This window comes from Diadema antillarum, unplaced genomic scaffold, assembly GCF_040938485.1.
Source record: "Diadema antillarum isolate AM-2024a unplaced genomic scaffold, OU_Dant_1.0 scf00000180, whole genome shotgun sequence".
Classification (NCBI taxonomy): Eukaryota; Metazoa; Echinodermata; class Echinoidea; order Diadematoida; family Diadematidae; genus Diadema; species Diadema antillarum.
The window spans coordinates 541,373-613,461 of record NW_027271069.1 but is presented as its reverse complement, the minus strand read 5'-3'; the positions used below and the strand labels follow the sequence as shown (position 1 = coordinate 613,461).

At 37.2% G+C, this 72,089-nt stretch overlaps 2 protein-coding genes across 2 annotated transcripts in view; both read right to left on the bottom strand.

Annotated features, from left to right (window-relative positions):
- Positions 1–9,617, bottom strand: part of LOC139723000 (melatonin receptor type 1B-B-like) — a 12,003-nt gene extending 2,386 nt beyond the window's left edge. Inside the window, exons 1-2 of the mRNA XM_071634278.1 lie at positions 9,216–9,617; positions 3,693–4,121 (exon numbers count right to left, since the gene is read on the bottom strand). Coding sequence (XP_071490379.1) covers positions 3,693–4,121; positions 9,216–9,617 — 831 coding nt within the window. The remainder of the gene's footprint in view (positions 1–3,692; positions 4,122–9,215) is intronic.
- Positions 9,618–25,457: 15,840 nt separating this feature from the next.
- Positions 25,458–42,254, bottom strand: LOC139722999 (G-protein coupled receptor moody-like). The gene is made up of 5 exons (XM_071634277.1): positions 41,841–42,254; positions 30,749–30,899; positions 29,649–29,933; positions 29,030–29,076; positions 25,458–25,742 (listed from the first exon to the last, which is right to left on the bottom strand). The coding sequence occupies exons 1-5, from the start codon at positions 42,252–42,254 to the stop codon at positions 25,458–25,460; spliced, it is 1,182 nt and encodes a 393-aa protein (XP_071490378.1).
- Between the last annotated feature and the right edge of the window lie 29,835 nt (positions 42,255–72,089).

Here is a 72,089-nt window from a genome sequence, read left to right as displayed (position 1 = left end):
AAAATTTTGGTCACGACTTGCCACGACAAAATCGTGGCCAAAAGTCGTGCAAGTGTCAGCCTGGCTATACCCCCTTAAGTACTAGTATACTCGCATGTCGCTTGATTTTAATTCGGTCAGATAGTATTTTACATTCAGGAACTGACTTAATCTTATTCTAGCATATAACTGCTCTGTAGACAGACAAAATTCACCATTAAAAAAGACACACACACACACACACACACACACATATATATATATATATATATATATATATATATATATATATATATATATACACACACACATAGACACATACATACATATGGGGTACATTACTGGAAATTATATTATCCCCCCCTTTGAACGTCACTGGGCCATCATTCTCGAACTGTACGCTTTACGCTTATCTTTCAGAAATTTTTCAGTTGGATGCTATTTAATTTTAAATTTTACGCTGTTCATTCACCCAGGGCTATACCGTAATTTCAGCTCGTTCAGTCACCAAAAACCCAAAACAAAACAAAACAAAACAAACACAAAATTAGAATCATTTCATCAGCCAGGAATGATGATTTATCTACAGCCAAGCAAAGTTTTAATGAGATTTTTTTTTTCTAGAGAATAATTGTCACAGAGAAATGTGTCCTTCGGCACCCATTAGCTGATTATCATTTCCAAATGAAAATACTTCCGTACGTTGCCTCGTTTTATATATAATGACAGGTTGAAGAAGTGCACGTGCACTTTAATAGCATATCCATTCTTTTAATAGAAATATTTCCATGTTAATACTTTTTCTACTTTCTTCTTGTCTATTTTAGAAAAAAAAAACTTAAATTGATATCACGGACACGAATTATTGACTCTTAAAGGGGAAATTCAGTCCAATTTTAAATTAGTGTTATAAAAAGAGTAAAATCTTACGAGTTCAACAGTAAGAATTTAACTGAAATCGGATGAAAAATAAGGAAGTTATGACATTTTGAAGTTTTGCTTATTTCTACAAAACAGTTCTTGTACAGTCGATATGAATATGCAAATGAGTGAGCTACCCATGTCATAACCTAATAATTTTCCATTGATCGTTTACAAAAAATTACGAAAATTCAATGTTTTGTGTCATTGAAATCTTAAACATGATGTTATTCCTGATAAATAACTTCAGAATAGTGATCAGTTGGATATACCAGGATTTGATCCTCGGACATTGTTGCATTTGAATGAAAAACTGGACATTTCTAGATTTTATGTACAAACTATTTAAGTTGTGAGGGGATGACATGCTCACTTTGCCATTTGCATATTCATATTGACTGTTCAAGAACTGTTCCCCCCCCAAAAAAAAAAAAAAAATATCAAAACTTCAAAAAGTCATAACTTCCTTATTTTTCATCCGATTTCGATCAAAATTATACATACCGTTGGACTTGTAATATTTTTACTCTTTCTTATTAGAGTAACTTATATTTGGACTGGATATCCCATTTAAAACCCAAACTCTATCATACATTAAACCACTGAGCCCTCTTTAGTAATGAAATTCAATCGCAAAGCATCGGGAAAGCAGGGCTCAAGAGCATGTCTCGTGTTCAAAACTTGACGTCTACCGCACGTCGTGTTAAAAAAAAACGCTTTCTCAATTACCTCGCAGTCATTTTGGTTTCAAGTTGAGGAATATTTGATACCACTATTGATCAAGCTTTACTGCCAAATGATAAACATGCGCTCTAAAAACAAATGCTGCCTAATCATTGTAGAACATCACTAGACAGTGAGTATGACATTGACTGCAGTGCAAAACATGAGGGGAAAATGTTGGGAGAATGAGGGGAAAGTGTTGAGTACCAGTGGGAATGCAGAACGTAATTACAACTGTACTTGGTGGTGATAGAAACTTTAGGTGTCTTTGCTTCCAATGTTTCGGAGGAACCTATTGTGGTAATTGCACCTTGCACTCGACGTAGGAAGGTCCCAATTGGAAAAAGATAAAGAAAAGAATAGAATAGAAAAGATAGAAAAAAGACGAAAAAGAAGAAGAAAAGAAAAGAAAAGAAAAGACAGTTGATTAGTTTTCGGTCCATTAACATGATTAAGGGTCAGAGCGGGCTCAATAAGTAGCTTCGCTCCCTCTCCCTTACAACCAGAATTCGATGCCATGAGAATTCATTTGAGCCAATAACTTATTTAATGACGCGCTGACGTGCCGTCCCCGAATTTGTTTCTCAAATTGGATATGACATTTAGATTGTTCAATTCATTTATTTTCTTTTAGTTTTTGATAGAATACGAGGCAAAAATATGAAAGCGGTGGAATCATGAGAAGCAGAAATGATAGGCTAAGTGAAAATGATCTCTAGAGTGGGTTGAGTTACAAGAGTGAGAAATGGATACTTCCTGTCAAATGAATGAGAGAATGAATTGAAATAAAAAAACAAGTAGGGATACACGTGAACCAGCTCACCCTTCACCTCCAGCACCGACACCCCCCCCCCACTTGAGTAAGCTGATTTCAGTGTTGACTTTTGTTGTCCTGAAAAAGTCACTGTGAAATTAAATACAGCACTTCCTTCTCGAGAAAAAAATCCATTAATGGAATTTTTTTCTCGTATCACATCAATAAGCAAAGATATCCCTCACAAAATGAAGGCGCGTCCGGTGCGCATGACTGATTCAACACCTATCGTGGCTGCGTTGAATGTTTCATAATCACCAAGTTATCATGGATCTTCAGTGTTTCATTCTCTTCCGTGTCATATATCCTGTAGTTTAATCTTCATGCTGATGCGTGAGTGAAACTGTCACAGACACCGTGGTTATGCCGTCATTGCGAATGAAGGCATGGCTGATATTCTCTTTACCCGAGTACTGTGACTCAGATGATGATGATTATTTTTTTTTAAAGTGAATTTATGATGACAGATCCGTCTATATCTCCATCTCTTTAATTGAATATTTTGCTTTATTCCGGTATTCAGGATCCTTTCAATACCCCCCTAAAAGGGTTGAACTTGTAATTTTTGCAGTAGCATGGACGCATTCTCACAAATCACAATGGCATTGGTGTATATTAATATTGGTCGCTATATGGTGCGAAAGGAGGGGGATTTAATGGGTCTGATTGCATCCAGTGCAGAACACAATGGGAGGAAAACCAACCAATTGGCTTGGAAACGTGGGGACAGTGCACTCCATGAATTGGTGGATTTAGGGGTGTTAATGTAGTCTTTACATTTCATCGGCTGGCGTAATCTCGTTCATGGGGACCCAATTGAATCCCGAAATAATTCACTCGCTACCCACTTTCTCGTTCATTACAGCTCCAAATAGCACGCGCATTTTGCAATATTTGTGGTTTCCATGACAACACCTGGAAAACAACGCACCAACGGCCACGATCGTAATTGCGTTACTGTGGCAGTTTCCAGCGTGCCTTCGGACAGTTACAAATTTCGTGTTAAACCTGTACAAGGGAAACTATCACTACTGAATAAAATCACAACGTCTGCACGGTAATGAAACAAAACTAAATACAATTTCCTCAGCAAACCGAACATCCGAAAGCTCTTCCACAAAGAGCATAACAATTATTATTCTGAGTACACAATAAAGCTTCGGTTAACTTTATTTCTTAAGTTTAACGTTTATTTTCTTCATATCGGAAAATTGTCGATTGAAAATGGAATTGAACACGACTGATTTACACTTACCGAAGTTGCATTAGCTGTGTTCGATGAAGTGCCTGCTTCGTTCAGATCCCCTCCCGTCCCCTGTTCTTTTCCAGCTGGTGGAGCGTCTTTTGCCGCCGAGGTCGAGCCCGTGGTGGCTCCGCCCTTGGCTTGCGGCTTCGATGCCCCCCACGACTTCTGTTGCTTGGCGTGGTTCCTGATGCACACGAAAATGCGGAGGTACACCATGAGCACGATGCCCAGGGGTAGGCATGTGAGAAATGTGGCTGCCAGGTAGGAGTGTGTCAGGTTCTCGGTGCCGTCATCGTTGTCTTCTAGATCACTGCACATATGAGGACCGTCATCGTAGCCCAGTCTCGTCGCGCCGACTGCGAAAGGGACGATGATGACGCTGAACGGTATCATCCAGGTCAGGATGAGTATGAGTATGGTGTTGACGCGGCTGAACACCTTGACGGCCAATATTACATGGAGGGTATGAAGAAGGAATGTTATTGAATATACTCACATCACACTTCCTCCCACACACACGCACGCACACATACACACACACAATCAAACCAATGTTTGCTTTCCACATTTCTCCTTTAAAAAAAGAAGAAACATACACACAAAGGTAAAGTTTTTAGTTTTACAATGTAGAAGCAAGTAACGTCTTTGTTATGATAGTCTTGTCCTGTATTTCATTTCTCTGACTTACATAATATGTTATGATTAATATCATGATTATGCAATTCATAATTAATGCTCTTCGTTACAAGTAGCAATGACCCTAATGAAAAGAACTTGGTTATTCCAAAGTTGCCTTCTACCTCCTGTGCCTGTTTGGTTGTATTTCATAGTAATTGGAATTTGAAAACTGAAACAGAAATGGAACCAAAAGGAAAGGAGATGACAGCGTTTAGAAGAGTCTGAAAAGAGGTAGCGAATTGTCTGGCAGAAGTGATATCTTGACGGTAGAAGGCACAAAATCCTTCCCGTCATTCTATTTCCACAGAACAAAAGCAAAAACGTGTTTCATCCTCTCTCCTTTCCAAACGTGTAAACTGACTCTGCCTAAAGGCCGTGTCACACCATAACGCGGGCTTGTGGCGAGGAGGTAGTTTCCAGCACGTAGAAGATTTTCAGCGGGCGAACAAGAATGTTTGCAGTTTTCATTCATGCCTTGTCATACCGTACGGGGGAACTTCTGCGGCTTGACTTGCGGGGAAACAAATTTACTCCAAGTAGCTCTCCGCAGTTGGTCCGCACCTGACAGTATCTAGCGCGTAGATGCCGGGAGGTGCTCATGCAAGTCCGATTTAACCGCAGCCAAGTTTTGAGCATGACCAAAACTTTTTCCGGGTGAGTCGCGGCAATGCCCGTAGAGGTCCACGCAGAACGCCAGTAGGAGACCCTTAGCGGCAGTACTTCCCAGGCAATTCCCACGCAGGTACTTCGCAGTCCTGTATGCAGCCAAGATAATGAAATTCTGTGAGATTTCAGCCATTCCATTGGAGGAATTCCTTCACTATGTTGTCAGCCCCCACGCGACTGATACAAAGGTCACACAGTATACTCGCAAGTTTAACGCGTCCAGCAAGTAAGACACATGCGCTGACTCGCACAAATCCTTTTCCGCCCTCAGGAATGTTCGGTATGCTAGAAAATCCCTACACGTAACAAGCCCGAGTAGCTTGCCCGGAAAGGTGTGACGGGGCCTAAACACGGTTGCGGTTGCGGGCCTTTAAGGCCGTGTCACACCAGCCTTGCGTGCGACTTGCAAAGAACAATTTTGACTACCCGGAGGTCCCCGTAGATGATCCGCACATGACAGTACCTAACATGTATCTCAAAAGTAGTCGCCCGGAGGTACGCACGCATATTTTTTTTTTTACCCGCAACCGTGTTTAGGCCCAGTCACACCTTTCCGGGCAAGCTACTCGGGCTTGTTACGTGTAGGGATTTTCTAGCATACCAGACATTCTTGAGGGCGGAAAAGGATTTGTGCGAGTCAGCGCATGTGTCTTACTTGCTGGACGCGTTAAACTTGCGAGTATACTGTGTGACCTTTGTACCAGTCGCGTGGGGGCTGACAACTCAGTGAAGGAATTCCTCTAATGGAATGGCTGAAATCTCACAGAATTTCATTATCTTGGCTGCATACGGGACTGCGAAGTACCTGCGTGGGAATTGCCTGGGAAGTACTGCCGCTAAGGGTCTCCTACTGGCGTTCTGCGTGGACCTCTACGGGCATTCCCGCGACTCACCCGGAAAAAGTTTTGTTCATGCTCAAAACTTGGCTGCGGTTAAATCGGACTTGCGTGAGCACCTCCGGGCAACTACGCGCTAGATACTGTCAGGTGCGGACCAACTGCGGAGAGCTCCGGGGAGTAAATTTGTTTCCCCGCAAGTCAAGCCGCAGAAGTTCCCGCGTACGGTATGACAATGTATGAATGAAAATAGCAAACATTCTTGTTCGCCCGCTGAAAATCTTCTACGTGCTGGAAACTACCTCCTCGCCACAAGCCCGCGTAGCTAGCCCGGAATGGTGTGACACGGCCTTGAAGGGCAGCAAGCAATTAGGCATTTCTTAAGGTCTACTCTTGCTATTTGCTTAATGCCGCTTGCTTTTTTGTGCTGTCTGTAATGCCCCAGTCACACAGTGCTTTACGATGGATTACGTCCGCCGCGGATAGATACGAATGAGTGGACGCAGGGGGACGCAGCGTGGACGCAGGCATCCGCAGGGACGTATGTAGACGTAACTGTCCGTAACTCATCCGTAAAGAAACGCAAAATGACGTCGCCGAACCTGCGAAATTTTGAAATGTTCAAAATTTCGCAGAGGGACGCCACGGACGCAAACTTACGCAAGTAACCGTAACCAAACGTAACTATCCGTAACTGAACGTAACTACCCGTGGCTTGGACGCAGACCATCCGCAAAAAAATTACCTTCCGTCCGTTTGCGTTCGCTTACGTCCACCGTAAGTATCCGAAATTAACCGCAAGTTAACGTATCACAACAGTTTTGCGCGCTTACGGATATTTACGGACAGCTACGGATGTTGCGGACAATTACGTCCTTCCACGTTTTCCGTTTTCCACTCGCATGGGAACACAGAGACTCGTGGGAAGGCACACTACTCCTGTTGCCAAGCTGCAGCGCCTTTACCTGAAGGAATGCTACTACACAGTCGGAGCGGTGGAAAGGCAGAACTGCATGGTCAAATTGTGAAATTTCTCCCACAATTAATGGTCATTTTAAGTGGCACCCATTAATATCATGTATACTCATGACATCGGTTGACTCTTGGTGCTGAACTTTTTTTTTTCTTGTACTCTTCGAATGTATATTTTTGAAAAAAAGCAATATTTTGGGTAGGGGATGGGGATAGCATTTTATTCACTTTTCTGGCCGGGGAAGGTGTGGGACAGGGGCAACTATATAAAATGAGAACGAATTTAGTATTCTCTATAGTCTTACCCATGCACTTTAGGCTCCATCGAAGGTGTATTACATTTCTTTCTTTGATGATAATAATAATGATGATAATAATAATAATAATAATAATAATAATAATAATAACAATAATAATAAAGGTCATTTATATTGCGCAGCTACTATAACAATATACTCTACTGCGCATTACAAAATGACATGCATACAAGAAATTCAAACAGAAAATACATTACGTCAAGAGATGACTTAATATTGTACTTGGGTGTGGGAGGGGTGTTTGAAAGTTTTGATGTCTTTTTTTCTGTAAATTTAATAAGCATTGCTTTATCGTAAATATCTCCTTAACATAACCCAGTATAAGTCATGAATATCGCTGAGCAACGACAGCGTAATCACAGTTTGTCTATTCCATGACTGCAAGTAATATTTTCTTACTCTAATGTTTAACTTTTCGATCTATATTGTATTTTATTTGTGGTATAGTGATGTTATATGTGACCCTGCACCACAAAACACACAAAACGTCGAAACACATGAAATTTTAGTTGAGAGCATATTCTGAAAGAGCAGACTTTAAGCTTTAAAATGATGTATTACTCAAATCAAATGGACTCTCCTAACCTATCTAAATAGTGGAAAGAATGCACACACTCAGGAAAAGTGTAAACTGAGAAAAGAGCCTCTGAAGTACAGTGTTTATTCAAGTGCTTTATCTTTATCAAGCTGTGCTGGTTGTGCGATGAATGGGACAAAAAACAGGATGGAAACCACCGGAGTAACAACAATTAAGGGATTATCAGATTAAACTGAAATTAATAATAATGATGATGATGATGATAATAATAATAATAATAATAATAATAATAATAATGATAATGATAAGGCCTTATTTACCCAGGGTAGCCAAGTCAAGATCGGCTCGGTTGACCCATTTAACCTATTTTCAGTCCTCACACAAAATCAGTGTGTGCGACTTTTTATTCGTTTTGTGATGCACGGTCACATAATTATATTCTTTACATTTATGACGTTTATTCATGAGTTGCACAAACAAAATTCAAACTTTAAGTTCAGAATTTCATATATCTTTTATTATTGTAAAGCAAATTTAAGGATTACGATTTTTTTCACAACTTGTACGTAATTCAATTTCAGTTTTCCCCAGTGCACAATGTAAGACAGTCCAAAATGTGATAACCTTGCTGTCATAATACACTGACTTAGCAGGAATCGTAAGAGAAAACCTAATTGTCCATAATTATTAATAACAATCTGTAACTATCCGTTACTATCCGAAAATATCCGCAACTCTCCGCAAGTGTTCAGAACTATTATGTGCCAATTCGTAGGAATATCCGCAAGTGGACACAAGTATTCGCATCTGGTCGTATCTGTCCGTATCGCCCGAATTTTTTGCCCGCATGTTTTGTACAAATTTCTGGTGACGGCAAAGGATCCGCGGGGGTCCGCGGAAAAAATGACTTTTTTGGACGTAACGCCGGACGCAGAGCATTATGTGACTGGGGCTTACAATCTATATCGGCACTTAACGTTCTAAATAATATTGAAGCATAGCTAAGAGCAACTGAAGAAATCAACGACTAATATGCTTAAATAGAAATATAATACTTTCACCGTTCAGGACCATGGACAAGATGGACCACCCGAAATGCCATCGATGCAGAGTACAAGCAAGTAATGACCACTTCTAGATAATCGAACGCGAATCATATTTCTGCACGTAATTTATTACATATTTTTTGTTTGTTCAGAACAGCAGGTGCAATATTATATTCAATTACTATTACCAATTACCTTTACCTTATAAAGAAAGGACATGTCGTTAAATCGGCATCAGCTAATTAAAGTGATAAGTCTTCTGGTCCGATTCATGTGGAGTAATCACGAAACAATACTGTAATAGCCACTTAACAACCAGTTATGTAAAAACAAAACAAACACTAGTTTGAAAACAACCGTTGGTGTAAAGACGATCACTAAAAGTGCGAACGACAGGTGTGAATTCAACCATCTGTGAATACAACCGGATTGCTTTCACATCTGTGATTGTTTCCTCATTTGAAGGCTCCACAACTCACCTTCCTATACGTGGCTGAGGAGGTAGTGATGAGGATCATTCTGTTGAATCCGATGGTGGCTAGATGCCACACGCTACCCCCGCTGCAGGTGAAACGCATGACGGCAACAAGCACGCAGGACTCTGGTGAGAACGGCCAACCGTCCCTAACGAGCAGGCCAACGATGATCCAGGGTATGGTGAGGCACATGAGCACGTCGCCCACGGCAAGGCTTGCGATGTACACGTTGGTGGTCGTCCGCAGTTTGGGAAATATTATCACCGCCAGGACGACAATGGAGTTGCCGATGAAACCGGAAACGGACACGAAGCCGAGAAAACTGCTGAAAATGGTTCTGGGAACGATGTTGTCGTCGTCATCCTCGACTTCGTCTGCGGCTTGCGTGGTGTTGATCAGTGACATCTGCGTTTGTTCCATTTCTGTGACAGACGGATATAAACTGCACAGAGAAGTATGGGATACCCTGTTCAGTTGACATTTGTGATAATCCGATCGTATAATGCCTGTTTCTAGAAGACTCAAACTCTATATTGATAACAGATTTCACACGTATATCATATCATGTAACAATATCATTGCTGCTGTCATGATGTCAACAGTCAAATTCTGGGCAAGTTTCGTAATGAGGACACTGGTTTAAATATTAGAGTAATAGTAGAACCAGTACACCTTAATGAATATATATCAACACAACTATACAACTAATTATACAGCTATTTCTACTGAGCTACTAAGATAACGTATAAACATGAAATCATAACTATAAATACCATGAGAATAACAGACGAAATAATGGATAATAATGATGGATGAAATGATAACTGGAAGGAACAGTAAAAAGAAGCGACAGAGAAAACGAAACAAAAAGACAAATATCATCATGTTCGGACCAAAATAAGAATTGATAAAATAAGATCAAAACATTTTAGATTGGAAAGGTTTTCTACACGTATGTTGAAGGAAAAAAAAAGAAGAAGAAGAAGAAGAATTTACTACAAGATCATGGTTCTTACCTACTTTCAGTTTCTGTACGATACGACGCAGCTATGCCACATAAGATGTGAATTAAAACCAGAGCTGAAACCGAAAGCAAGCAGCTGTGTATTCTGGTATTAACACTTTAGTCTTTAAAACTTTACACCAAAGGCTATTATCTTCCCTTCAATCTTATCTTAGTTTGCTTTCTATATTTGTTTTCTTTTTCCGTATCGTATTGGTTCAAAATATGAGCAGGAACATCTAAAACAATATATACACAAGCTGATATATTTCTTACGCCATATTGGGATCTTCATAGGAAATTATTATTATCATTGGGTTCTGATAATCTATTTGAAACAAAGAGAAACAAGAGAGTAAAACTAGCGGTTAGTAATAAAAAAAAGAAAATTATATATATATATATATAATATATATATATATATATATATATATATATATATATATATAATGCGAAATATGTGTTATGATATACTAACCAACACCATCAAAATCTGTGCTTTGGGTTAGATTCAGTTGTTAAATAACATCTATAAGATATTTCGTATATTAAGTAGAGTGAAAAATATCGATTTGTCACAAGAACCTTCTGTATACAACCAAAGCGGCATTAAAGTTTGTCAATATTTTGAGATATAAAGTTGGTGGCAATATGAGAAATATTACAATAGCATCTACATACAATAATTTGATAATCGATTAACATATGCACCGTTAAGGGAATGGTATAGTATTCGTGGAGATGAGGATAAGGCTTTTCACTTTTTTGCGAGATAGCAAGAAACCACTATGAAATAGTGCAGAGCATGTCATTCTTAAGAGGAATTCAAAATTTTAATGATGAAAATCAGCTTCGGAAGGGTTGAGATATACAACAAGAACAAGAACAAGAACAAGAACAAGAACAAGAACAAGAACAAGAAGAAGAACAACAACAACATAAAAACCCTCCCAGTCATTTAAAAATCAATTTTCATTGAACAAACTTTTCTTTTTCATATCTTATTAGAGGTTTCTCGTTATCTCACCAAAAATGTTAGAAACGTTAAGTCATGTCCTAACCAAAACTATTCGACCCCTTTAAAGAAACAGCCGGAGTGCTGACGTTTTTTTTTCTCTTTTCGTAGGTATAGTCATGATTAGCTTCTTATCTGTCCAGCTGTCTGTTTAATGCAAACTATTTCTTACTCACATTTACTTTTGCTCCTGTTGCTTCTCTTTTGACAACAAGAAAAGAAAAAAAACTCCTGTGTTTTTTATTTGTACAATTAAAAATTGATGTAAAAAATGTAGCTATCCAGGGTTTTGCAATTTCTTTTTGTTAATCTCACAAGGTATGAAACTAGAATTATATTTGTCTTAAAATTTGCTTGCATATAAATCATATCATTCTTCTTCTACATCGTAGGAAGTAAGTATTTCATTCAAATCTACATCGGTAAATCTTGATGTGAAATGAAATCTGCTTGTTTAATATACATATACATGAAATCGTGTTTGGCCACGAGGGCATTTAGTTCCTGTTTAAGAGACACCCCAGATGCTTGCTAGCTCAGCTATTTTTGCTGGCCTGGTACGCAGTTTAGAATAACCTAAGAGCACTATTCTTCTGCACTTTACCGCTAATAAATCTTCACATTTATTTCCTCGCTGCTGCTTCTTGTACGTATTTCTACTTAAGTTAAGTGTTCTCAATTTTGTAATCTCGGTCTAGTAAGGCACCAATTTGCTTGTAAAGTCGGTTAATGAGGTCCTAACATTTTGAAATTAGGGCTTGAAAACTGGTACTTTTGTAGCCATTACTTCTTCGTCCATTAGCACCTCCTTAACCTCGTTCTTTCTGGAGCGGGTTGTACTGGAGGGTGCACGAACTATGAAACCTGCGTGAATGGAGTTATGTCACAAAAGACTAATTGAGTAAAGGATTTACCTGTCATCCACGCAATGAAGCAGTAGATTTTAAAAGCTATAGATATCAGTAGAACTTAAATTTCTCATCAAAAGTTATCAGATTGAGGTAACCGGAGAAGAGTGACACAAAGCTTCACACCATGTACATCACCTATAACATACAGCATTCAAGATGCCTTGTTACGGACAATGATGTATCTTATCATCGTGACATTATGAGCGAAGACTAGTTCTAGGTGCTAGAAAGACAAACATTCTTTCTTTTTAATTCAGTTTTATGATCACCAGTAGAACTCCTTTTGCTGTGGACAATACACAAAATCACACTGGAAAAATGAAAGCATGATCTGTAACCTTGTTTCCAACTTCTAATCTTTTCCTCACAAGCTATACTAGCATTGTATTTCATATCATAATGTATGTTGCATGTCTTTGTGTCAGCAGATTGATAAATTTAAAGAAATATATATAATTATATATATATATATATATATATATATATATATATATATATATATATATATATATCTTGTGTGTAATGTTACTTCTTAACTCTTGTCATCACTCTTGTATCAATTCAATATAACTTGCAAATTGAGCTAGTGTATCCGAGATCGCATATACAACAAGATGAGTTCTTTCTGGTATCGTGCCAACAACAACGGTACCTTAAACATGTGTTAAAACAATTTTCATCTTTGTTATATGAACACATTGCAAATGACTATATGTCTTCTTTTTTTTTTTTTTTTGGGGGGGGGGATTTCCAATAACTTGTGAACAGTAAGGTCACTGTGCTGAACATGAGTAAATATATTATTCATTCTAGACATTCCTACCCATCCGCTTGACAAGATAGCGAGATTTGATATTTCGCCATAATGAAATGAACAATTCAGTTCTGTTTGCATGAATCATTCTGCTTTCTTCATTCGTGGCTGTAAATGTCTAAAGACAGTACAGTGTGTAGTGATATGAACAGTTTTGTAACATAAGACGCAAACATGACAGAGAAAAAGGCTTGGACATGTTGTGTAATCTCAACATCTGGCTTACAATTTTGCTACATAAATATTAATCAACTTCGAACTCATACGCATATAAATCTACGGTCACAAAGGTTCGTACGAACGACGCGTTCGTACGAATGTCACTATTCGTACGAATTCTGGAGTTCGTAGAAATTCGTGGATTTGGGAACAGATTCTTACGGCCTTCTTACGAATTTCGTACGAACTCTGTTTAATTCGCAAGAACAACTTACGACCTTTTAGAGCAACGAAATGATTTTCAGTTATACAATGGCCGTAGAATTCGTACGTTTTTCGTAAGAATGCCTTTAGTTATTCTTTCGTCAGACTTACGACTATCTTACGATTTCTTTATGTCGTAAGGTGGTCGTACGTGCAACTCATGGCACTCCCAAGCCATTCGCAAGAAGATTCTACGATTTTTTTTTGGTATTCTTGTCGGGTTGTTAAAAAGACTCTGCCGTGTCCTGTCAAAAATCCTGTAACAGTTGAAAGTTTTATACTTCAAGATGGCAGTAGTGCCAAGGAGACTACAACTTCAGCTGCATCTGCAAGTAGAGAAAGAGGAGGTTGTTGCTCCAACTCTCCCCTCTCGCTCCTTCCTCCTCATATCCCTCCTTTCTGTTCTTCCCCTTCCCCCTTTTCCCTTTGATTGCCTTCCCTTTTGGTCCCATACGCTGGTTTCGTACGGCCTTCTTAAGAAGATCTTACGAAATTGTCTAAAGATCGTTCGTACGGCGTTCGTAGCAGTTCGTAGAGGCATTTGTGACCGAGCCTTACATCCACTATCACGTTGCGTTCGTTGCATTGTCCTTAAAGCTCAGGTCACAAAGGTTAAGTTGTTCTTGCGAATTAAAAAGCGTTCCTACGAAATTCGTAAGAAGGCCGTAAGAATCTGTGTCCGATCTACGAATCTCTACGAATTCCAGAATTCGCAAGAACAGTAACATTCGCATCGTTCGTACAAAGTTTTGTGAGCGTAGCTTTATTCTTTCGTTAGACTAACGGCCATCTTTAACGAAAGACGTAAGAGCCCTCTATGAACAACTTAAGACGTTCTTACAATCATCGTAAGAATTTAAGGCTTCTAGAATTGTCTCTCGATCCTACAAAATCTTGCGTAGTTCTTACAATGTTCGTACGACGTTCCTACTCGCGCCTTACGAAGAGAGGGTTTCGTACGAAGTTAAAAAAATCTTGGAAAAGACCATCGACCAGGCTACGAACTTACGAACGGTCTACGAATGGTCTTACGAAAATCTTACGAAATTGTCTAAAAATCGTTCGTACGGCGTTCGTAGCAGTTCGTAGAGGCATTTGTGACCGAGCGTTACATCCACTATCACGTTACTTTCGTTGTATTGTCCTTAAAGCTACGGTCACAAAGCTTCGTAAGAACGATGCGTTCGTACGAATGTAACTGTTCGTACGAATTCTGGAGTTCGTAGAGATTCGTAGAGATGGGGCACAGATTCTTACGGCCTTCTAACAAATTTCGTTCAAACGCTGTTTAATTCGCAAGAACAACTAAAGACCTCTTAGAGAAACAAAATGATTTTCAGTTATACAATGGCCGTAGAATTCGTACGTTTTTCGTAAGAATGACTTGAGTTAAGGCTCGGTCAAAAATGCCTTTACGAACTACTACGAACGCCGTACGAAAGATTTTCAAACGATTTCGTGAGATCTTCTTAAGAAGGCCGTATGAAACCAGCGTTCGTAGACCGTTCGTAGACTGTTCGTAAGTTCGTAGCCTGGTCGATGGTCTTGTCCGAGATTTTTTTAACTTCTTACGAAACCCTCTCTTCGTAAGACGGCCGAATGAACGTCGTACGAACATTGTAAGAACTACGCAAGATCTTTTTAGGATCGAGAGACAATTCTAGAAGCCTTAAATTCTTTCAACTGTTACATAATTTTCGACAGGACATGGCAGCGTCTTTTTAATAACCTCACAAAATTTTCTTACGAATGACTTAAGAGTGCCGTGAGTTGCAGGTACGACCAATTTACGACAAAAAGAAATTGTAAGTCTGACGAAAGAATAACTCAAGGCATGCTTACGAAAAACTTACGAATGCTACGGCCATTGTATAACTGAAAGTTCTTTCGTTTCTCTTAAAGGTCTTAAGTTGTTCTTGCGAATTAAAAAGCGTTCCTATGAAATTCGTAAGAAGGACGTAAGGATCTGTGTCCGATCTACGAATCGCTATGAATTCCAGAATTCGCAAGAACAGTAATATTCGCATCGTTCGTACAAAGCTTTGTGACCGTAGCTTTATTCTTTCGTAGACTTAAGGCCATCTTACGAAAGACGTAAGAGCCCTCTACGAACTTCTTAAGACGTTCTTACAATCATCGTAAGAATTTAAGGCTTCTAGGATTGTCTCTCGAATCTACAAAATCTTGCGTAGTTCTTACAATGTTCGTACGACGTTCTTACTCCCGCCTTACGAAGAGAGGGTTTCGTACGAAGTTAAAAAAAAATTTTGGACAAGACCATCGACCAGGCTACGAACTTACGAATGGTCTACGAATGGTCTACGAACGATGGTTTCGTACGGCCTTCTTAAAAAGATCTTACGAAATTGTCCGAAATTGTCCAATTGTCCAATGCCTCTACGAACTGCTACGGCGTTCGTAGCAGTTCGTAGAGGCATTTGTGACCGAGCCTTGCACCCACTATCACTTTACGTTCAATTCAATTCAATTCAATTCAATTCAATTCAATTTTATTGTCCGTTTCTGGAAATTTGTTTTGTTTGCATGCATATCCGGTTACATACATAATATACAAAGCACACGTATGCGTTGTAACATAGATACATAGGCATGATAGACATACAAAAGATATACATCAATACAATATCACTATCATTGTCATAAATATATAACATCAAGAAATATTAATCTGTATAAGTCAACATTGTATTGGATGTGGTGTGCATAATTGTTATATACGGGTGTATAGATAATATGTGTCAATTGATAATTGGTATGTTTGAATGCATATCCGGTTACATCAATACATTATACATATTATACAAAGCACACACATACAATGTAGCATAGATACATAGGCATACAAAAGATATACAGCGATACAATATCATTATCATTGTCATAGATATATCACATCAAAGAAGTATTAATCTGTACGAGTCAACATTGTATTGGATGTGGTGTGCATATGATATATGCAGGTGTATAAATATGTGTCAATTGATAATAACTACATGAATGTAAGAAATATAAACAATACAAATGAATGCATGTTGTTCGTTGTACTGTCCTTAGTACAAACTTACCATTACGTTGTATCGAACTAGTTATATTGTCTGAATTATCACGTGTAATGTACTGAAAGCATAGTTCATTCCCGTTGAACAGAATGCCCATCCCATTATTCTCCGGTGCCCAACCCTTCCCCACCCGACGATCATGGACCTCGAAAACCCAAACCCCGACACAGTGAGCTGCCCTCGTACGGTCCGTTATAGCGCCACTGCTTACCCGTCTCATACAGTAGAAGAAGAAGAAGAAGAAGAAGAAGAAGAAGAAGAAGAAGAAGAAGAAGAAGAAGGTGAAGAAGAAGAAAAACAAAGAGGAGGAGGAGAAGGAGAAGAAGAAGAAGAAGGAGGAGGAGGAGGAGGAGGAGGAGAAGAAGAAGGAGGGGGAGGAGAAGAATGAATCGATCAATAGAACTTACAATTTGTCATCTCTTTGCCTCCTTGGCTTTTAAAGGAATTCAGAATAATTCTGTTTGTGGAGCTGGTACGCGTGTACACTACTGCGACATCTTGAAAATATACAAGGTTAGTTTCAAACACGTTTGCTGTATAGTTATGTGCCTGGTCGTTCGTGTGAAGAAAAAAAAAAACACACCCTCAAATATGTGCAACACAAAAGCGTAGCTTCATATATGCTGTCCTTGACTTGATAGCATCCTCTCCCTCATGTGGCGATTTGTTATAAGTCACCGACAGCATTTCACTAATGTGTAACGAGCTTAAGCATTTATGTATATATTATGTATGACTTAATTATGATGTCATCTCTTCCTCTCTCTGCCATACCCTCAACTCTCCTTCTCTTACTCCTTCTTTGTTCTATCTCTTTCACCATCAGTCAATAAATGTCATGGAGTAAAAAGCATTACGTGCTCTTTTTATTTTGGTATCCGTAACCTAAAAAGTCTCTATTACAAAGGAATCACTTTTACGAGTGTGGCGACCTTGAGTATACATAGGAGCTGGATGATACACGGCATCGTGTAAGCCTACTAGATAATGGTAGCGAGAGTACCCAGGTATTTATTTGTTTATTCATTTCGCATCTTTAAAAAGGGTAGCCTAAGTAAGCATTGGCTGAATGGTTTTCATCGGGGCCCTTCAATACACAGCACATTAAGATATTGCAGAAATACAGTTACTAACGATACATTTAAAAACATTTGAATACAATAAAAGACTAAACAGATAACACTAATATGATAGATTTAATGACACGCAAATACTACAATTCCTAAATACCCCCCCCCCAAAAAAAAAAACAAAAACAAAAAACGAGATCAACTGGGGGAAAACGATGAACAATAACATCTATTGCACAAATTAAACAACTGATAAAACTGTGTGGGTATATTTTCGCTGATATAAACACACACACACACACACAGACATATATTCTTAGTGCACCTTCTTTTCTGAGTTTGAGGCGTCATTGGGGTCGCCAGCAAGTGAAGAAATCTTGTTCAAATTAAGTGAAGTTAATGAAGCGTTTTTAGTTTGTCATTGCTACGCATTAATCAGAACACGGTTAAACCATAAAAAAAGTATTTTAAATGATACAACTGCCAAGGAAAAATGGTTACTCTTAAAAATTGATTATCTATGTAAATCAAAAAAAAAATAAAACAAGTAAAGCAACAGCGTGTAGATTAATACTGTCGGTTAAAAAACACAAACACAAACAGTGGTGAAAATCACTGCTTGCCTATAATGTGTCACTGATATTTTTGAAGGGCCCTATAGGACTGCAGGAAAGTATAGTAACAGTTTCAAAAATCCAAGAGAAATCCGGCAGCTTTTGAAAAGTAACGCTAGACTATTGTATATACAATGTAGTTGAATAAATAGATTGAACAAAATTGAATTGATTACCTTCGATGTGATCATCATCTCTTAATTAAAGTTTGAGAATCAAATTGCCGTTCAACTCTAATAGTGCAGAAATGAAACCGAATGAATAGCTATCATACAGGTCGCAAATGATGCACGTCATGATAAACCCACTAAAAGCCCAATAAAGGGGAAAATTTTTACCCCGAGTTGAATGATTATAGATTCATGCTGATAAAAACCGATAGTAACGCCTTGTCTACTTATCGCTAATGATGATGTCAAACAACACGCACTCTCTCGCGGAAGAGTGCAGTCTATTTTTGCTGTTTGTCCTTCCAATTTTAAAGGGATCGTATAGTTTTGGTTGAGACCTAATTTCAGGTTTCTAACTTTTTTTCGTGAGATAATGAGAAACCTCTTATGAAATATATGAAACAGTATGTAATTCCATGTAGAATTCAACGTTTATTTGATGAAAATTGGTTTTGAAATGGCTGAGATATCCAAAACAGAGCGATTCTAATAAGTGTAGGACCCACACTTTATAACGATCGCTTTGTTTTACTTTGTTTTTGGATGTTTCAGTCATTCCAAACCCGATTATCATCGAAAAAACGTTGAATTCCTCTTAAAATGGTATGCTCTGTACTACATCATAAGTGTTTTCTTGGTATCTCGCAAAAAGTTAAAAGCCCAATTCTCATCTCCACCAATACTATACCATTCCTTTAAGCCACATGATACGTCTAGTTTATTTGTCATTTCGAGGCCACCATCCCAGTCAAGCGTGAGTTTCTATCATGGGTATCTGTTTTTGAAAGATGCGATGAATGATGAATATTTGTCATGATGTTGTGAAAAGTACTAAATCCGATGAAGATCACAACGTAATTTTAGCGCTATATCATGTACATTTAATGTGATAGTCTGTTTATACCATGTCATTGTGTAAAGATTTTCTTCAGCAATGCAGAGATAAAGAAACGAGCAGAGGGCCAAACAACGCGTAGTGGTGCTCAAAGTGGTATCTTCCTAATAAAAGTAATATTCACAAGAACAAGAAGAATGAAAGGTATTTGTAAGCGTATATATATATATATATATTATATAAAACAGAAACCAAGTACATGCTGTCATTACTAACAGTTTATTTCGGCACACAAATTTTCGAGCCATTCGCCCTTCCTCAAATGTTCGAGAATCAAGAACACATGAGAAAGGGCGAATCGCTCGAAAATTTGTGTGCAAAAAAAAAAAAAAAAAAAACTGTTGGTAATGGCAGTATAAACTTGGTTTCTGTTTTATTGTTGATATTAGTTCACCAACACGTGGACTACAATTACTCAATATATGAAGAGTTTGTGTGCAAAAACCGATAAGTCCATTTTTGACGATTTTGAAATATGGTCTCTGTCATGAAGTGCAAAATAATACCTTTTAAATGATATATTGTTCACTTCATATAAAGGTACATTTTTAAAGTTATGGTCAAAAGAAGCAAAAATTTTCTTATCATTCTCTTTATTTTTCTTGACATTTAATGGTAAATATCTCCATTTGACAAATATGGACTTATCGGTTTTTGCAAACAAACTCTTCATATACATATGTTTGTTCATCAAAATTCTCAGTTGAAATCATCCTAAAACTCTTCTTCCATGAAAAGTCACATGAGAAAGGAGAAAGAGGAGGTGTTTGTTATCATCCTGATTAAATGAAAGCTAACTCCGAATTTCCTGCTGTGCATGGGCTTTTCTGTCTCCGTCAAAAGTCACATTAATTCTGCATATAGATAGTGCATTGGCCTTAAGAGGAGATTGAAGACTAACGTATCAAGAAACAAGCTCGGGTTGGCAACATGCTCCCTAGAGTGGTAATCAAGTGAATGCGTTAATGAGGCATCAAAAACGAACATTGTCGTTTCGCTTCGTACTAGGTACGTCCTTCCGCGATTAAACATAGAGACATGCTAGCGTTGCTCTCGAGAACATAAGTGTACTACACAAAGAGGAACAAACGTAGCATTATGTCATGTTTATAAATCGATACATACAGAAATAATCATAACAACAACAACAATAATTATATATATATATAAATGCCAATTGTCTTGATTTAAATTCAAATAATAAAAATCAAGGCAATTGGCATTTAATGCATTCCTCTATTGTGACATTATTATTGCTATTTCTAGCACTGCCAAACGCGGAGCAATTACAATATATATATATATATATATATATATATATATATATATATATATATATATCTATGTGTGTGTGTGTGTGTGTGTGTGATACTCTTTTCACTCCTACCATTGTCTCTAATTTGCATCAGTATAATTACTACTCAGATCTACACCCTTTCAACATTAAGAAGGTATCCACAGTCTTTAGAAATCAAGAGATTTTCCTATTCTTTTTTAAGGTTTCCCTTCATCCATAATCTGGAAATGTAATGTCTTAATCGAGATGGATTTTTCATTGAAATTCGAGTTTACCGTTGTCGTTAATGTTGTAAGCCCAAGGTAACGCATGTATATAGTCAACATGTGCCAGGTTATACGAAAATATCCAAAATCAGACAAAAATCTAGATAGATGTAACAATCCATGACAAAGGAATCATGAAATCGTAGATAAAAAGCTACAAGTCATGATGAATATATACATGCGTCACTGTCACAAAGTATAATATCTATATGAGGAAGGGATGAAAATCACTTCTGTAACACTGACATCTTCACAAGCTGGTATATTATTGTCTAGGTAGGTAATTCAGACCTTCTCTCAGAATGATAAAACTGGTAATTTCTTAACCCATTAGTAACTGAACCTCTAGAAACCGTCCTTCGTATTACTCTATAAAACGTCCGAAACCGCCCGTCTGTTTTTTCTTAATAGTTTTATCCTTTGCAACCTTTATTGATCTTTTACAGAATATATAATTAACCCTTTAAAAGAGGTCAAATATCAACAAAAGTATGTCAGAATTAGTTCTGTGACACACAATAGTCTTGGTAAAGTCTTAACAGGATTCAAATAAACATAATATAGAACGTGCAGTGAGCTATTTTACATCACTTAGAAAGTTGTCGAAATGAGAGTAATATTGCGGCATCTTCTAGGGAACCGTAGGCCATTATGTACGGAACCTTCAGTTGCTAAAGGGTTAATAATAGAGGAGGAAACAATACAGATTTTCACTAAATCTACTTGCACACAGAAAAAATTCCAACCTTTATTTCTGGTACAAAAATAGTGCGTGTTCTTAAGGGACATAGTGTTAGTTCTTTATTTTTTTCTCTCGAAAAGATCTGAAGTGTGTTAGCTAGCGTTAGATTTAGACACGATGTTGGGAGATATTCTTCTTCAACCAAGCTAAATTGTGTGACGTTTGCAAGGGAGATATACGACCTTTAAAGAGAAACTGAGTCAAGCACTATCTTGAGTCTTTGCAAACTCAAATCACTGATTAATAGGAAGTAATTGCTGCTTCAATCTTTCTTAAATCTTAACACGAGCAGAGTAAAGCTAAAAGTGGGTGATACAATGGTTTTTTTTTCCTGACTCTCCGCTCAAGTGAACAATAATGTTGAACACTTAAATCAAGAAAGCGTATAAGGAATGGTAGAAGAAATAATATTACAGGAAAATAATGTCCCCGGCACCCTTTGCGCGGAGGCATAAAAATATTTGATTGTATAATGTATCTACGCATGTTGTGTTGATCATTATAAACACGAAATGAATGAACCCTAGAAATGAAAATGAACTCGATTAGATAAGAGTAAATCAACTTGACTCCACATACAACTTAAAAAAAGCAAATCACTTACCACAGTTGTCACTGGGAAAATTGTAGCGTTGCTAGACAGCGTTGCTAGACACAGACGCCAATATCACACATGGAAACAAGAGACTGGTTGCGTGTTTTATCGCGCCGCAGTTTTTATCAGACGTCCTTTTATAAAACCACACGAATCACGGAAATTTCACACATTTTTTTTTCTTTCAAATGGAAGCGGCGAGAGGCTGAGAGTAAGAGCGAATTTGAAAGGAGTGCTGGATAAACGAGAAGGAGAGAGTATTGAAAAAAGAGGAGAAAAGGGCGAGACAGAGGTAGACAGAGAGGTGATAAAAATCCTCTCATTTCCCCTTGTGTAATCTCTGCAACTCAATCTATCGCGCATGCGCATACAGTCTTAACCCCCCCCCCAAAAAAAAAGCTTTCGTCGTGAATACTTCGGAAGCCCATCTATATATATTTCTTTGAACACAAATTATTCGGCATTGCAGAGAAATTGATAATAAGATTGCTGACGCCTAAGCGATTATTCACGTTATAGGAATCAATTATGATGTGATTTCATTCAGATAAATTTTGGATATGATATCATTTATAAAATAAGTTTTAATACGTTGGATCGCGTACTCACATAAGGAAAAAATAATAGTATTGTTGATATGCAACACTTTCGCAACAACGGTTGCAAACGGATTTGCAATCAAGCCTTTGTTTATTTCACAAGCACGCAGTACCATACATGTCGTATGCCAGAACTTCAAAGTGTGTTCATACAAAATAAAACATATTCTCATTCTGCTTTAGATGAAGTTATATCATTGGTTTGAGGAAATAATGATAACCTATGTAAACGTATCTAAAGCAAAACAGACAACTGTTCAGGGTGTATTGTTCTATTTTATTCAGTTCGGTTCAGTTCAGCTCTCTTTAATTTCTATAACATTCATTCTTTTTTAATACAAGGTAACAAATGTAACAAAGTGTTGACATGACAATGAATCATTCTTGTGCATCAATCATGCAGTACAATAGAATTGAACATATAATATGAATGTCAATATTTCTTACAACTGACCACTATTTGAGCACATTATGAGAGTGATAAGCAAGAGTAAACCATACTTGTGTTGTAATAGAATCCCTCCACGTGTTCTCCTTTCCCGTCGATATAGCATCCATTTTGTATTTGCCCTATGGTACGTCTCACATGCAAATTCAATATGACAGCATGAGACAGAAATACACAAATTGTGATTCAAATGACAATCCAATATCTTTGCTTACTAGTCATGGCGTAATGAGTTTTATCATTCAAGAATTCTTATCTGTTTATTCAGCCACATCAAGTATTATGATAAGTAGGCCCCACTTCACTTCCTCTGAAAGGCGTCTATATGTTTGGTTATATTTCGTGTGCGTATGCGTGTGCGTGTGTGTGTTTGTGTGTGTGTGTGTGCGAGAGAGAATGTGTGCACCTCTATAAAATGGTAAGCAGTCTGCTTTTAATCTACCTGACAAGAGAAATTACATGAATTCATATTTATCCACTTCTCACATGAATGCATGACTGGCCTTTTTTTTTGTGAAAATGACAGATTTTTTTTTTTCCATCCCTGAAACATGTCACCTACATAGAATAGAATCTGTCTGAAAGACTAACTCAACAATGAAATGTAATTAGGTTAAAAGCTGGCGAAGTAGATTTCTTGAGCTTGCAACAACGAAGCTTTCGCCCAAACGATGATCATTATTCTCATGTTTAATTAAATTATTTTATTTCAAACAATGATACATCATCTGCAGTCACTGAAGCATGCAAGCATGTTTAATCCATTATTTTCAGATGATTTATTCAAAGGGACTTTATTTCTCATGCGTGATGCTTTTTCCTCACGTTCTGTGTTTTTCTTTCTTTCTTTTATCCTTACTTATGATAAGTTTGCAAAAACTGCCAAAGTAACTATAGTACTGATAACTATTACGGACTGTTGAACATGGTATTGGTATTTGTTCAACTATTCTGTATATCAGAATAGACACCCTTAGTACGTATGTCCCTGCATATAGATTCTGGAAAGGAATCATTAAATGAAAAGACAAAGATGAACCCTGTTTGACATTGTAGTGGCCCCTCTATAGAGAGGCAAAAAGATACATTGATATTCCATAGATGCATGGATTAGCAGTTACTTATGTTGTCTTCTCTGGCATCGAAATTACAACAAGTTGAAAAAGTATTATCTTTCTTCTCTGTTAAACTTGTACCATAGAAAAATACATTAAGGTGACCATTTAGACCTCTTCGACCCACAGAAAAACGAAGAGCATTATGTTTCATGAACGATATAGTAATGAATCTGTGGTCTGCGTAAGCACATACAGCTAGAAAGGAATCACAAAATACAATCATTCATCTAGTCATGTCCCTTCCCACGCTTCCGGTGTTTCGGTAATAAATATAGGTCAAAAATAACATAATGAATAACCGTGCTATCACAGGGGTAAATGACTTAAATTCAATACATTAATTAGAATTTAAGTCAGTAATCAATATAAACATTTCACAGTTGAATAAACAAATCTTCAGTTTTAAGTGGTTTGCTTTCTTAAAAGAGGGAAGCCTTGTGAGCTACAAATTACAAACACAAAATATATTTCAAAATTACTTCCTGAATTACGAGAGTTCTATCCGAGGTATCATGGTAGTTTTATGATGCAATTTACTGTGTGGTCATACTAAATGGCAAAAGCTTAAATTCAAGGGCGGAACGAGGGAGCCTCCTTGAAAAAAAAAAGATAAAACCTTGTTTTTGTGAGAAACAGGAAACGAAGTCCTAATATACATACACTATTTACTGTATAAAGACATTTCTCCATATTAAGAATCGGTCAATATTTTACATGATGAGATGCGTATCACTTTACAAATTAAAGCTAGCTTCTTGACTACATTTTACTGCAAATACCTTGTTAATCAGTCAATCTAAAACAAACGTGACACCATATTCATGCCGAAAACAGATCTTGAGAAAAAAAAAATCGCCACACAAATAAGAGAGACACATTTTTCTTATTTCATTCCAATTCTTAACCAACAATTCTTAACCAGCAAAATGTTGTCTGGTGTGGTGCACTGTAATTTTAAACGTAACATGGTGAATTCATATAACACTTTGCGATAGTAATTTCAAAAACATATCTCTATAATACACACAAATAAACTTTGTCAAAGTGTACCGACATTTTTGACATGTGGGTAATAATACATTAGCTGCGTCTGCTAGATCGTTCCCCATTCAGCCTTTAGAGAAGTAAAAACAGAAGTAGCGATAGAAAAAAAAAATAATCCACCTTTGAACGTTGATTATGTTTTTATCTGTTTGTCACTGTAGAGGGACCTACGGAATTAGACATGACTAATGGCGCCCTCAGTCGTCCGGTTAAAATATTCTTCATCGCCGCTCTGAACTGTGGGTGCTTCGTGCCGTAGATGACGGGATTCAAGCAGCTGTTGAAGAGGAGAAAACCCTGGCCCATGGGCACGCCCTCGGGTCCGTACTGTCCCAGGACGCAGATGCCGTAGGGGATGATGCAACAGAGAAAACCAAGGACCACGATGAAGGCGTTTTTCGTGATGCGATACTCGAGTGAATGCCTCTTGATTTTGACATTGATCTGGGGATCTCCCTGCATGGGTACATTCAGGTCGAGAATAATTATAATGATAGTAATAATCATTTCTGAGATATATGTCTATGTATTCTACTTCGCTGAAGAGCTCCTCAGTGACAATATGTGCTACACTATTCTACATAATTGAAATAAATGTATATTGAATATATAATAATTTGATCAAATGAATACATCGATAAAAAGAAATTAATTATCGTTATTTTGTTATAATTAATTCATCATCGTAAAACAATCTTTAAAATGTATGAGTGTCGGGAAACAATGCCGGAGGCCGCGTGAATAACTTGAAACCTCTCGGGGACACGTGCTGATTCTTACTCTCCTGTTCACCAGCAGTTAAAATAGTTATAATGCTTTACAGATATATGAACCTGGCTGCTACAAAACATAGTGCGTCTGGGGGAGGGGATCGATGACGTTTAAAAGATAGGTGAGGTAAGATGAAAGATAAAGATGAAAGCTTGTGTAGAAACGTAATCTTGTGAGAGTAATTATATGCCTGCCGGTTGTTACCCATGGAAAGAGTTTTAGATGATAGATCAGAATCAAAAGAGTAATTTCAAGTCGCAAACACTTCAGTCATCTGTGCGTTAGACACGGGGTCATCCCACGAGACCGACACCCAGGAGGCATACAGCGCACGAGTTCGACATAGATAAAAGGCCACGAGTCATACAGCTCATGAGTTCGACACTAGACAAAAAAGGCCCATGAGTTCGATACTCGGTAAAAACAGCCCACGAATTCGACAGTGTTGGTCTTGTGAGCCTTGTTTGCTTAGTGTCGATCTCGTGGGGAGTATGACTCATGGGCTGTATGACTCGTGGGCTGTATGACTTGTGAGCTGTATGACTCGTGGGCTGTATGACTCGTGGGTATCGGTCTCGTGACATGCACCAGTTACATGTTGTTCTTGCAGCATTTCGAGTGTGATCCCCACTAGAGGCAAGAAATTTCCGTTGTGTTTAATCAATGCAGGAGTAGGTATTTTATTTTGTTTGTTTTCACATATTTGGGTGCTATTTTGCATGCAAGCAAGACAGTGAATGTTCTCATTGGCGGAGAGAGAGTGAAGGGATCAGAACTCATCAGAACGCCTGTCAAAGCAGTTTATATTCTAACGCATCGTTTTTCATTAGACCTGTACATTCCACGGAATAACACATCAAAACACTCGATATTCATACATCGGCGAATATCGCTATAGAGAAATATTAAATCAGTACAACAGGATGAAACTGGAATGAAAGCCAATCTTTCAGCAACCTATGCCCGATTGAATGAATGATCGACCTCCAAAATCTACTCGCGATTTCCTTGATTTAATGGGCCAATATATTGTATTCCTCCCATTCCGCCGACACTAAACATCAAATCTTATTCTGTTCAGTTTTGACGAGGCGTAATGTGTAATTTAATTTGATGAGATGTAATGTGCTTTAGGGTCGGTGCCTTCCTCATATGCACATGCATCAAGCATGCAATCGAATTATTCCGCGGTTAGCAATAAGCACATGAAAATAATGGGCATGATGCGGGTGGTTTAAGTAGATTATGCTGCGAACGATTTTATGAAGGCCTCGGGAAACTAAGACCAAACTCATAAAAATCATGTCCTGATGATAAATAAAATACGGATCTGCGTAGATATATATGTATACAGGGGCAATAACAACCAGTGAAAATGTTTACGAGCGACATATTTCTCCCAGTCGCATGCGTTGGATTTATTGAGCTCGAATGCAATTTGTCGATACCACGTGGATTTTACGTAACCGAATGAGAGCGTTATTCAATTGATTACCTATAGTGACCTTCAAAACAAGCATGTCTGTTTGCCCATGCATTTCATACACGCGCTGCGAAATTTCAAGCTTAGTTGACACCAGGCAATGTTAGGTAAACAGTGTGATTTTTTCTTAATTTACACGCAGGACCTTTTTTTTTTGGGGGGGGGGGGGGTGGGTATCTTATTGATTTTCTTCTGCAGAACGTGATTATTAGGTAAATGTAAATATGTTGTGAGAAACATTTTCTACAGTCATTGAATTTGGAATTCGCTAGCTTGGTACTACGTTCCTGAAGTTGAATTGAGTACACAGCGATTTTCAAGGCAAACAAGACCCATAAATCGGACTGTAGGCAAAAAAGGGGCCATGAGTCTGACACTTGGTAAAAAAGGCCCCAAGACTTCGCCATTTCAAAACGAGGACTATTTTTGTTTTGTTTTGTTTTTGTTTGGTTTTTTTGCTTCGTGTCGGACTCATGGGCCTTATGTGCCTATAGCGTCGAGGTCATGGGCTGCTGTAAAACCAAAAATTTGCATTTTAATTTCACGGATTTCGCGAGAGCAAAGATTCGCGAAATCAAAATGCACGCGAAAGTTTCTGTCTGCACTATATGTATTAAATGCCATTGGCAATTCACGAGAATTTCATGCCGCGAAAATATCTTGCTTTACAGCGCATTACTAGTGGGCTGTATGACTCGTGGGTGTCGAACTCGTGACGTTCACGCAGTATACCTCTCCGGACGAGATCTGGAACTCTCTCTCTCTATTTTGCACATAGCCTACTATATCGAGTTCCCGAAGACCATGGGTTTAAAGGAAACCAAAACGAAAATATGAATGTGGAATGAGTAAAACTAGCAATATTGGTAGAACACATTGGTGCAAGTTTGGTGGAACTTGACTTACCTCTTTCAGAAAATTGGGGGAATGATATTACGCTTAATATACAATGTCAGTAACAAATTGACCGAATGTGTGCTTGTCATGAAAAATGGAGTTTTGTGGAATTCGGACTGAAACTTATAAAAATTTATATCTTATGAATCAATTGTCCAAATTTCCTCCAACTCCGCTGATGTCTTCTACTAATATTGCTTTCACTTAAATTAATTTTCTTCTGGGGCTTGATTTCCTTAATCAATAGTGGTCCAGAGAGAAAGAAAGAGAGGGAGAGAGAGAGAGAGAGAGAGAGAGAGAAAGACGGAGAGTTGATGCTTATGCCTTCGATTGTCACTTTATTGTTGTGTTCTGCATTTAATGTGCGGAATAAAATGCAAAATTTACCCCAGTTTTGAGAGCAGTGTCCTTGACGTTTAATAGCATGCCATGTCTAATTACCGGGGAAATATGAACACATGGTAACACGACTAATATATTGCTATATCCCATAACACATTGATTAATCTGACTTTTTTCTATATTATGTAAGATTAGTCCCACTTAACTGGAAATGAGTGACAAATTTACATTGGCTTGCGGTCGTTGAATGGATTTTATTGTTTGTTTCTGCTGCCATTTAATTGTCAGCCGATTTTCACGAATGAACAACTGCTACGAATTTTATTACTTGCGCGCGCGCGACAGTGTGTGTGTGTGTATGTGTGTTTGTCTTCTGGAAAGCAAACAAAAACATACGCTATTATCAAGACATGTCTTAAAATAAATAGATATTTACAATCTCTGCTCATTTATGCTCACTTTGATTTTGATATTAAAGTATTTGGTATCGAAACAGATATAATGAGAACAATTTCTTACTAGCACTTTCTCACAAGTCATGTGTCACACCCATTTAGAATATCTAATCACATCACTGCGTCAAGAATTGGGGAGATAATCACAATCCCCTAGAAGTAAAGCAGTATCGCGACTACGAAAATTGCACACACAGTGCCTAAAAGAAACAACAACAAACACACAAAACAAGCAAACAAATAAATAAACAAATGAAAAAAAAAATCCTCACAGGAAACCGACCAACAGACAAAAGCAAAACAAAACAAAAATCTTCAGATTCAAAATGAAAGCTTAAAGTTTAAAATTTAAATCAGTAGGCTTGGATGACAAACAAACGTCACGCCAGCTCTTGCTCACCTCCCGATTTTCACCAGATGTAGTCGGTGGAGCCGTGTTATCGTCGTCATTATGGCCAGGAGTAGCTTGGGCCACGTCAGCCCCAGCTGGGCGGGAACTCACGGTCGGCACAGTAGACGCGGCTCGCTTCATGCTCTTCCACTCGCGCTGCTTCCTAGAATGATGTCGAACGAACATGAAGATGCGGACGTAGAAGAGAAGGACGATGGCGAGGGGGATGCAGGTGAGAAAAGTCGACGCCATGTACGTGTGAATCAAGTTTTCGGAACCTTCATGAAGGATAAACACGATTACAAAAACGAGCCAGATTATTGAATAAGGAAGGGGAAAGACGCAAACTAATACCACTGTGGCAGAATTAATATTTTGATTGGAACGCTATCGCACCTACAATTATCCAGCGTTTCATGGGGAATTAAATCATTATGTAAAATACTGTGAACTGTAATCCATATCCCTACGCTACTCCTGTAGGTATCTCGTATTATGTTGAAATGTTTCTCTGTCTTTTGACAATTTGGTTAGATTATCGTGATTGTAGGATACAATGTATTTAATTTACACAAAAAGGCATACTATTCCATTGAACGTATCTGTCTTTCTTCATTTTTTTTGATGTGACATATATATTATTTTAATCGTCAACAATATCTTATTTTTATAAAAAGTGTTGATAACATGCGATTCTTTTTTTGTTGCGCTTGCTGATTAGGCGTAACTGCATGTGAAATGTTCTGATAATGTTGGGAGAATTACATGAATAATCTATCGACGAGACAAAAAAAAAAAAAACACAACAAATATCTAAAACAGCCGGCGACGATAGTGATGATGAGAAAATACCCTAGCATGGATGCAGTCACGTGGGACTGGCGTCATTACCCCAATCGATTTTATATTCCCTCTGTCATATTATGTAAGGGCTTGCATAACAATTTTTGTCTTGTGATGTAACTTTGGAAAAACTTATTTCTAAGCTCTCATAAAAAAAACCCAACCCCCCCAAAAAAAAAACAAAAAAAAAAACACACACACACACACAAAACGAACGAGTAAGCAACCAACTTTGACTCTAGTAACCTACCGTCTTCATTCTCCTCGTGGTCTGAACACATGTGAGTGTCAAAGTCGTAGCCGAGACGAGTGAGTCCGGCAGCGAACGGGACGATGATGACGTTGAGTGGAATCAGCCATGTCAGGGCGAGGAATATTACCACGTTACACCGCGTAAAGACCTTCACGCAAGACCGAACAAGCACATGAAATGAAATCAAACAGAAGAGATAACATTGCTTTCACGATAGTCCAAAGGATATTTGGTTACGATCGTTATGTTCATGATGTGGCTACTTTTTATGGCGTTTATCTTCTCTGTTATCAATAATAGATTTCATTGATTGCATCGTTGATCTCTTAAACTGCACATTTTTCAATAACGAGGGAAGGTATGTCCACAAACTTGGGTCCACTGTTCTAAGAACATATTGAACCTGCTTCAAGTTTTAAATATAATGTTTGAGTATGTATAAACAAGGGTCGAAACAGAGAAAATCAACCTCATGAAAAAAAAAACAAAAAACAAACAAATAAACAAACAAACAAACAAACAAACAAACTAACCTGGTATACAAGAGCTGTTACAAAGACTACTTATAATCATTTTTACTGTTCTGATCTCGAATCGACATAAAATTGCGAATAACTATATGAATATGAAACACACACACACACACACACACACACACACACACTGTGTTCGCCTTGGCTGGACCTTGGCTGGACTTAAGTCGCGTACTCACAAATTATTTATAAATTTTGTAACTACCTGACTACTCCACCGTGGTAATGGTCAGATGATTATGTCTATATCATCACCAAATTTCATTCACATACTATATGTGACTGACCCAAACCCATTGTTTCGATATAAGTGAAATTTGTAAATTTCATAACTTCTTTTTATTTCTCTTATATTAATGATTTTGATAAGACTTTTACTGTTCCCATCATGATGCATGAAAACTGATTAACATTACATTTAACAGCTTATCACACTCGGAGAAAAACAAAGTCTCTCATGCATAATAGCTAAACAGTTATATAATCATAACCAGTACATGTGGGATGCTCTTTAAATTTCAATGTAAAATAAAACGTGTCATCACTATCGTATCAGGGCTATAACCCCCCCCCCCCCGGCTAAATACTGGTTAGTGATAAGGTTAGAGCAAAGATTAGGGTTAGGGTTTAATAGGTTTAGGGCATAGAGTCTGGGTTAGGGTTAGGATTAGGTTCAGGATTAGGATTAGGGTAAGGGTTAGGGTCAGGGGAAGGGTCCGAGGTAATTGCCCAAGGGGTATTTGCCTTAGACCCCATCATAATACAACATTTACAACCGCAAAGCAGCAATTACAGCTACGGCATGATCTTCAAATTGAAGCACATAATATCCTTAACGAAACTACATATTATATAAATGTCGAATGGTACCCCTGTGCTAAAGAATACATGAGATGTCAGGAAAAATAAAACTGTCCAAAAATATTGCCCTGTGTTTTTTCGTCGTTAATGCCTCCCTCTGACGTCTGAAAGAAAATTAACTCGTATGAAGCTTATATGAAGCTTTTACACTCACAGATCCACATTACCTGTTTCTGGAAGAGGAAAAAGAGGAGAAGAAAGAGGAGAAAGGCGATAAGGAGGAGGAGGAGGAGGAGGAGGAGGAGGAGGCGGAGACGGAGGCGGAGGCGGATGATTAGGTGGAGTATTTTCAGCGGAAAATTTCTGTGATTTTGCTTGTGGTTTACAAACTGGCTACCCATACTAATGTCAGAGTTTAAAAGGAAACTGGAAAAAAAAGTCAGCACAAACAAATCTCTGATCATTGATTGACAGTTAAAAGTAGTTAACCTGAAAGAAACCACGGGTCCATCTGAAACCTACACAATTTGTCTTGCATGTCTTGTCGTTGTGATAAGGACAAACCAGGTCAATTCTAAAGAAGAAAAAAAAACTTAAACGAATTCAGATGTTTGTAAATATGAATAAGGCAGAAGGTAAAGAAAGCCTGTATGAAAGACCCACACTATAACGGTCATAGCTTTGTTTATGTACACATATCATTATGCATTCGAGTATTATTATACATACATTAGCAATACTTTTGAATAGCAGCATATACTCAATGACAGAATAATTAGAAATCCTTTTTTCATGCAAGGACAAGGTAGAGATACAGAGGCCATGGTTCTTTTCCCTTTGCGATGTTATTATATCTTAAGCCCCCGTTCCACTATGCCGTTCTCGCTACGATTTGACAATTTTCTCAGGTCGGGAAGGATCGGGTAAAACCTGAGCCGATCTGGACACAGTACAATGTTAGAACGCTCTAAGTACGCTGCAGTTACGACTACCAAGTGCTTGCTACGCTCTTACTACGATGATCGGGAATTACACATTGCGATCTCTGCCGCTGCCGGTACGCTTTAGAACGATGTAGCTACGCTGTTAGTGCGATGTTGCCGATGTTATTCGATCAATGCACACTGTATATCTACGCTCTGAACGATCTATACGATCTTATCACGCTGTTACCCCGTTCAGAGAGCTGAAAAGTGCCCGATGTGCCCCGATGTACCCCGATTCGACTGTGGGTCAGCAGTCAGTCAACTTATTAGCATGCAGAACCGAAGAAATATACTGTGGACCTCGAAGATTCATTATTCTTTTTTTACTTTTGATTTTCAAAGTTGTTGTTGCTTCGTTATTCTGACTACTCTTTCTTCATCAGCGAGCCCGTGCTTCTGTGCCTCCAGTGCCCTGGTTATGACCCACCATTTCCCTCTCCTCTCCCCTCCCCCCCCCCCCCCCTTGTCCACCTCGGACTTACTACCTTCTTCACTACTACTGTATATCTTTCTATCCTCTCATCAATTTTTTCCTTACAAGAGAGCCGCCATGTGTTTGTTAATGTGCGTCCGTATGTGTGCATGTATGTGTGTTTAACTCTGTCTGTCCTTTTTTTTTTTTGCTGCCGCTTAGGGAAATTTGTTGTTGTTGTTTTTTGCAATTATATATTTTTCTCTATGAGGGGACTGCATTCTAATACTACAAGCTCTGCTTTTTAGCAGACCCCTCCATTTCCAGCAATATTTTGTATGCATTTACCACAGTGACGTAACTGTTATTTGTATCTCTGTTGATAATTTGCCTGTATCTCTTTTACAATGTTATTCTGTTCATTGCATTGTGGTACTGATTTCATCTGTGTATATGAGCATTTCTTTGTATTTCTTATTATTTGTTTGTTGGAAGTGAAATAAATCAACTTGAACTTGAACTTGAAGAGCCTCCTCAACTCACGGTTCTTTTGCAGCAATGCATTGTATAAACAAAGACGTGCTGATTTTTCAAAGGATTTTTCTTGATGTCCTTGCTTTTATAGTCCGCCTTCCTCCAGTTGTAGATGATTTCATATTCTTCAAAATTCTGCTATGTCCTCTTCCTCCTCTTTCAGCATCACGTGCAGTCTCTCTTTCTTCGCCTTTTCGGTAGCTGCTTCGCTGCTTTCTTCTCTTCTTTTTCTTCATCTCTTCTTCTTCTTCGAAAATTAAAGCTAAAATTACTTCCCGTTCTTGTGCCGATGTTACTACGCTCAGAAAGACCTTGTTACGCTCATCCCGCTGCGTTTACGCCGTCATTACGCTCTCCCCGCTGCGTTTACGCTGTCACTACGCTCTCCCCGCTTGCCATACGATTAAAAATATGTCAATTTTGATCGGGGAGATCGGGAAGAAATTTTGAACCGGTTCAAAATTTCTTCCCGATCTGAAAAACTGCCCGCTCCAACCCCGACCTCCACACGCTGCTGCTACGATGCTTCCGATCCCCGTACGCTTTTGCCGCTCTCTTCCGATCTGCTAGATCGGGACAGATCGGGGTCCAAATCGTGATAGTGGAACGGGGGCTTTAACGATTGACAATAACCATAAAAAAACAGCGAAAAGAGAATGCGAGGGGTGAATAAAATTTTGCACGACAAGAATTCTTTCAAGTACTCTGCAGATCCCCTTATAGCGTAATAAATCACAGCTTCTGAAGTCTTTGTATTCTTACCATAGCAGTATTACCACACGCACCCATTCTTATGTCGACGCTTACTGCACACACACAGCACCCCTCTCAATTCTGTCTTCCACTATAACATACTATTGCAATACAAAAATAACTACCTTTTGTGAGAGGCAAACCTGAGCTACGTTCCCATCGAGGCTATCAGTGCAGCCAAGCCATGCTTATGCTGACGGTTTCTAGCTTCATTATTGAATCACAATGTACTGCCTTTTTGTATTTATATGCAACCATGAATGTTTTAGAATGATTTCGTTATAGTATATAGACTGCACTTTTGTATTCCTCCTTTATCATTTTGTTTAAATTTTCCACAACCATGTTATTTATTTCGATTTGATTTGAGAAGCAGAAGAAATATAAACGAACGAACTTGTCATTTATAGTCAGGAATAAAAAAAAAAATGGGAATAACATACATTTGCGAACAATGCTTGCCGCGGGCATTGATTTCCTCACTTCGATACTTATGCTACTGTTAACAACAAACATGTTTTCATGGTAACGTTAAGAGCGACTATTATGCGAAACTTATTAGCAAGAAGAAGCCACTTGTGCTTCTGCTGACTTATTATGACATCGCTTCACAGTGCATGGCGGCGAACGAGACAAAGGTAAACGGTCTCTGAATATACTAGTAAACGTGAACCGTTCCTGACATCGGATGATACGCGTTCGAAAGCAGGAACAAAAGAAACAAAAAAGAAAAATGCTGTTACAACTTATCACAAAATTTACATGACAAGTACAGTAAAGAAAGTAAAGAAAACCTATATGAAAGATCCACACTATTATAATGGCTCTGTTTATGTATATCTTGCACTATAATACTTCTGATTGGCTGTTTATGTATACTGAATAAAAGTATATCATTATGGATGGGGATATTATACATACATTCATACTTCTGACTGGTAGTATATACTCAATGAAAGAATAATTATCAATCTTGTGGTTGTTGTTTTTTTCAAGGACAAGGCAAAGATTATTATTCTTCCATTGAATATATACTGTCACTCAGAAGTATTAATGTATATAATTCTTATGCAGAAGGATACATAAAAAGAACCACGATAGTTATAGTGTGGGTCTTATTTACAGGCTTTCTTTATCGTCTTTACTTAACTTGTCATCCAAACTTTGATTAAATTATTTAGATTATCAGATGCACGTGTGGGAAAAACCGTTAATGTAATTATTCGTTTGAAGTTATTCGCAGAATTAAGAACACTTAAGGTAAGTGACATTAATCTTCTGCAAAACTCACTCTTTATGTTTCGCTTACACAATAGTCAGTTGCCATCTTCTTTTTACTTACTATTTCAATTAAACAAGGAAATACATTCTTATCCAACAAGACAATCTGATAAGTTTCACTTGCATAATCCCAAAACAGTGATGGCTCTGAAATCTGTCAGACACACTGGACCCGATATTTGGAATTCTCTTCCTTCTGAAATTCGAAGTTCAAAGTCCATGTATTCCTTTAGGAAGGCTGTAAAAACAAAATGTTGTTATCTGAATATCAGTAATTCCATTGTCATTGTTAATGTATTATACACGAAATTCTTTCGTAGAAATATCTACGCAATTAATCTATTATGAAATAATGATTATGTAACCGACCATGACCTGTATCAAATCTTTACTGTCCACCTGTACCTCGGTGAGGAAATATTTTAGCATGTCTTGCTAATCAGTGATACAGATGACTTTACTTTGTATTAAACCTTTAGTGAAAGCAGACAAACCTCTCCTTTCCCTTTCTACTCTCAACTATTTTATCTCTATGCAAGTCATCCCTCCCTCCTATTCTCCTTCCGATGTATATTATAATATTATGTTATGCTACGGGGGCTGCACGCAAATCAAGCTACGCTTATGCTGTAGCCCCTCTGTATTATTCATTGTTGTATGTTTTGTTGTACTTTTGCTGTACATTGTACACAGGCAATGAACAAGAAAATACTTATATATATTATTATATTTATGTTTGTACATGAATGTGTATATGTACAATGATGATACAGAAACCAATAAATCAAATCAAATCAAATCAAATCAAATCAAATCAAATCAAATCAAATCAAATCAAATCAATCAAAAGTTGGACCCCTCGAAAGACCAGCACGAACATAAAGGCCGAGCTGGCCAGGGCAATTCATCTGTTTGTATTCAGTTATACTGTATATATTCAAGTTGTATCGTATCATTGATACTTTGTGATTTTGCGATGAATAAACAAACACACACACACAAACAAACAAACAAACAAACAAACAAACAGACAAACAAACAGACAAACAAACAAACAAACAAACAACCAATATCGCCTTTGGTATCTATTAGCGGAGCTGCAGTAGTGTGCGCGGTATTTGTGTGCACTCTCAAGTCTAAAATACGTGAAATAGGGAAAATACATTGTTGTATTCAAGATCAAGATCAGGTCCGCCAGTTTTTGATTATTTGCAACATTTGCGGAAAAAAAAGAAGTCTTGCAACTGATTGGATGCTTTTTAGCTGCCTCCATAGTAACAGAAATTACGACCGCTTATAAAATATCACATATCTTTTTCAAGGAACGGTCCCCAGGGTTGCATAAGTGGTAAATTGCAACGATTTCACTTATCGCAGCTGCTCATGATAATGACCAAGGCTGATTAGTGTCCAGGTCCCAAAGTACCCGTAATCATTTTAAGTTACCATAATCGTACATCACTGTTTTTTTGAAAGGGGTCATTAGAACGTCAGTAATTACGAGGAAGTCATCCAGTGTGCAATATCTCGGACGTACTAATAACACACCAATGTGCCAGTTATTCAAAGCAGGGCGATAATGGGTCATGAACGTGATGAATGCTGATAACAATGGCGTCGTTCGTAAAAGATATCTAACCTAAACTATTATCGTTAATAATCTTGTTTTGGTTCTAAAGGTAATAAATACTCATTCCTGGGCTCATTGCTATCTTATCACGTCACCATACACGTCAACAGGTGTAAAAAAAAATGCAATTTTTGTTTGTTTTTTTATTTTCTCTTCTTTTCTCAGAAATTATTTGAGTCACTGTCGACCATGAAAAAGGGTGATGAATTTATGTCAGCTTCGTTTTTTTTTTAAATATTAATCTATGGCATTGTTACATCGATTGACAGCAATTCTCTTTATATCCCTAACCCTCCCCATGTGATGAGTGCAATGAGGAAAACAACAATTCAAGCAATGAGAATTTCCCAGCTTCAAACAGTCAGTACTCGCATCTCTCTAGGGTTTTTTTTTTCTTTTTACCAAAAATGTACGCTTTCCCTTCATAATCACATAAGAAAACCCTTTTATGCAAGGTCTGGAAGTGTGTGAGAGTATACTTCGACATTGTCGATTTTTTTATTACTTTCTTTAGGCTCTTTAAACTATGTACCTGCATCTCCAGCAGGATTACAAAAAGCCAATAACAACCTGAGCTCGATTGGTAATATTTTCATCGGACTTTAGACCTGCCATTTATATACCTGTACACGTGCACATAAGGGCATAAAAGCACTGTCGTCAGGAAACGTGTCGCGACGCTCCCACACAACCCCGCACGAAGCTCGAAAGGGCGACTTATTTAAAAAAAAAATTCCAGATTTTTTTTTTTCAGATTTAATTATAATTGTGTGTGTGTGTGTGTGTGTGTGTGTGTGTGTATGTGTGGGTGTGTTGTGCTCTTCACACATGCAATTTGATAATGTGGCTCAAATCGGTGATGCTGAAGAGTGCCAATATCACCCGACGGTGTACACGGCTTTAAAAACGTAGGCCTATGAGCGAGTCATGAGATGAATTGGGTTACAAGCACACTGTGATACACGCTTTGACATTCATTTTCACATCTGCATACATACAACGACATTCTTTATAGATGAGGGCATCTGCAACCAATTACATTTACTGCCCGTGGGACGATTCTTGCACCATTAAAGCCGATCTTTTTGCACTTTCAACTTTATGAAATAAATTGCCTTTTGTGTTGCCCGACGGCCCTGCTACACGCACACTGTAGGCATCCACGATATTGCCATTCTCAATGTAGCAAAGAGAAGAGAAAGAAAGAAAGAAAGAAAGAAACAAACAAACGCGGTGCTGTCAGTGCATTTAACTTTCCTTGACACAACCATGAAAATGATTTTTACAAGTGGTCGTAAATTTTCACGTTAAAGAAACCTTAAACTGCGATTCCAGGAATCATTCGAATTCACGTTTGCCAGGTCTCATGAAAGATACGGACTTCTGAGTAAATTGTTAAAGAGTTTCTATTCTTGTCATACTACCGAAAGGACGTGATCAACAAGTGGACGTGTTCTGCAGAGGGACTGCGGGTTGTGTGCCCCGCGTCACAAGGCCATCACTGGTGGAAACCAATTTCATTGATTCAAACGCATAGATTTCTATGATTTTTTTAAAAGCATTATCATATTACATGTACACTCTTCATCTTCTTTTTCCCAGTCTAATTGAATATTCGATACTGTCGCATTTGCAAGGCCAACATTGCGTGTTTGACACATCACACATAAACAAATCTCGTGTCTAAACGTCATTCAAAATACAATATTCTTCAATGACTTTCGAGTCAAGTTTTTTTTATAGACTGCATGTACTATTTGACCTGCACTATTAGCTGTTTTATGTCTTCAAGCTACGAGCACTTGTCTCCTCTATCAATGTCATTACGTTATTATCATTCCAAAATAAAACAGTAAAGATAGCAGCAGTAAGATTATGATATTGGTGGTGATGTATGTCAGCTGATGTTTTTTGGTAACTATCATCATTATCAGATGACACTAGATGAGATGAAAAAAAAAGAAGAAGAAAAGAAATAGCCAACCCTGTTCAACAGTGTGTTCACATAGTCGACTATGTGAAAAAGCTCGAATTTAACGGTGTGAAGATCATTTCACACGGTGGTGTGGTTTTTCACATAGTAATGTAAAGGGTATTCACATAGTAATGTTTTCTTTCACATTGTGAATTAATGATTCACACCTGTGAAGTGAAGATTCACATTATGTTCACGCTGTTAAAACGCTCTAATTTCACAGTGTGAAGAGGGTTTACACTGTTGACTTGTGTTCACACTGTGTTCACAGTGTGTTCACACTGTGTTTCACATTGTGGGACACTGTGTTCTTTCCATCAGGGAAGGACCGGACCTTACGGAGGAGGGTTGTGAATGGTCGTTATTGCTGAAGCAGGTACGGACTGCACTGTCTTTCACACAATATTATCACCAAATCATCAGCATATTAGTACACTTTCATCATCCGTGATGATGCCACCATTGTAATTATTTTGAGAAGTAGCAGTAGTGTAAAATGGGTTTCAAATTTCAAAAACCAAACAAAACGAGACTGCTTGAAATTGATCATAATATAAACAAATTGTAATTTCAAGGTGAAAGCATCACAAATGCAATGCATGTATGATATCGCTGTCTTACAAATCTTCTTTAGTCTGCATAGAAATATACATTATAAACTTTTTTTTTTATGAAATGATTTTAAGTAAGTAAATCATATCCTTCGCAATACCATACCAAGTATTTGCACAATAATGATCTCTAAATGGGAAGGGTTTTCATAAATCATTGCATTTTAAGTATTGACGGGAAACATGAATAGGCTATATCTTGATAATCATTGCTTTAGAGAAAACCAATGCGAATACGTTGTAAGGTGCAGCCATAGCTGGATGAGAAGACTACAAAAGTTTGGGACACTACAGCAGGACAGCAATGTATAGAAAATATCACTTGAATACCAAGAACCCCTATTCTGTTTTATAAAAAGTACACATTCCTCAACTTGTTATTAGTGACATACGTTAAGGGTATCACTGTTGTAAGTCAAGTGCTCTTTTATTTTGCTAGAAAAATAAAAAGAATGTTGGATTCTGCGTTTATTTTCCTCATATCGTTGTCCTGCAGTGTCATCACAAAAGTTTGTAGACTGCTGATCCAGCAATGACGGCACTGAAACTTTAATATTTATAACTTTTAAACAGATTGTCCGATTTTCCTCAAACTTTCACTAATGTGTCCTACGAGTATTGCCGCTTTTATTTCATTCACACACATTGTTGGGTGAACTTGTCTTTATTTGATCTAAGACTGTATGTGACCAATATAGGTGTTATGTGAAAGGACATGAAAAGTACAGACCCACGAGTTTATTATTTCATATCCCATTCTCAAACAACTATCATTACGATAATGCTTTCTTGGCTTGCTTCATCATTTCAGGAAGGTATTCCTATTCTATCAGTAATAAAACTGAAATTGACATTTTACAAGATTTTATCACATAAAGTTCATGGACAGCAGGAGACAAGTATGACAATATACTGAAATTACAACAATAGACTTAGATTGAACTTGCAATATGAGGGATGTCGGTGGTAACAGCTATAGAAAGTGCAGCTAACCGCCATATTAAGCATAGCTTTAATAAACAGAACTGTATTTGATTTACAGTGACTTACAAGAGGACTGCATGAATAATAAATGCTGCATGACGTTATGAATCATAGTAAAGTACCTGTGGTGATGATGTGTACATGTGCTAGTGGGAATGCACTAGGGCATACACAATAAAGTTTAAATTATATGACAAATCATTTATGACCAGCACTTGTCATGGCAAACGGATTTCACTCTGCTTATTTATCTATTGCCATATACAGAGGGCCATGGAGTTTGAACATGGCGGATCCGTATTCCGTAAACAATGGGTTTAGTCACTTTGAACACTGTAAGTGACCACTCCTTCAGTTTAGTTAATTTTGATTTTATTTGTGCATCTTTCTATGAAAATCACACATAGTTTAACGGTAAATTTATTGAAAAAGAAATTGTAGTTCACGGTGAAATGATAACGATAAAATGTAAAATATCTGAAAAGATACAGTGAAATCAAAGATGTCAACGATTATTTCCAGGCTGACAAAGAAAAGAAAAAGGTGCTTGATAGTGATTATAGCTTATTAAGATAAAAGTGCAACTTACCTTTTGATATCTAGCTGTCGACATTGTGATGAGAACCATTCGATTCAGGCCGATGACGGTGAGGTGCCAGATGCTACTGCCTCCGCACACAAATGAAACAATGGCCACGGCGACACAAGACGCATCGGAGAGCGGCCACCCCGTGGTCGACACCATACCCACCACAATGAAAGGGATGGTGGTGCAGGTGAGGAGGTCGGCGACGGCAAGACTCAACACGTAAACGTTAGTGACAGTGCGGAGTTTCGGGTACAGAGCGACGGCGACGACCACGACCATGTTTCCGACAAAACCGGTGACTGCAATGAGTCCAAGCCAGCAGCTGAATCCGATACGCGAGTGGAGGGTGTCCAAGCTGTCGCCCTCGACATCGGTGCCGATGTCGTACCCGTTGGGTGCAAGGCTTCGATTCATAATCATCTCTGTCTACTAAATCTCTCCAATCGAGTCGCGACTTTCTGTTCAAATACACCACGATTACAAATTAAAAGGATTAAATCAAGCAGCCCTAAAAGTAAACATGGATTGAAAATAAAGGGAAATAAAATGTATTTTAAGTATTCAAAGCTGAATGTTGGACAGAATGATCCCAACAATGCAACCTATTCAAGCAAAGCTTCTTCATAAAGTCGCAGTATTTCACGAGAAAAGAAATAAAGGCACCCTCTTGGATGTATACTTCATGACATTTCCAGTGTGTAAATCGCGTGCTTCACAGTTTACAGATTCAAAACACTGAAAGAAAAATAAGACCTATAAAAACGGAGAACCTTGATAATTATTAGTTTCCTTTGATATTCGTGAGATTGGCCTATGCTCCTTGGTATTCTGATAAATTGCGAAGATGGACTGGGTGCCAGCAATTTTCTGAGTGACTGCACTATAATAGTAGCAATAGCAAGTGGCGCTACCTACACATACAAAACAGGACTTGATGCAGTCACTAGAAATGAAAAGTTCGATACATTGATTTGATTGTGGTTGGGAGCAAGTTGTTGAAATCCTTCTGATACGTTCTTCCGCCAAGGCAGCGAGAAGTCACGCACAACTGCAAGCAACAGGTAAACCGCTCCGTTTCAGGGAATTGATAGTTAGGCACATGGAACGAAATGGAAACTGCTCCGTTTTTCTTGACTGGAGTGTTGGAACTCACTGCAGCTCACTTAGGCCGTCAATATATAAAGCGAAGCATTGTGAGCAGTAATAATAGCAGATTCTGTCGTGGAGGGAAGCGCAGCATATGCATCAACAATAATTTAAAAGCACTGCGACGCAATGGAGATATTTTTGCGAAACAATTTTGTACGCGGACTTTAAAAAAAAATCTGTTAAAGGACCTGCGCTACTAGATAGGATAGAATCCTCTCGCGACTGCGCATACGTTATTCATAAGCTGTCTATAACAGCCAGTAAACCCTTAATGCCTGGCGATTAGACGTTTAATTGAAATCGCCAATGAATTCCGTCCACATCGGCAAGATGCGATACAGTGTATCTCATGTAGTGACATATAATTATGGGCCGATGTAATCGACAGCGAACCACGCGTCAGGTTTAAGCATGATTAAGGATATTTTGCATAATGCCACAGACATAACAAGCGCTTTAAAATCCTTCTCCTCTCGACCGTCGCTTTGACGGGAATAATCGCTTCGACGTATTTTCGTGGCAGCTCCAGTCTTCAACGGGACAGAGCTATTTCTAATATGGTGGAATGAAAACACGAATCCGCACGACGTTTAATTTGTCGACGCGCCATGACATGCGGAAGTATGTTTCGCGCGCATGAATGCTTTTACACGGCAATCTGCAAATTTGCTCACAGTATCATCACGCTGAGTAGTCAGAACAGACGAACGAGGATTCTGTCATTTAAAAGAGTGAACAATGGAATTCAGTAACACCAGTTAAAAGAAAATTCAGAAAAAAAATAGTCATGAGAGTTGATTTATTGTTCACAAACAACTTTCCTGAATCATACTGCTTTTGTTGACTCACCAAGATGTCTCTCTACCGACATAACACTTTGTACCCAGTGTTACCAATAAAAAAACATCCCTGTAGTCGTCGTAGGCCTCTGGCGTGTGTAAACTTAACCAGATGAATCCATTTCGAAACGAAATAAAATATCACATACGACGGTAGACAATGCATGATGATTTGCGATTCAAACGCTGATGAAAATTTGATATCTCTATGGTAATATGAATTCATCTCCCACTCCTAGCCGATACCGTTATACTTTTGTTTTCCTTCTTGCAAGGGCAAGTGCTCATTCATATCTAAACAGTATGGCAATCTAGAAAATTGTAATGGGTGGAGAGTTTGCGGACGAAAGAGTGGCTGAGTGTTTTATTGTTGATAGACATGTATATTTTACGTGGACATTGGTCGCTTAGTGATTAAAAAAAATGCAAGCCACCGTTCCTGTCGAAATGCAAAAGTGCAATATCATAGTACATTTATGCACAGACGACGGAAGTGTGTGTGTGTGTGTGTATGGGGGGGGGGGGGGGGGCAGGGGGTGATGCAGGGGAGGGGCCTGCTCCCGTCCCAATCAAAAAAGGTGAGAGCGTTCCCTCCCCTCCTCCCACCCCCCCCCAAAAAAAAACAAAAGAGGAGAAAGACAAATGCAATGTGTAGCTAAAAATTGTTTTTTATAATAATATGTATAATGTTTTTGGAAAATTGAGCAATCCCATTTTCTTTGCTCAATTTTTGCAGTAATAGATTATATTCATTTCTGGTCAGTTTTCCTCTGTTTACGTTTTTTATAAACTCAAAAAGCTCCATCACATCGGTGATCCATTGCATTTATCTCCAAGTTGAATTATCCTTCGGGTTTATGCCAGGTTTAAGTGTGTACGTGTGTGTCACACATAAAGCGCACTGCTATACAATTGTAGCTTCTGACCATCCGAGCATTGAGAATTAAGGTTTCTGGGACGAACGCTGAACTAGGGCCTTCTATAGCTCAGTCGGTAGAGCACCGGGCCAGCAATCCAGAGGTCTCGGTTTCGAATCCCAATGGAATCCCATCTTCTTCGCTCAATTTTCCAATAATAATTTATATTCATTTCTGGTCAGTTTTCCTCTGTTTACGTTAATTATAATGTTCATAAGAATCAAATCCATCCATTTTCCTTTTCAGTAGTTTTCTCAGTATGAAATCAACGATTGTGGCTTTCCGAGGTGGCTTAATGAAATCGTTATCATAGCACAATTTGTTAGATGCGCAATGACGCAAAATTTCAATAACAGTTTTGATAAGCTTCATTTTACTCTTTTTTTAACAGTTTATCTTATCTTCACATTTACAAAATGATAATTTGACATATCAAAATTTTTCACATGATAATATCAACAAAATTATTCAAAAGAAATAGAAAATTACGTGTATAACATATGAACTTAGTACATTTCATGGTATTTTAAAGTAAACCAGTGGAAGAGGGTGTTATCGATAAGCAATTCTCTTGAATTTGATAAAGGCCTGTTGGCATGAAGGCTTGTTACACATTTCCCTTACTTAAGAATTTGACTGACAGAATGAAATATGATTTTTGAAGGAAGGCGTTTGCATGGTGTTGTACATAGGATACACTCGGTTTGCGGTTCACCATGTGTAGTCCTTAGAAGGACTGTTGGAATGACAGGAGAAAAAAAGAAGAAAGGTCGGATAAGAGGTAAGAAATTGAGTGAGAGTATTCTTTCTGGAGTGTGTGTAGTCCTGAAAAGGACTGTGAACCCAAGAGATAGAAGAGCTTATATAGGAAAGGACTTTTCTAAGCTCTTCTATCTCTTTGGTTCACAGTCCTTTTCAGAACTACACACACTCCAGAAAGAATATTCTCACTCAATTTCTTACCTCTTCTCTGACCTTTCTTTCTTCTTTTCTCCTGTCATTCCAACAGAATAAAATATATTCACACAGAAAAAGATAGCGTGAACTTCCGAGTATTTTCAAAGTCATTCGACTGAGGAGGACAACACAATGGGAATTGAACAAGATAGAAACTAAAGGAACTAAAATGGAGATACCTAAATAGGAACAAGTTGAGAGAAAAAAAGTAGGCCTAATAGCTATACATTTAAGGTGAGCTGAATAGTCAGAACCAGTAATAAGTCTTTCGGCACGTTTTTGTAATGACAATGTTATAGACAGCTGATTTTCCTGATACCATGTACAGTTTCTCTGTACAATATTTCAATAGGTGACGTGTGGTTAAAGAAGTGCATTATAAAGAGTTTGGATGGTGTTTTTAGCATGTAAACGAGGTATTATCTAACTTTCAAAAGTATCTAGATATTACTTGATAGTTGCTGACTGAACTCTATGTATATGCTTGGACCATGTAAGGTGTGAATCGATAATAGTCCCTTATTAAATTAAAACAAGACTTTGAACATTTTTTTTCTAGCATGATTATGTAGATATCTAAAAATTTGTTTTGCTCCAGAAACAACGTTCAAACTTTAAAAAAGTTGAATATTGTGGTCAGTATCTGTAGGTTTTAATGAAAAACAAAACGTCGTGTCATCTGGAAACAGAGTAAAATTGACAACAGAAATGAAAATTTGAAAGAAAGATATTATTCAGAGGGGTGAAGGCTCAGATTTGAGTTCCTTCAGTTTGTCTCCCTCTACAAATGAAAATTTGTACTTAACATAACAATGTCGGAATCTTGGAGCTTGGGTATTTGTTCCATGTTCATCGTGTCACTGCCGGCAACCAGGGACAGCCTAGTGGTAGTGTCGCTGCCCGGAAAGCAGTAGATGACAGGTTCGACTACTACTGGTTCCTTTTTTCCGACATGTTTGTTAATTTACAGATCAGCAGTTGCGATCTTAAATTTTCATTTGTAGAGGGAGACAAACTGAAGAAACTCAAACCTGAGAAATGGATATTGTTTGTTTTGTTGTATTTCAGGGCGAGTTGGTTTGGGTTTCAGTTTATTACGGGCTGACATGGGGGGGGGGGGGGGCTGAGATTGGGACGTAACAACAGGGAAGGTTTCTGAAGTTTTTTAGCATTCCAATGGAGTCCGTTTTAATGCCACGTTTTTATACGATTGTTCTTTTCAGTTTAACTTTGCATACATGTCCGGTTATTTGTCTATATGTCAAGTACTATTCCGTGTTGTTCTTTCTCTATGTATATACTGTATTTGTTATGCTTTGTCATTTTTATGTAAAAATCCCGCAATGAGTTTCCTGTAATGTTTTTTATTGGAAGAATAAAAATGAATTGAATTGAACTGAATTGAAATCATTTGCATACACTCAGCAAAAAAATAAAAGAAAGAAAGTAAAAAAAAAATTCTGATTCATATTTCTTGTACAAAATTTGGCGAAAATTGATTTAATTATACCGCATTAATGTTAATTTAACTGGCTACCAACATGTGGGAGGTGGTAGTGTCATAGGTAAACGTATAAAATTTCCGAGCGAGAGGCTGCTGAAGACTTGTAATATTTGTATTTGTAACAATTTGAATTACCCGCCTCGAGTAGCCATGTTTAGCACCGGCGTTTGGTAGCAAAAGTGGCAACCAATCAGCAGACCCCTAATCAGGGAAGCTCATGCATAAACATTTCGCGCTGACGGCGGATGGGTGGGTCTAGTGGTGTAATTGCCCAGACCTACTTCAGTAATATCTCGAAACGCCCTCACTCGGATGCGCTCGGCGCTAAAGCTCCCACTGTTCTGATTGCTGGGCCTAACAACATCAAGGGGCCTTAAAAAAACTAAAAACGAAATGGTAACATATCTGTATCTATTCGAATCATAATTACATGTAAGAGTAAGGGGGTGTTGCAAGAAAGTGGAGTTGCAATTAATCGCAAATATCTATTGCAAACTTTGCAAAAAGATTTTGGGGACTTGCAATTAATTGCAACCTTCTTGCAACACCCCTTAGACAGCTTCCAAGCATTGTGAACGAAAAAGCCTTCAAGTAATTGAAACCTATAAATCGCTGTTAATTTCCTAAACTTATGGCGCTTCATTGAGTACTGACAATTTTTTTTTAAATTTCAACAGTGAGAAAAAAGCTGTCTAGCTAGCTGTGTAGTACAGAGGTAATGATGCATGTTATTTTGCCTTGGTTACCATCGTTTTTATCTTTTAAACTTCAAAATATTGTCTTTATGTCTCTAGACTGGGATATTTACTCTATAATCGACGACTTGGTTTCTTTCCACATTTAAATGGTGATTTCCATTATATTACATGAGAAATTGTTCCGCCCACTGTTAACCCTTTCCAAGCCAGGGATTGTGGACAGTGGGTATAACGTTATGGGATCCTCTCTGCCAATCAAGACTAAAAACACCCTAAAAGGGGTTAATAACGACGGTATTGATTAACGCTGTTGTAATTTCTCTTTCAACTGCTGAAGCATCTCTCATTGCGTTATTGAAGGTTTAGATTTCATGTTCAAAACTGAATCTATAGCGCGATAATTAAAGTCACATGAATTAAGAGGTGCTGACATTTATCACTCATATGAGAGGATCACGCGGACATCACATTATGATAAATGGGCAGAGATAGAAGAAAGGAAGTTATCAAACATAATATTATGATAACAGCTATTGTGACAACTTGACATCTTATCCATATACTGGTCGAATGATTGATTAGCGTCCTCCAGAGGTTACCTTATGTTTCGATGTTTCGTGTCTCTTTAGGTGCCCTGGAGATTTCGTGAGCGATCACGCAACGTACTTCTCTTGGACGGAGTTTCAGTTTCCACACGTTAAAGATCATTTTTCATTCTTACGTTACACACATTTGGCGTGGCAAAGTTGTTGACTCATACCATACACTCTCGGGCATTGTTTCTCTAGAACATCAACAGGTGTAGCCTCAGTCCTGGAGAATACAAAGGAATTCATTTCTTAACATCAATGATAACGTGTTGCAGACTTGACAGGCACATTTATTTGAAGTTTATTTAAGTGTCCCATAATGGAAAGGAATATTTCGCATTGACACAGAATCGCCAATACGAGTAATTATTGAATCTGGAGTACTGATGATATCGAGTTGAGAAAGAATGGATTTCATGGTATGGTTGCTCGCTGGCTTTGTTCTCTTGCAACCCATTTTCTCACATTCCAAAGGCAATAGAAAGTGTGAGTATCTTGATTATCTTTAATTGTCCTTTATGGGGTCAGTTTTGCAGTTTTTTTCTTGCGTGTTTCACTGTGCACAAAAGTGGTCGATGTACCCAAAATCATACTTACTTTACCTGAATGTTTTACGTTTATACAAGCATCGATTGTGCTTGGCATCATATTTCAAAGAATTTTGGAAATTAAGTAATGACTGTCAGTTTTAAGGTACTGTTGTTTACAAATATACGTGTGGCGTTTATTTGTGGCATAATACTTTAAAGCAGCGGATGGAACCTGTCTAAGAAACACAAAATGATGATTAACATTCGTTGGATTGTAGTGACGTTACTGAACTGAACAGTACAAATTCCACAACTCCTCAAGGGAACGTTTTCGTCTGTAAGTCTCCCTACCGATTCAGGAATTCAAACATTTGATTGCAAAGTGACTCTTGATCATTATATCTCCCTTAGATTTTACTCTCAGCTGTTCGGAGAGGCAATTAGAGCATGAGGTATCGTGTGACGAAAGCTGTGTTACCAACGGTGATACTTGGGTTATAAAGGCACCCCGTGGACGGCGAATTCTCACTCAAATAAAATCTTTCAATAACAAAGTGATGGGATTCTACATGTTGGAAGATATAGCTAACAAGTCGTCTCTGACTGTGATATTGGATTACAACCAGAGCTCCCCTGCTATATCACTAACCAATGAGATTCAGCTTTCGATATGGTATATATATCTACCCAGTGAACTTCAAGCTGAGTGTAAAGTGTTATGAAGGTAGGTGTTTCTGATGTTTACATGATGTCGAATAATTATTCATACGAAGATATTCGCTCTAGGTCTAATACAAAATTATATAGGGGGCTACATATATTTTTCAATGAACAGTGTTTTCTTTTTTATGAATGCCCTTAATGTCCACACAATATCCACACATAAATCCCGAGGGAATGTTATATTCATACAAAAACATGACCCATCCTAATTTTTCGTAAGAGGTGATGTTAGAATTCAGGTATTAAAATCTAAAGGCTGTTGCGATTTGTTGATATGAATATTTGAAAGAGAGTCGAAGAGCTGTACGAAAGTTATGTCATACTTTGTGCTTAAGATTACTTAATCCAGTGAAAGGTATAGAAATTCACGACAGTTTTCGATAAATATGATGTAGATATCGCCTTGGAAACACTTGGTATTCCTTAAATGTTATCGTTATTCCTTAAATTCCTCCAAATGGAAACAGGGTAGCAGCCTAGCAATGAGACTGTATAAGATAATGGTTTCCATTCATAATAGCCGTGAAGGGATATACTTTTTTATCATTAAAGAAATGGATTTGTCGTCGATGATTCTGGTCTTTTTGAAAGCATGCTGCAAGGTTTTCTATGCAAGTGACCTTACTTAGCAAACAAACTAATATTAGCCAGAAAAGGTTAGGAAAGCTTAGGTCAAATACCTAAAAAAAAAGACATAGGAATGATCATATACAACTTAAAAAAAAGAATGTTTAACCCCCTTGGAAAGATAATTCTGGGAAAAAAAAAACTATAGACAAACTTTGAAGTGCAACAAGCCACTTCTCATTACACGCGGAATGTAGGAAATAGCATAACGTTTGATATAAATTATGTAAATTGATAAATCATAACGAACGTATACTTATTAATCTAGCGCACTGTGCTCCCCTTTGTTTTGAAGATTAACTGCCATTGCAAAGTGCTTCGTTGAGTAATAATGATTTTCTGTAAGGCTTGCAATATATTTTAGTGCATATGAGTTGGTACAAAAGTAAGAAAGCCAATCAAAATAAAATTACACCACAGAAGAAAGTCAAATATTCTCTACATGGAAAACAATTCATGATTAAAAACTTCAGAAAAGAGCTATAAGCAGAAATAGAAGAAAAAAGTTTCGCGATTTTTAACTTATACCCCCATTCCAAAGAGATTTTTTCTCATCGGTCATACATCGAAAGCAAGGACTGTTCATTCCGGCCACCCACCGAAGTATATGATGGCACTCTGATGAATCTGACTTGATTGGTCAACTATCAGGTGAGTGTCAGACATGTCGCACGTGATCCTCATCGGACGATCTTGCCTCAGCCGATCAACGCCCGACATGTCTGATACTGACAAGAGATGGTCGATCAACCCATTTATCGCTCTGCGATCCGGTACGCTTTGGTTGGTGGCCGGAATGATTTACTTTGCTTCCAATGAGCGACCGATGAGAGAAAAAACTTTGTCGAATAGGGGTATAAAAGTATGCTGTGTTGATCCCAAACAAATAATCAATTTTTGTTTTCGAAATTGAGCAATTATATGTGCATTTTTTGTTTTTGTGCATGTCACATCTTTGAACATAATGCCATTATCTTGACAAACAATGACCAAGAATGAACATTCAAATTTTACTTTTATCTTCCATCTCGACTTACAGACAATAAATTTGTGAATTTTAACAAATGTACAATTCACATCAGTATAATATACTTCATTTAGTTGTAAATCATCAGGAAACGCAACTTACCCGAGGAACCTTATTTACTTTGTTTTCGAGGAATACCATCTGTGAAGCTGGTTGACGGACCCTCTCCCCTAGAAGGCTTAGTGAAAATTGAACCAGACAGCTATGTCTGCTATAATGGATTTACCCCAAAAGCTTCTGAAGTGATCTGCGAAGAGCTTGGCTTCCCAGCGGCGGAAGAGTATTCAGCTCAGGTTTTACCCAGTACAGCAACATGGAACAGCTTTCAAAACATCTCATGTCCAGAAGGTGATTGCAGTATTGTACACTGGCATAGTGATTAGCATGCACGTATACAATAGAGAAAACAGAAATGCAAAATTTATCGTTTACGCTGAAATGAAAAATAGGGTTTACTAAAAAAAAAAAATAAGCCGAGACTTTCCTGGTTTGAGGACCTGTGAGGCCAAATTTGGTCAATGTTGTGTAAGAACACACCGTCATGTTATGTCTTGTTCTCGGAAGGAAATTACCGTAAAGCAGATTTTTATGTCTTCAGAGAAGTTATTCATCAAGCACATAATAATAGAAAGCTCACTCCCCTTGTCACTAAGGCAAATATTTTTTTTTGTGTGTGTCTCTATGTGTCAGTGAACCTGTCCATTTCAAACTTAGACTGTATTAAAAACGAATTAAACAAAGACGAACTATTGTGGTCTGTTTCATGTTACTAGGTAGAGACAGGTGATAGCATCACATCACATCTTTCCTCCCAGAAGAAAACTTTGAATCTGCATGTTTCTAGCCAGAATAAAGGGAACATCTTCTTTAAAAAAACCCAGTAAATCTGTCTTGTAGGGCAAAGTTGAAAATGGATATACTGCCGAGAATATCAACACAATTCTTATGTCTCACCATTTCATTTTCTTGATAATTCTGTAAAATTACTAATAAATAACGATTCTAATCAGCTCGTTGTAAATGTTTTTCTCAATATTATTTTACAGGTAATTCGTTTCGACGTTTAATGGATTGTCCTAATGTAACGACTAAGTGTTCGATGAACCAGACTCTCAGACTGAAATGCCGAGGTAAGACACCTGTGACGAATTATCAGTTGTGTGTATACTAGATTTTAATATTTTTTAATGTTCGCCAGAGTACAGGGGTACCTATATTACGACATTATCTCCAGATCTCGCTTGTTATTTCTTCTTTTTGCATACTAAGCGCTAGGGAAAAGAAAGAAAGAAAAAGAAAAAGACAACCCATAGACTTGCTCAGGCACTGGTTATGACTCTCATCAAATTTTGCAACAGTCAATTCAAATTTTTATTACGTTTTTCGACAATAAAAAAATAACATGACATACATCACTCTTTCTTCAGTGATAGGAATCATATAAAAGAACAAACAAAGTGAGTTTAACAAAGTAAAGCAGTCCTTATTATACTTACAGTAAAGATACATTGAAATGCCTGAAGTAAATTGAAATGAAGTGGAATATCAACGTACACAAGGCGAAAAACGGAGGGACCCACTGAAAAGACGGAGCTTGTAGAGTGTGGGCCCCTCGGGAGAGAAAGAATCAGTGGATAATATTGGTAGCAATCGGCATTAGAACAGAACAAGAATGACTGAAGCAACAACAGCAGAAAGTAATTGTAACAGCAAAAGAAGAAAAAGTAAAGAAAGAAGAAAAGAGAGAGAGAAAAAAAGAAATGTTGAAATAATTGACAAAGTAAAAATAGAAATAGACAAAATGAAAATAGAAATGGAAGCCCATACAGTCAGATAGAAAAGGAAAAAAAAAACACATAATGACAGCACTAACATATAAACAGACATGAAGCGATAAAGGGACATCGACGAGCTAAGGCTAGTTAAGCGCAAAAGACAGGCTACGACAGGAAGCAAGACTAGCACAACGGAGATAACGATACATGGGGTTGGACGATGGCAAACAAAATTTAGACAAAAACGGGACAAGACGGAAAGAACTCCCTCATTATATAAGCGTATAGAGAGCAGATCTCGAAGAAAATCCTAACTAATTTAACCCGAAACTTTATTCACGAACTTGGTGATGGTCAGCCAGTACGAGCGACAATGTAAAGCAACTATGCGGATTATACAAAGGGGGTATCAGCATAAAGAACTTATAAACCTAATCCGATTCATTACAGATGTTATTGTAACATTGCAAAAGAAAAGATTTTACTTTCCGTTTAAATGAATACAAAGAGGGAGCTGTTTTTATATCGTGGTTTAGAGAATTCCAATAGTTTGGACCAGTGTAGGTAAAAGAATTTTTCCCTAAAATTGTTCGGAAAAGAGGTAACTGAAATTCATTTGAACGTGGAGTGGGGTAGGAATGAAATGATTGGTTTTTTAGGAACATTGAATCAAAAATAGACGGAAGTAAACTGTTGTTAAACATGTACATAAATTGACGTAAGTTAAATAAACACAACTCATTTATTTTTAGTAACTTGTTAGACGCAAACAGTAAATTTGTATGTGAACGTGTAGGAGAATGACAGATGATACGGAGGGCCTTTTTCTGCAGTAACAACACTCTATTCAAAAGGGTCTGGTGAGTATTTCCCCAAACTAAAATTCCATAATTCAAATAAGGCAATATCAAAGTGAAGTATAACATAAGTAATGACTTTTGAGGAATATAAAATTTCAATCTGTTTAAAATACCTATATTACGTGAAATGATTTTGCAGGTATAATCAATATGTGTTTTCCAAGAGAGTTTATTGTCAACAAATATACCAAGAAATTTAAAGTCTGAAACACTTTCTAAGTTAAAATCATCTAAAACTATATTAGAATTCAATACCTCGACAGTGTTTGTGAAAAGCATATATTTTGTTTTTTGAACATTCAATGATAATTTGTTAGCCCTGACCCAATTAGTCACTTTTAACAGTTCAGTGTTAACTCTTTGGACTAAAATATCAGCATCTTTGTGAGCAAAGGTAACAGTGGTATCATCTGCAAAATGAATAAAAAAAAAGTACTTCAGAAACAGAAGAAAAATCATTGATATAAACTATGAATAACAACGGCCCTAAAAGACTACCCTGTGGAACACCGCACTTGACATCTCTTATAACTGAATTATTATCTTTAATTGTAACAAACTGTTTCCTATTACCTAAATAACTCTTAAACCACTCCAAGGCCTTCCGACGTATTCCATAATGAGATAACTTATAAAGTAAAATGTTATGATTAATTGTATCGAAGGCCTCGGAGAAGTTAAAAAAAAATTAAATGAGAGTGGTTGTCAATTCAATCAACAAAATGAAGGATTGCGTGAATAGTGCTATGTTTTTCTCGAAATCCAAACTGAGACTTTGTAAAAATGTTATGCAAATTAAAAAATTTGACAATTCTAATATAAATTATTTTTTCTAAAACTTTAGACAATGAAGATTATAAAGAAATTGGGCGATAATTCCTGACATCCAGTTTATCCCCCTTCTTATATAATGGTATTACTTTCGCCAATTTCATTTTGTCAGGAAATATACCATGAGAAATTGATAAATTAAAGATATGAGTCAAGGGGTCTGCAATTGCAGATATAACTCCTTCAAGAATACAATTATCAATATCATCATAACCGGAACTGCGCTTGTTTTTAACAGAAGAAACAATATCGATAATTACATACCTATTCGTTGGAATAAAAAAAATAGAATTAGAATTACATTGACCTAAAAATTCAGTAAAATTTTGTTCTGTTGCCGGGATATCTTGAGCAAGCGTTTCACCTATTTGAGAGAAATAAGAGTTAAAAACGTTGGTAATATCAAAATAATTATTGATCAAATTATCATCAGATTTGATTTGATCAATCTCAACTTTTTTATTCTGTATATTCATCACCTGATTTAAAATCTTCCAGGTATTTTTAATATCAAAATGAAATGTTGACAATTGTCGTGAATAATATTTTTTCTTCTCTAAACGTAAAATTCTTGTTAATGTATTTTTATAAGATGTATATTTCCTTTTTGATTGTTCAGTATTTTCCATTTTGTATTCATAATATAAACGATTTTTTTCTGTTGATTGAACGAAGAATTGATTAAGTTATCCACGGTAACCTAGGAGTCTTCTTATAATCCGTTTTTTTCTTTTGTTTAGAAATTATATCATCCAAAAAACCATTGAAAGTATTCATGAAGTTATCAAAAGACAAATTAACATCGTCACTTTCATATACTCGTGACCAATCTGCGTTATCAAGAGCGGCATCAAGACTGGCCAACTTTTCAGGGGAGACTTTACGTTTAAATAAAGGGAATGAAAGTTTTGAATCATAAACAAAGGTTTTCAAAGTGAAGTAAGTCATTATTGGAAAATGATCCGTTATATCTGAAAGAATTATAGAAGAGTCAGGGAGGGGTAAAACATTACAAAACATATTATCAATGAGAGAAGCCGAATGGTCTGTAACCCGAGTCGGTTTGGAAATGAGGGGCAGGAAGGATGAAGACAAAAGCGTTTCGAGAAACTCACTTGAGGAATGATCATATCCTGATTTCAGCAAATCAATATTGTAATCGCCAAGTAAAAAACAATCCTTGTTTCGAAATACTGGGTTTTTTTGCCAAATCTGAAATATAAGTTAAAAAGTCTACAACATTTGAATTGGGAGGTCTATACATAACTCCAACTACCATATTCTTACATCCTGGGATACTAAGTTCAATGAAAAGAGATTCAACGGTGCTATCCATTCTGCAGATATTACTGTGAACAACACATTTGAAAAAACTTGAGACATAAAATGCAACACCACCTCCACTCCTGTCAGATCTATTATTAACATACATATTATATCCGTCGATCGCAAAAGAGTTTTCAGACGACGCGGTTAACCAAGTTTCACTCAGACCGATGACAGAGCACGACTGAGTTTGATCAGATTCTAATAAAAAATGTAGCTCATCAAAATGCTTATCTAAACTCCTAATGTTTAAGTGCAGCAAAGAAAACGTGTCTTTAGAGAAACTATGATATACCTCTTTACATTAATTAACGGTTATATAATTACATAGAGGTTTTTGAATTGAATCATCACCGAAATCATAAGTAAATTCATCAGCTGATGAGTTCAAATTATCGGCGGTGAATTTGTCATAGGGAGTTGCATGTGTAACTGGTACTCCAGTCTCTTGTACGGTCTGCCTGATTCACAAATCAACAAACCGCAAAGAGTACAAAATTCTGCTGCCAGGCTTGTGGCTTAACGTCGTTCACGTTAGACTTTTACGCCACTACTGAGAGAGCTGCATATGCTAAGAATTCGGGAACGAATAAGATTCTTATGTTAACTTTCAAAAGTTTGCGAAACATCGGTTTATCTTCAACAGCTAATAACAGAATTCCTACCCTCCCGGAACCTGGGGTCAAACACCATATCACTTTTGATAGTTCCTCCTATCAATACCCAATCTTGTAGTTCACGATCTTTTCAGTCATCATCCCCTCAGCTTTGGAACAATATTATTTAACTGAACGTATGAAACAAAAAGACTCAACGACAAATTTTAATCCATGTTAAAAACTTATTTGTTCATTGAATAGACATGTCTGATGTCTAACCATCTCTGAAACTGTACCGAGTTCTTCTTTCTCCTTCTTCCCCTTTTTATTTCTTTTCCCAAGCACTTAGAGACATTTCATGTGATAATGCGCTATATAAATATTGTGAGTTATTATACATTATTACATGTAGGCCTGCTGTCAACTAGAAATACCAGTTGTCATATAGAAATGTTCATCTCTGAAGTAATAATTTAGTAAGGATGCGGCTTAAAAGAATATCAATCTTATTGAATTGGCCTACTTATGTTTACTTCACGTAATTCGAAAATTAAACAAACAAACAAACAAACAAACAAACAAACAAACAAAAACAATGAAAGAAAAACCTCCGGAAGAAAAGAGATCGCTTGCGGACAATCATGGCTTAACAAGACATCCTAGATCGATAACTTACAAAATAGTTTCTCTGTGAGCCCCTTGTTATAGTTCCAAAACAAAAACAAAGCAACAGAAACTTCTGGAATACAGCTGATTAATCAATTACACTTATTGCGTTATGAATATCATATCATTTAACTTTTGATACTTTGATACTTTATTTGGCTATTCCAAGTCTTTAGTGGGAGTGAAACATAGCAACAGGGAAAGACTGAAGTGGATATTAGACACTAGAGAAGAATCCACCCTAAATTAGATAAGAAAAAAAAGCTAGTGATCAGGAATAGAGAGAGAGAGATCGAGTGAATCAAGAAGTTAAATTTTATTTCATCGAGATACCAGCCATACACGAGGAATCAACTCATACAGCTTGATTTCAATCAACAATAAATACAATTATGTATATATATATATATATATATATATATACAGCAATGATATGTTACCAGAAGTATTTCATAATTTTTGTGTGCAAAAACCACTAAAGTTAATTCATAATTATAATGCAAGATATGAAAATATTTTTTGTGTGTAATATATTATGGAAGATCTTCTTTTTCATATTCTAATATCATATGCAGAGCATCTGAATTATGAAATATGTTACCTGAGAATACTAAACAATGCATTGCTGTTAAAAGTTTTAAAGTGAAGCTGAACCCCCCAATATTTGCACAAAAGGTTATATCAGATAGTTATATAATTTTCAGAATCAGGCTGATGTGTGTGTGTGTGTGTGTGTGTGTGTGTGTATGTGTGTGAGTCATGATGTTTCTGTGGTCTTCGATGTGCATGTCTATGTTTCTTCTCACATTTTCAAAACTTGTACCTTATGATTGTTGTAGGATATATTCGTGTGTGTGTGTGTGTGTGTATGTGTGTGTGTATGTGTATGTGAAACCATGCTCTATGTCAAATTTTGACGTTATATACACGTCTGATTCCATGGAAAACTGCTGTAGCAATCTGATGTGTGCATTTAAACAGGAAATATCTGTTTTTTGGTATTTTTTATTTACCTTTACAGGTCCACTCAGGTCTTGTGATCATCCCGGTCACGTACCTCATGGTCATTGGGACTCCAGTAAAACAAACTTTGGGTCTCGGTTAACTCTCATCTGTGGCAAAGGTTACGTCATAAATGGCAGCGCGACAATGCAGTGTGTGGGACTACCTGGTTGGTCAACTTACTTCCCGGTTTGGAATGCTTCAGTCCCCTTCTGCTCGAGAGTCGAAAATAAAAGAGACGGTATGTTGCAGCAATGTTTCTCACCATGCTTACAGTATGCTATGGTATGCATTCGCTGAGAGTCCAACCCCAAGCACCTTCCGATCTGGAGATTCTCTCCGCCTGAAGCCCCTAGCAAACGGGAGATTCCAATTTGATGTGGCGAAGCGCGAAGTTCCTTTCGGCCGGGGTCTAGCTCCAGGGTTCTATAGATGCTTTCTCATGCTATCTATTTTTCAACATACGATGATACTAAGTAAGAAATAATTTCAAGCGGGAGAGACAGAACCAGGGCGGGAAAAATTAAACCTCAAGCGGGAGAACGGGGGATTTTGCAAAAATGGGATTTCGGCGGGAGATCTCCAGTCGGGAGAGTTGTAGTCTCTGCATTCATATCTAACAACCTTGAAACAACTTCTGCTTGAAAGAAATATTACGGACAAAGAAATTGTTGTCTCTTAACAAAGTAAAAAGTGGATGATGTCTTATCATTGATAAAAGAGCGCAGCATTCCATCAATTAGATCATTTGGAACAAATAAACATATGTTGTCTTTGTGATCTGTGGTGATGATTGTAAAATGTTCTCCTCGACGGCTTTTCAAAATCCGCCACACGTTACCCTTGCTGTAATCTGACATCACAAGACTATTGTCGTCAAACGTTGCGGGGTTTTTTTTTTTCGTGTTCAATATTTCAAATTTCCCAACGTGAAAGAACGATGCCATTCGATGCTCTGATGTCGATCCCTTTCTTACTAACCATGTTCATGTATGTGCGTAATTCTTAATGACACGAGTGGCAAGACGTTTACAACGATAATAACAATGACAAAAAACGTGTCATTTTGAAGTTGTAAAAAAACAAACAAACTTCTGAGAGTTGACTCTTAGTACAACGTGAGGAGGGATGTATAGGCCGTACGGATCAAAGAGAAGACATATCTTGTGAAGTCATCAATCTGACGCTATCTGTTTTTCATTACCTCAGTTTGATACCATAAAACTTCAAAACGTACAGAGATACTGTCGCTAATAACTGTTTAAAGTGTTTTTTTCCTGATTTATTCCTCAAGGGGACAACTTTGTGTCTTTTTCTCTTTCAGGCTATAATCATGATGATGGTCGTCGGAAAAAAGTTATTGCGTCCACCCTGGGAATCCTTCTTTTCGTCATTCTCTCACTCTCAGCGCTATCCACGGTTTTGTGCAACCAACTCCAAAAAAGGTGAGTCAGAAGCAACCAAAACAGTTAGCAAATAAAAAACAAACAAAGACAAAACAACAACAACAAAACAAACAAAAAAAGCAAAAAAAAAAAAAAACCAAACAAACAAACAAACACACACACACACCAAAACCTGTTCATATTTATGAATGGGAAGAGTAAATCAGTATCATTCTAATGATGTGTGTTAAAATCATCTATTAATAGGACACTTGAGTACAATGAATGCTCTTGAATACTGCGTATTACTCATTTGCAGTTTCAAGCGGAAAGTATTTTTTTTTGTGCATGTCATTGTATATGTGTGAGATTCCAATAAACATTTTCCTGCTCTCCTCAAAGTGTCAATAAAAGAAACGCTTTTTTTTTAATAGGAAAAAATAGAGCAATGTTTTCAGGAACTATTATTCCTTTCCAAATACAAACGGCGTTGGATGCAATAATTCAAAATATAAGAAAAAAAAAAAGATAAGACCGTTCTGTTCGATTTCTGTCCAATGTCATATTCATTTTCATTATTCGAGATCAACTTTCTTCAAATCGTTATGTCAGAAGCAAGAGACCTCAGGGAGCTGCGAACCAGCCAAATGACCACTCGATCAGCGACGGGCAGCTGCAGCATCCGACGGACACTGGTGTCTCATTGAACCCCGCTCGTGCTGACTCTGCCACAGTAAGTCGCCCTTTCCCTGACCATCGAGACAACAGACATGGAACCGTTTCGGCTCGTCAGGAGCAGAACCCATATCACATTTCCCAGGACATGGCCGGAGCAGAAACAGTAACCTGTCATCTTGCTGGGGCAGAGACAACTTCTCTTCCATCTTTCAATGAATATCATAGTCTACAAGAAACATCAACGGAGCAAAACGACTATCGCCAGGTTGATCACCGGGACCGTCAACACCTGGGTAAAGACTGCAGGATGACGAACGGTGCCGGCAAAGGAGGACCACGCTTGTTTGACGAGAGTTGTTACAATTCGCTAAACTTTGGCATTAAGTCCGACGGGGTTTGCGCTCGCACACGGGATGCGAATATTCGCAAAGCACACCCCCAGAGAGGTAGACATACTGATACGTCTGGTGTAAACAGGGCTCCTACCAGCATAGGTTCTTCACCAGCGATGTCCTTAGACCAGGTCGTATATTTTCAAGTAGATCCTAATAAAGAGACTGATACTTGCAAAGCACCAGTCTATGCGACGGTAGACAAAAAGAGAAAAATATAATGAATCATTCAGTTCTGCTTGACACGGACAATCTTTAACAAACACATTCCAGACATGTATCAGAAAAAATAACTACACCATATATTCCACTTACCAGACCAAATGATATCCCTGTTATCTCGAAAGATAACTTATGTTCAGCCTTCGTTGACTTCCTTTGCAAAGTCGAATGTTTGTTTATGATATAGTTCCATATCTATTCTGCGTTCTATTTTGTTGGAGAAAGAAGAATGAAAATAAATGAATTAAACTATCTACCCGTTCAGTTCATGATATTATAACGGCTAGAGACCAACCGACATCGCTATACGAGTTAGGATACTTTTGTGGGTTTGGACATCAGAATTATGTTTTTCTCAGCATTTTCACCCCTGGGCTTTTGTTTAATTGAACATATTTCTTTTGATTTTGTTGAAGTATCTACTGTGGCATATTGTAGTAAATGAATGACATATCACATTACTCAATAAAGTCATTGTCTATTTTGTTGGAGAAAGAAGAATGAAAATAAATGAATTAAACTATCTACCCGTTCAGTTCATGATATTATAACGGATAGAGACCAACCGACATCGCTATACGAGTTAGGATACTTTTGTGGGTTTGGACATCAGAATTATGTTTTTCTCAGCATTTTCACCCCTGGGCTTTTGTTTAATTGAACATATTTCTCTTGATTTTGTTGAAGTATCTACTGTGGCATATTGTAGTAAATGAATGACATATCACATTACTCAATAAAGTCATTGTCTGCTCTTGACAAGATTATTTCTGAGTCACAACAGTCGCTAACCATTTGAAAAGTGTTCGTCAGGTGTTTTGAACAACTAAGAAAATGTACTTTTTCCTACGTCACGTGTATCAAGAAATGTTCGTGTTTTGTTATTAAAGGACAAGTTCACCTTCATAAGCATAAAGATTGAGAGAATGCAGCAATATTAGTAGAACATATCAGTGAAAGGTTGAGGAAAATTGGACAATCGATGAAAAAGTTATGAATTTTTAAAATTTTTGTGTTGGAACTGCTGGACGAGGAGACTACTACAGCTTGTGATGTCATATGAGTACAACAGTATAAAGAAAATGTAAAGAAAATTCAACATATTTTCATTTCTTTTCACATAACAAAAGAGCATTTGACTTGCCTCTTTCTAAAGGCAGGGGGAATAATATTACCCATAACATATGTCAGTAACGAGTCAAGGGAATTTGTACTTTTTTCAAAAGATGAAATTTTGTGAAATTCTCTGTATATTTTCCTTATATTGTTGTACGCATGTGACATCGTACACTGCAGTAGTCTTCTCATCCAGCGGTTACTGCTCAAAAACTTCAAAAAATCATAACTTTTGAACGGATTGTCCGATTTTCCTCAAACTTTCAATGACGTGTTCTACTAACATTGCTACATTTTCTCAATCCTTATGTTTATGAAGGTGAACTTGTCCTTTAATGACCACAACACGGAACACAAATGATAATCAAACATAAGATATTCTGTTCTAACTATTCTAACTATTCCTTAGTTATCACTTATTGTACATAGACAGAAGTTGTGATACTGGCTTTAAGTTTCCCTCTCCACTAAATTTTCTCGAAGAATATGTAAATGTTGAGAAACGCATATAGTTATATTCAAAGAAATATTACTTTCATTGCATTACACAAACTTTATAAACGTGTTCTAAAATATCATATTACACGATGCATGTTAGCTTCATATCAAGTTGTAATAGGACTATACGTAATTGTCCTCATGACGTGAACATATGATTCTGTTTAGCACTTGTTGAACTGTTTAATTCTGCTCGTGATGTCAAAGAATGTATTTCACAGCACAGTGCAGAAAGACATGTACAAATAACGCGGTTGGATTGAAATTACATTTAACGTAGAATTTTTACAACCACGTATGGAATACACATTCATATTGCTTTTATGCGGAAAATAAGTTTTTTCTTTGCACGTTTAAAAATGGTGTAAAGAAACAAGAAAGAAAGTATTAGTCAAATGTAAATTGTGCAAACCAGTATCAATTTACGAATCACTTATTGACTTATTTATGCAGTTTTATTACTTGGTATTTATGCCTTAAGGTGGTATATCCTTGAAAGTTTTAAATGAAATATGTTTGAATATGTTTTGAATGATTTGAGACTTAATTGTATGTAGTTGTATTTCAAACCTTTGAGAGTTTGGAAATAGCAGTGAGAGGGGAGATAAAAAAAGCCAATCTAGTCTTTTCCTTTAGATTTCAATTAAACACTCCTCATCTACAGATATATCACTACCTTATTGTAATTTCGTATCAAACTTGCTCAGCGTAACTTGGCGATTAGTCATCTTTAATGTAATGTAAGTACAATAACGCCCCTTTCATTTACACGATATCTCTCGATCATGACTGATACCCCTCTTTCTCCCTGTCCTGTCTGATATACGCCCTCACACTTTATACTTTATACAACATAAGCGTCAAGCTTTGTTTCGTGTGATATGTGTTTCTGATATTGTTTGATTCTATCCATCCCAAATATTGTTACTGTTAACCACTTTAATGTCATTGGACATTTATGTTAACCACAATTTATGTCTAGTTATGTATGTTCGGTATACCGACAAAGTATTATGAAAGGCACACTGGCTTTTGGGCCTACTTGTCAGTAACTATTGGAGGTGTGAGGAAAGACCAAGACCTGAAAGCTTGTAGTAAAGGGACTTGTACACGTGTAGTTAAAGGGGCTTCCACTGGTGTCATTAATCATACAGTCATTAAGCACTTCTAAAGACAAGACTCTGTTGCTGACATATTTATGAGTGTGAGCTCCCTGCTAATGAAATTATACTGACGTGTATATATATATATATATATATATATATATATATATATAAGTAAAAAAAAACTGGAACAAACTTCATGCTGTATTCACCAACAGTTTATTTCTGCACACAATGCAGCATAAACTTTGTTCCAGTTTTGTTTTTGATTATCACGCCAACACGTGGACAACGTACTTAACATATATATATATATATATATATATATATATATATATGTAATACATTGGTATTTCATGCCAAAAACCAGGGTTCGATTCCCCGCGGATGTCCAAGCTACGTCCCGATTTCTCCTGCCTTTCTCATATCTATATGTACGTATATATATATATATATATATATATATTTGTGTGTGTGTGTGTGTGCATGTATTTGTTTGTACGAATTATGTTGTCGAGAGTGTTGTCAGAATATCTGTGGAAGTATTTCAGGCTGCACGACAGAAATGAACAACCAAGATCTTTATTATGGTAGAAAAAATGGTAGGAAAATTAAAAAAAAACTTTTTGCATGGCTGCAGACATTAATTTTCTCTTTCAAGGCATAAAAATGAAACAAAAGCTCAAATGAACAAGTTCTCAAGTACTCTTCCATTATAACAATGGGAACAAAATACAAATTTAACACAAGAAACAGGAATTATGTTGAAAATTAAACCTATGATCTTTCGTCTTTGCAGTCCAAAAGATAAAGAAAGGTTAAAGGAAGGGGAGGAAAAGAATCTTCTGTCAAATCCAAATTCAAACGACTCTAGAGCAGAACCAATATTAACAAAAAATTTGCAGAAATTTGAATCTTCATTTTAAATTGGGGAAATTGAATATAATATTTTGTTTTTGAAGTTGTGTCATTTTTTTATACTCCTAAAATGAAAGAATGAAATAAATGAATTCTAAATCTTTAATAGCATTTTTTTTGCTTTATTTTCATTTCATTTGAATATGGAGTTGATAAAAATTCTCGTTTTCCCCTTTGATTCCCAATTTCGATCTCTTTTTGAGGCAATGAAGATAATACAAGAATTTTTATTTCGTTATTTAATTAATGTCTTTAAATTGTAAAATTGGTGTTTTGTTGTCATTAATTTCTTTATTCAAACATTCAAATTGAAAACATTCAAATTTGTGAATTTCTACTGTGTGCCTTTGAGCATGTCGAGGAAATAAAAAAATGTGTTCACCCATTTGTAAAGTTTCTCTTTATATTGACCTATGATGTTAATAGCCAATGACATTACCTTTGATATGGTATATGATACAACAATTGCTATATAAAGTTTCTATGAAATAAATGAATTGAAAAAAAAATTTGCCTTTCTCTTTTGCTGAGTGCATATCTAAAAACAACAAAGGTAGCAGAATCCATACCTGCGGGACACCGCAGATGACGCTTTGTTCAGTAGATTTATTTGATTGATAAAACACACATTGCTTTCTGTTTTGTCTTTGACCCAGCTGAGAGTTTGGCCACGAATACCCTATTTTTCCATTTTGCACAATACAATATCGTGATCTGTATGATATCAAATGCCTCATTCAAGTCCATAGAAATACCAACAGTATACAATAGACCCTCTTTCAGGGCACATAGTTGAATGGTAGTATTATTTTCTCAGTGTAATTTTCCCAAAACCAAATTGGTGAATAACGAATAACGCATCATGATAATAATAAAAAAGAAACACACAGTCTTTTATATATAATCTTTTCCAGGAATTCCATCCGTGGCGCTTCCTACCCCCTCCCCATCTCCAAAAGAAGAAAAGAAAAAAAAAGTATTACTACAGTTTTAAAGATTTTTGCATTACGGTGATGTTATTAGCAACTACCCATGGAAATGAGAGGTTGTAGTAAAGAAATTTGTACATCTGCGAGCGAGAGGCTGCTGAATTGGCTTATAATATTTCCCTAAACTATTACACCATTGAAATACCCGTTTTAAATAAATATGTTTACCACCGGTGCTTGGTAACAAAACTGGCAACCAGTCAGCATGGCGGAAATTTCATGCATAAAAATTTCGCGCTGACGACGGATGAGTGGATCTAGTGGTTTAATTATTGATGAAAGCTACTTAAGTACACGCTGTAGTATCTTGAAACTCGGATGCGCTCGGCGCTAAAGCTCCCACGGTTCTGATTCTGACCAACCAGTGAGGTGTGTCTCACCTCCCTGGCCAACTAAAGAAAAGGTAGAATTTATCGTGATACATCATAACTGCTTATACGTCTCTTAGAGTGGACTAACACTCATAAATCACTTACCCTTCTAGTATGCAGTATCACTCTACAGAAATAAAAAGACAGAATCAATTGATACTTTTCTGATTTTTCTATCAACTGCCCAGGCATTACTCAGTGCACTATTGGTAGTCTAGATTTCATATTCAAAACTGAATCTACAATGATTATTAAAGTCACAAGAATTAAGAGGTGCTGATTTTAATGTCACTCTTGTGAGTGGATCACGCGGACACCATGGACAGAGATAGGAGAAAGGAAAGTAATTAAACATAACTTTATTGAGACAACTTGACATTTTATTCATACCAGCCGAGTGATTGATTAGCGTTGTCCTGTAGTTACCTCATTTCTGTCTTTTTCCTTTCTTTAAGGTGCCTTGGTAACTTCTTGAGAGATTATACAACGCAGTTCTGCAGGACGGAGTTTCAGTTTGCACACGTTAAAGATCATCTATTATGATGTAGACAAACACTTGACGTGTCAAAGTTGTTTAGTCATACCATGCACTCTCGGGCATTGTTTGTCGACAACATCAACAGGTGCGGCCTCAGCAGCACATAGACTTTTTTGATAGTCCTGTAGAATACGAAGGGATTCACTTTTAAACTTTTATCACAGCGTGCTGCACATTTGGCGGGCACGTTTATTTGAATCTTTTTATTGTTCCGTGATGGATAGGAATATTTCGCATAGCCACAGATTCGCCAATACGTGAGAACCTAATTTTCGAATGTCGAGTATTAATAATATCGAGTTGAGAGAGAATGGATTTCTTGGTATGGTTGTTTGCTGGCTTCGTTCTGTTTCACCCCATTTTCTCCCTGTCCAAAGGCAATAGAAAGTGTGAGTATCATGATTATTCTTAATAGTCCTTTATGTGGTCATTTTAAGTTCTTTGTTTTCATGTTTGACCGTGCACAAAAGTGCCAATCCGCCGAGTTTACGTTTATACTAGCATCGAATGTGTTTGGTATCGTATTCAAAAAGATTTTGGAAATTGAATATTGATTTTTCGTTTAAAGGTGCTGTCATTTACAAATATACGTGTAGAGTTTATTTCCGGCAAAAGTCCTTCAAATAATGAATGGTTACATTACCATATACAAGCAACACCGAACGATAATTTACTTTCCTTGGATTGTAATGACGTTGCTGAACTGAGTAGCACAAATTTCAATATTCCTCAAGGGAACGTTTCGTCTTTAACTCTCCCGATTGATTCAGGAATTCAAACAAATTGCGAAGTAACTCTTCTTGATTCATTTATATCTACAAATATCTACAAATCTATAGATTTAGCTCTCGACTGTTCGGAGAGGCAATTAGAGCACGATGTATTTTGTGACGAAAGCTGTGTTACCAACGGTGATACTTGGGTTATAATGGCACCTCCTGGACGTCGAATTCTCACTCAGATGAAATCTTTCAACAACAAAGTGATGGGATTCTACATGTTGGAAGATATAGCTAACAAGTCGTCTCTGACTGTGATAACAGATTATAACCAGAGCTCCCCCGTTATATCACTGACCCATGAGATTCAGCTTTTCATATTCTATGGTATATATATCTACCCAGTGAACTTCAAGCTGACTGTAAAGTGTTATGAAGGTAGGTGTTTCTGACGTTTACATGATGTCAAATAATTCTTCATACGAAGATATTCACTCTAGATCTATTACAAAATAACATACATATATATTTTTTTATGAACAGTGGTTTTTTGTGTGAATGCTCTAAATGTCCACACAAAGGCAATGTACATAAATCCTCCGCGATTGTCATATTGACACACAAACATGACCCATTCTCTTTTTTCGTAGGAGATAGAATTCAGCTATTAAACTTGAAAGACTGTTGCGCTTTGTTGATATGAATATCTAAAAGAGGGTAGAAAAGCTGTACGAAAATCATGTTATACTTTATGTTTAAGATTACTTGATCCAGTGAAAGGTATAGAGTTCACAACTTTTTTCGATAAATATGATGTAAATATCACATTGGAAACCCTTGGTATTCCTGAATCCAGATGGAAATGGGGTAGCAGCCTTGCTACAAGACTGTAAGACAATGGTTTACATTCATTACAGCCGTGAAGGAAGAGACTTTCAGCAGATGCTTTTTTATCATTAATAAGGATTAAAGAAATAGATTTGTCGTCGATGATTCCGGTCTTTTTGAAAGCATGGTGCAAGGTTTTCTATGTGCAAGTGACCTTGCATAGCAAGCAACCTAATAAAGTTAAGGTCAAATATATAAAAGAAAAGGACTGAAGAATTATCTTATACCACTACACAAAATAGAAAGTTTAACCCCTTTGGAAAGATACTTCTGGAAAAAACAACAACAACCCAGAAGTATAGATAAACTCTGAAGTGCAACAGGTGACTTCTTATTATGCGCGGAATGAAGAAAATAACATAACGTTTAATATAAATTGTGTAAATTAATCGATTATCACGAACGTATACTTATTAATATAGCGCACTGTACTCCCCTTTGGTTTGAAGAATTACTGCCATTGCAGAATGATTCGTTGAGTATTTATGCATTTCTGGAAAGCTTGCAATGCATTTGTGTGGGTACAAAGTAAGAAAACCAGTCAGAATAAAAGTATACCACAGAAGAAAGTCAAACATTCTCTACAAGGAAAACGTTGCATAACTCCAAACTTCAGAAAAGAAATATAAGCAGAAATAGAAAAAATGATACTGCGATTTTTAACTGATACCCCCATCCCACAGAGATTCCACTTTTTCTCATCGGTCACTCATCGGAAAGAAAGATTGTTGCTTCCGGCAAAGCTACCGAAGTACATCGGATCGCAGTCTGATAAATCTGACTTGGTTGGCCACCATCAGGTGAGTGTCAGACATGTCGCGCGTGATCTTCATCGGACGATCTTGCCTCATCGGATCAACGCCCAACAGTCTGACACTGACCTGATAGTCGACTAACACAAGTCGGAATTACCGGTCTTCGATCCGATACGCTTTGGTTGGTGACCGGAATGATTTACTTTGCTCCAATGAGCGACCGATGAGAGAAAATCTCTTTTGAATGGGCAGTGATGGGAGTGTAAAACTATACTCTGTTGACCCTAAATATAAATTCAGATTTTGTTTTTTTTTCGAAATTGAGCAATTATTACTGTGCATTTTTTTGGTGATTGTACAAGTCACATCGAGGAATATAATGCCATTATTATCTTGACAAGAAAGACCAAGAACCAACATTCAAACTTCTTATTTTTTACCATCTCGACGAACATACAAAAAATATTTGGATTTTAACAAATGCAATATTCACATCAGTACTTCATTCAGTTGTAAATCATCAGGAAATGAACTTACCACAGGATAACCTTATTTACTTTGTTTTCGAGGAATACCATCTGTGAAGCTGGTTGACGGACCTTCTCCGCTAGAAGGCCTTGTGGTCCTCGAACCAGACGGATATGTCTGCTATGAGGGATTTACCGACAAAACTGCTGAAGTGATCTGCGGTGAACTTGGCTTCCCAGCGGCAGAAGAGTATTCTGCTCAGGCTTTGACAAGTACAGCAAAATGGAACACTTTTCAAAACCTTACATGTCCAAAAGGTGATTGCAGTATTTTGGATGTCCATTGATGAATTACTACACTGGCACAATGACTAACATGTACGTATACAATAGTGGAACTGAAATGCAAAACGTATCGTTTACATTGAAATGAAAACTAGGGTTTACTGAAAAATACATTTGAACCGAGACTTTCCTGGTTTGAGGACCTGTGAGACCAGATGTGGTGGATGTTGTGTAAGAACACACTGTCATATCATGTCTTGTCCTCGGAAGAAATTATCGCAAACAGATTTATATGTGTCAGGAGAAGTTATTCATCACATCATCACGTAAAGATAGAAAATTCACCCCCTTGTCACAAAGGCAAAAATATTCGTTGAATCTGCATGTTTCCAGCCAAGAATAAAGGGAACATCTTCTTTCAAAACCCCCAGTACATCTGTTTTGTAGGGCAAAGTTGAAAAGGGATATACTGCAGAGAATATGAACACAATTATTATATCTCACCATTTCATTTTCTTGACGATTCTGTAAAATTACTAACAAGATTCTTAACAGCTCGTTGTGAATGTTTTTCTCAATATTATTTTACAGGTAATTCGTTTCAACGTTTGATGGATTGTTCTAACGTAACGACTAAGCGTTCAATGAACCAGACCGTCAGATTGAAATGCCGAGGTAAGATACCTTTAATGAATTATCAATTATATGTATACTTGATTTTGATATTTTGTATGTTTGCCAGAGTGCCAGGGATACCATACCATACCAATATAATGACATGATCCCATTCATTAATTTCTTTCCTTTTGTACCAAGCGCTAGGGAAAAGAAAGAAGAAGAAAGAGAAGAAAAAAAAAAGACAGCCTAAAGACTTGCTCAGGCACTTGTTATTTTTTGCAACAGTCTTGTACGATCTGCCAAATCAACAAACTGCAGAGAGTACAAAATTCTGCTGCCAGGCTTATTGCTAAACGTCGTTCATGTTAGTCTTTACGCCACTCCTGAGAGAGCTACATATGCTAAGAATTCAAGAACGAATAAACTTTAAAATTCTTATGTTATCTTTCAAATGCTTGCTTGAAACACTGCACCGGTTTATCTTCAACAGCTAACAACAGAATACCTACCCTTCCAGAACTTGCGGTCAAACACCAAATCACGTTTAATGGTTGCTCCTATCAATGCCCTATCTTACAGTTCACGATCTATTTAGTCAGCATCCCTTCAGCTTTTGAACAATATTTTTTACCCAAATGTATAAAACCGAAAGACTCAATTGACTCGTTTTAATACATGTTAATTATTTATTTGTTTATTGAATATTCTTATGTATCATGTCTAACCATCTCTGTAAGTGTACCGAGCTCTTCTTTCTTTCTTTCTTCTTCTTCTTCTTTCATTTTCTTTGTTTTCCCCTAACTCTTAAAAGAGACATTTCATGTGATAATGCACTATCTAAATATTTTGAGTTATTAATATTATCATTATTACATGTAAGCCTACTGTCAACTAGAAAAAAACCCAGATGTCATATAGAAATGCTAATCTCTGAAGTAGTAATTTAGAACGGATGCGGCTATGAAAATATAGATTTCTTATTGCATTGGCCTACGTACCTTTACTTCACGTAACACCACACATAAAAAACCCCCACAAAAAAAAAACAAAAACAAAAACAACAACAAACAAATCAATCAATCAATCAAAGGAAAGCCTCCGGAAAAAATGATTTCATGTGGAAACTACTTTGCTCGTTGGATCGCTTGTGGATATTCATGACTTATGAAATGGCACCATACACAACAACTAAACCAAATCGTTTCTACATGAGTCCCTCATTATAGTTCCTAACAAAGACAGAACAATGACAACAACAACGTTACTCTAGGAGAATCACCTTCTGGAAAATTGAGCTGAGCAATGTATTACACCTATTGCATTACGAATATCATTTCATTTTGCTTTTGATTTGAAACAATTTTTGGAATCAGGCTGATGTCTTGCGGGTGTGTGTGTGTGTTTGTGTGTGTGAAATGCACGGATGTCTCTGTGGTCTCTGCATGTCTATGTTTTTCGCACTCTTTGAAAACTTATACTTTATGATTGTTGTAGGATATTCGCGTGAAAATTCAGTTCAGTACATTTTGAAGATGCATCCATTTTCCTTTCTTATCGGCAATATTTTTTTTTTTACCGTTAATGTAATTAGTATCTTTATTTGTATGCCAATGTCATGTATCATGTTTATCGCACATGTTACTTCTCCAAACACTTTTTCATTTCACTGCATGCTTACCAATAGTGC

Coding starts and splice junctions, on each gene's coding strand:
- LOC139722999 (XM_071634277.1), bottom strand. CDS start 42,254: ATGAATCGAAGCCTTGCACCCAACGGGTACGACATCGGCACCGATGTC. Junction 30,900..41,840: donor CGACAGCTAGATATCAAAAG/GTAAGTTGCACT, acceptor TCTTGCGTGAAG/GTCTTTACGCGGTGTAACGT. Junction 29,077..29,648: donor GGAGGTGAGCAAGAGCTGGC/GTGACGTTTGTT, acceptor AAATGGCAGCAG/AAACAAACAATAAAATCCAT.